The 72,089-nt window shown below is 35.4% G+C and overlaps 2 protein-coding genes and 1 pseudogene across 2 annotated transcripts; 1 reads left to right on the top strand and 2 right to left on the bottom strand.

The window, feature by feature from the left end:
• Window positions 1-19,639: 19,639 nt before the first annotated feature.
• Window positions 19,640-37,684, bottom strand: LOC114188392. The gene is made up of 3 exons (XM_028076978.1): window positions 37,410-37,684; window positions 36,665-37,254; window positions 19,640-19,803 (listed from the first exon to the last, which is right to left on the bottom strand). The coding sequence occupies exons 1-3, from the start codon at window positions 37,682-37,684 to the stop codon at window positions 19,640-19,642; spliced, it is 1,029 nt and encodes a 342-aa protein (XP_027932779.1).
• Window positions 37,685-45,831: 8,147 nt separating this feature from the next.
• LOC114188393 lies at window positions 45,832-47,529 on the top strand (annotated as a pseudogene).
• A 19,706-nt stretch (window positions 47,530-67,235) lies between these two features.
• Window positions 67,236-67,926, bottom strand: LOC114188394 (E3 ubiquitin-protein ligase SIRP1-like). Its single transcript, XM_028076979.1, has 2 exons — window positions 67,800-67,926; window positions 67,236-67,612 (listed from the first exon to the last, which is right to left on the bottom strand). Exons 1-2 carry the CDS (start codon window positions 67,924-67,926, stop codon window positions 67,236-67,238), a joined length of 504 nt encoding a protein of 167 aa, XP_027932780.1.
• Between the last annotated feature and the right edge of the window lie 4,163 nt (window positions 67,927-72,089).

A 72,089-nucleotide genomic window follows, 5' to 3' on the forward strand; every position in this document is an offset into this window, starting at 1 on the left:
ATATAGTTTTATCATTTTCAAATTTTTATTTTAAATAATAATTCATTTTTTATTTTAACATAGTTTACACTTATTATATTTTATTTTAACATACTTTTATGACCAATGGTAAAATGTTAATCTTTTAATTTTAACAAGGGGAGAGGTTGTGGTGGTGAGATGGTGGCTCCTCCTCCAAGCTATATGACTCAAGTAGGGGAGAGGTTGTAGTGGTGTTTACGGTATTCTCAAGAGAGGTTGGACCAACTCATGAAGAGGGTAGCTAGAGGAAATCACATGGGATGTTGTAGCCTTTTGGTGACCTAAATTAGTATGACACAATTTTGGCAGTATAACATTACTCAATTCATAGGTGAAAATACATAGGGGGAGACACCTCTACTTATAGAGTAAGGTGTCTCTAAAGTCGACTAAAAACCCTAAAAATGTTCCCTTGCACCAAACTCTAAAAATCTCATCTTGGTGAAGGAGAGCATGACATGTGGCACTCTAACTTTTAGAAAAAAATTTCCACTAGTAGAATGCCATGTGGAAAGTCACTTTAGCAAAAGTTCTCCACTAGAAAAGTGACACATGGCCACTACCTTTATAATAAATCCACTTAGAGCTTGCCATGTGGGCACCATGTCTCTTCACCAAGCTAGGGTTACAAAATTAATCACCTAAGATTAGCTTAAGCTAGACGCAAACATTGTCCTACAACTTAAGGAAGATGTTCAAAAACTCTATACTACTTGGCCCTTAATACAAGGCCTAAAATAAATCCTACACATCATGGCCCTTAATACAAGGTGTAAATATTCCTAATCTACCATAGATACTATGAAATGCCCTAATAGATAGAGTTTTGCTTCACCTTGCATACATGCACTACAAGAAAATGTCTAAATAGTGACTAATTTTAGTGACTAATAATTATTAGTAACTATAGTAACTAATTTAGATACCAATTTACAAAACTAAAAATTATTGGTTATTAAGATAGTCTATTATGAATAAAAAGATTATAATTGGTCACTAAATTGGTCTTCAAGATTAGCTATCATGGTTTTGGCTACCAAAGAAAATTGGTCACTAAAAATTAGCTACCCAGGTTTTGGTTACCAAAATGACTTAGTTTTTAAATTGGTCTATAATTAATTAGTGACGAATTATAATTTTTTCTTTATAATAGTGATTATTTTAGTAACCAAGAATTTTTAATTTTGTAAATTGTTATCTAAATTGTTCACTATAGTGACTAATTATTTTTTTTTCTAAATTTGGTTTCTAATTGAGGATTTTCTTGTAGTGATAAATCCAACTCTTCTTGAAAGTGTTTGATAATGGCCAGAGGGTATGCCATCAGGTTTGAAACCCCTACTACTACTTGGGGTTCGAAACCTGAAACCCTAAATTAATTAGTGACCAATTTAGGAACCCATTATAATTTTTTATTCATAAAAGTTACTACTTTAATAACTAATAATTTTTTATTTTGTAAATTGGTATTTAAACTGGTCACCACAATGACTAACAACTTTTGGTCACTAAAATTAGTTGTTAATCAGACATTTTTTTGTACTAATGTATAGCCTAACAACTCAAAATCAAAGCAAGAAAAGTTTATGTCCACCTCAAACATAGCAATTTAGGAAAAAAATAACATATCAAGGAAAACACGTCACAATATCCACAAAAGTTGAACTCAATGTTATCTTGGAAGAAAATATTGTATTGGGGAAAACAGATCAAGGCACAAGTGACTATATATTTTGATACAAAAAACGATCTACAACATACAAACAGGAGGAATGTTTCAATTATGCACGTAACAATGTAAGTAGGTCTTTAATTTCATCCAACTTAAAATCATTAAAACTTGCAATCATGAAATCAATTGGATTTCAGTTTTTTAAGTTCCAATTCTTGAAAACCATGGAATCAATAAGTTAGTTAAACTAAAGTAATAAGTATAAAATTAAAGTAACTAGCTCCATGCATTGTTAATCAAGGTTTATTTAGATGAAAATAAGTATAAAATGATAACACTTTTTATGACATGTTAACATAAGCATGAGACGGATTTGGAAAACTTATAGATAAATGAATTTGTTACAAGGAAAAACTTGTAAGTTTGCCTTTTATAGATATGGATGAATATGTAAAGAACCTTTGTCATAGAAATATCATGACAAAATGGATGGTTTTGAAATCGAGTACAAAAAAGGGGACCTTATAGTGCATCTTATTTTGAAAACACTAATAATAGCCCACCAAATATTACAAGTGATTATATAAAATTCAACTCCTGACACAAAGGTAAAATTTTCCGAACAGCACATTTTAGAGAGATTTGAAGCATCATGTTTAAGCTGCATTCAGATGTAGAAGGTGTTCCCTTAGTAGAACACCCAAATTCAAGAAGATGCATTCAGATGTAGAAGGTGTTCCCTTAGTAGAACACCCAAATTCAAGTCTTCTACGTGCTTTGCGCAAGTTCTGTTCAAGTTTCGAATCAAATTGATAGATTTTACCCCGGTTGGCTTGGGTCATGCACTACGTAGTCTGAAGACGTTCTTTTCTTTTTTATTTTTTTTTTCTTGTTAGTGTTTTGTAAAAAGATTTCAAGAAAGAAAGAATTTAAGATGTTGTTGGGTTCACTCCCAAGAAAGAGAGGTGCGTCATAGTAGACAACTTAAATACCAAGTCTTTTCTAGCCAGAGTTTTCCCAACTAATCTCAAAATATTTCTAAAGAGAAATTCTTAATCAAAACAAAAACATAAATTTTGCTAGAAATATCAAAAACAACTAAAGACTACAATAAAAAACACAAACTCTATTAAATGTATATGCATTAAAATAAAATAAATAAATAAATAAATAAAATAAAATAAAACACAACAGCTAATAATTCCTTCTTAGTTGTGGTGTAATTAGTCTGGGTTGTGTCCAATGTTCTGGAAGCAAAATATATCACATGTGGTAGCAAGCACTACCCCTACTGCAAAGTTTGGTGCATCGCACATCAACTCGAATAAATGTCCAGTCAGGTGGCTAGATGATAGGAGTAGTGGTGAGCGCCTTTTTCAAAGTATCAAAATCATCTTTGCACCTCTCTCCAAAGTCAAATGGTACATCCTTTTGTAGTAAGTTGTAGAGAGGATTTGCTATCTTGCTAAAGTTCTGTATGAACCTCTTGTAAAACCCTGCATGTCCAAGAAAATATCGAACCTCTTTCATAGAAGAGGGGTAAGGTAACTGTGAAATAATATCAATTTTAGCAGGATCTACAAATATACCATTCTTGGAAATAACGTGTCCTAAGACTATACCTTGTTCCACAATAAAATGACATTTTTCAAAATTTAAAACAAGGTTAGTTTCTTCACATCTCTCCAAGACTCTAGCAAGATTAGACAAGCAATGATCAAAAGATGAACCATATACACTAAAATTATCCATAAAATCCTCAATACAATGCTCCAACAAATCTGTAAAAATACTCATCATACATCGCTGAAATGTCCCAAGAGCATTGCAAAGGCCAAATGGCATCTTCCTCTAAGCATATGTACCGAATGGACAAGTAAAGATGGTCTTATGTTGATCCTATGGGGCTATACAGATATGAAAATACCCAGAGAATCCATCAAGAAAACAATAATGAGACTTACCTGCCAATCTGTCTAACATCTTCCATGAATGGTAAGGAAATGTGGTCTTTCATGGTGGCCTAGTTTAGTTTTCTATAATCAATGCAGACCCTCCAGCTATTCTGAATATGAGTAGGAATCAACTCGTTCTTCTTGTTCTTGACCACGGTGATCCTAGATTTCTTGGTGACTACATGTACAGGACTCACCCAAGTGTTGTTAGAAATAGGATATATAATACTTGCTTGTAGCAACTTAGTGACTTCCTTCTTCCCAACCTCCATCAGTTGAGGATTCAATCCTCTGAGGTTGCCTTACTGCCTTAGCATCCTCCTCCAAGATTATTTTGTGCGTGCAAAAAGAAGGACTAATACCAACGTCCAACTTATTGCTCTGTTGTGATCTTTGATAACCTGCAACAACTGTTGTTCCTTATCATCACTAAGCAAGACAAATATAATAATAGGGAGTTTCCCATCCCTCTTAAGATAAGCATATTTCAAATGAGATGGTAAGGGTTTCAACTCCAAAATGGGTGGTTGTTCCACAGACGGCAACATTTTATTGCCTAAGGTAATTTCAGCCACCTCAGCATTACACTCGGACGCCACATAGGTATGATCTAGTGAAACCGCGTCCTCAATATCACCAATTTTAAAGTTTTCTTTATCGTCTAAAATTGTGTATGACATATTCAAAAAAGAAAAACCAGAAAAAACATCTAAAAAACCAAAAGCAAAATTGTTCACTACATCACTTAGTAAATCAATACAAAACAAAGAATGGTCTTCAGTCGGGTGCTTCATGGCTTCCAACACATTGAACTGCACCTTCTCGTCTCCTATCTCCATAGTCAATGATCTTGCATGCACATCTATCTTTGTACGTGTTGTCATCATGAACGGTCTTCCCAAGATAATTGTAGTTGAACTCATTCCTTAATCGTCCTTCATGTCCAAGTTGTAGAAATCTGCAGGAAAAATTAACTTGTCCACTCGAACGAGCACATCTTCTAACACACCTACAGGGTTAACTATGCTATAGTTGGCCAGTTGAATGATCACACCTGTAGTCTTAAGAGGTCCAAAGAAGTAAAAACTGACAAAGGCATCACATTTATAAAAGCTCCTAAATCTAACATGGCATTGTCAAACTTAGTACTTCTTATAACACAAGGGATAAAAAACATACCTGGATCCTTGCATTTTTGTGGTATTTCGATAGGTCTCTTGATAAAGCTTGATACATTTCTTCCCAAGTTCACAACCTCATTATCCCTAACACGCCTTCTATTTATGTAAATTTCTTTAAGAAACTTGGCATATTTCAGAATTTGCCTCACAACATCCAACAAAGGGATGTTTATCTCTACCTTCTTGAAAGTATTCAAGATTTCTTGGTCCAACTCCTCCAACTTCTTAGTTTTCGGTTTCAAACGATTTGGATAGGGAGGAAGGGGAGAATAAGATGAAGAAGAATTAGAGGATACTAACCTGGAGTCATTAGTGGGTGTAGGCGTCTCAAATGTACATGGTATTGGTTCGGCTGATCCTCCACTTTTATTAATGGGTGCAAATTCGTTTTCCTTATCTTCATTCTCTTGGGCTTCCTCAAGTCCTCGTACCTACTTACCCGATCTTAAAGTAATAGCACCTATTACACAAGTTGACCATAGTTTGTGCAGGTAGTTAACTTGATCCTTGATTAACTTTAGATTCTAACTTCTCCACCCTCTGAGTCAAGTCAGTAATCATCTTTTTTATTTCACCATTCTGCTCAACCATAATATTCATAAATTTTTCTACTAGCGATGCAACATCTGGTTGAGGTTGTTGTCTCGTCTGAGGAGGAACATAGGGTTGCTTGTGTTGTTGATTACATCATTTCATATTTGGATGATTTTTCCAACTTGGATCATACCTATTGGAGAACAAGTCATAATTATTCTGAGATGTTCTATTTCCTCCAAACATGTTGGCAGCAAAAGCTTGAGATGGTTCCTGCATAGTAGTTCCTGTTAAGCTAGGGCATTCATCAGTATAATGGCTTGTTGAAGTACAAATTCCACACACCTTTGCTATTTTTGGAGTTGAAGTTTTGAACAAGCTTGCAACTCATCAAACTTCTTTTCTAACCCAATTATTCTTTCATCCATCTTTTTTTCATTAGCTGCATAAGTCTCAACTTCGTGAACTCCCCTTAACGACGTCACTGAATATTCTCTTGTTTCATATTGTTGGCTATAAGTTGCCTTTCGTTCAATCAATTCTCTAGCAGTTTGTGGCAATTGATCCAAAAAAGATCCTCTGCTTGCAGCATCTGCCCATTGTCTGTTTGACGAACTCATTCCTTCATAAAAGTGTTGAATGAGGGAATGCTCATGCATTTGATACTGAGGACAAGATACATAGAGTTTGTTTAATCTTTCCCAATATTCACTAAGGGTTTCTCCCTCTAGCTGCTTAATTCCATAAATTTCTCTACGAACGACAACCACTCGAGATGTAGGGAAATATTTCTCAAGAAAAATTATTTCCATAGTTGCCCAATTAGTGATTCTCAACGAAGGGTAGTACCACCAATCTCGTGCCGCTCCTTGAAGAGTAAAAGGAAAAGCTCTCACTTTAAGGGTTTCTGGCGCGATCGTGGGAGATCTAAAGTTTTCACAGATCATATGGAATTGCCTCAAGTGTTTGTGTGGATTCTCTCCTGATAACCCATGAAATTGTCGCAAGGCCTTTAGTAGGTCAGTCTTGAGCTCGCACTGCCCTTCTTGGTATTGGATATTGTTGTTGATGATGGGATTGTTAGATGTGGCCAACTGTCTGATGGTTCTCTCCTCCATTATGTTTGGTTTTGGATCTAATGAAGGATCAAAAGCTATTTTTGTGAATGAAGGGCATGAAGGTATTGTTTCTGCAGTAGCTTCAAATGTAGAAGGTGTTCCCTCAATAGAACACCCGAATTCAAGTCTTCTACGTGCTTTGTGCAAGTTCTGTTCAAGTTCCAGATCAAATTGATAGATTTTACCTGAGTTGGCTCGAGTCATGCACTACGCAGTCTGAAGACGTTCTTTTCTTTTTGATTTTTTCTTGTTAGTGTTTTGTAAAAAGATTTCAAGAAATAAAGAATTTAAGATGTTGTTGGGTTCACTCTCAGGAAAGAGAGGTGCGTCACAGTGGACAACTTAAATACCAAGTTTTTCCTAGCCAGAGTTTTCCCAACTACTCTCAAAATATTTCTAAAGAGAAATTCTTAATCAAAACAAAAATAGATATTTTGCTAGAAAGGTCGAAAACAACTAAAGACTACAATAAAAAACACAAACTCTATTAAACGTATATGCGTTAAAAATAAAATAAAAATAAATAAATAAAATACAAAAGTTAAATGAATGAATAAGAATCAAAATAAAGAAAATACTAATCGTACTCCCCGACAACGACACAAATTTGATATCGCTGTCGGGAAGTGATCAAATTACCACTACTTAACTTTAGCAACTTCAATATTGTGAAGTTAGTAGTGAACAAACTAGTTAGGGTTAAGATAACCCTGAGTTGTCTCTCAATGAATACGAAATTGATTTCAAATATTTGATTCTTATAAAATGTAATTAAAACTAATAACTATAAAAATATAGGGTTTTTGTAAGACCCGTAGAATTTAATTAATTAATAAATGCGGATTGTGGAAGCCTTTATGACATTAAATTCTAATTTATATGACATGGAAAAGTACTAGCTCAAGTGGATGAGAGTACTTAAATGTGTGAGAGGACTTGTGTTCGAGTCCTATTTATGCCAATTTATTTGCTATTATTTTGAAATATATGTTGATCATGTTGTGGGATAATATAATAGTTGAATTATATTAGTTAGCATAAAACATGAATTGGTTGAATGGTTGAGCATTGGCATGGTTGTGGGTTCAAGCCTTAGAGAACCCAAATTAAACTTTATTTTTGCTAATTTTAGTTTTAGCTTGAATGTGAAGAGTTGAAGGAAACCCTAGATGAATGGGTAGCCTAGAAGTGGCTGAAAACTGTCCATAATGCACTCATGAATGGCAATAAACACTAGTTTTAAACCATTTGCGTTTTTATGCCATTAAACCACATTAAGACCCAATTAAAAGGCCAACTAATGGTAAGAGAGAGGGTTTTGGTGGTCTGCCATTGTGCTTGGAGAGGAGAGAACGAAATTTGAGAGTAGTAAGGTTTGAGTGAAGCGTTGGACTGAATTGAGAAGAGCCAAGGAAGGTCATTGGAATCAAGGGAGAATTTTCAAGTGCTAAAGTTAAGCTCAGGAATCCAGGTTAGGGGAGTTGTAACTCGTGGTCTTGTGTTGTTTAAATTCCAATGCTTGTTATTTCGTATGATTATGCATGAAAATCCCCTGTCCTGATTGAATTTCGGGTTTCTGGAAATTTTCCAAAAACAGCCTAGCGGGTCAGTCCCAACCGCTAGGCGACACACTATAGTTGACTTGACTTAAGCCAACATGCTAATCTATGTTTATTTTCTTTGTAGGTTAATTAGGAGTAAGAAAGCAATGTTAGGTGACACATGGTGATTGGGGAGCAAAAATGATGTGGATGAGAGAGTAAAGCAAAGGCATAAAGCATAAAGTAAAAGGCATAAAACAAGTGTACTTATGTACCTTTGGTCTCCTTTGTTTTTAGCACACTTTAGCCACTTTTTGGAGACATATGAGACACATTCTTTGTCTCCTTTTGTGCTGGAACGAAATTAGCCTTGCACACACCATAGTTGGCTCTTTTGTCTCTCATTTTTGTAACCTTATTTGACCTAGTTTCTAGAATCTAGGGTTAGGTTTTTGTAGAGACATCCTTAGGTATCTTTTATTTGCTTAGAGACCCCTAAACTCTTCTATATAAGGGGTGCTCCTAGACATGTAAAAAGGTTGAACATTTTGAAGTAAAAACACTCTTGTGTCTCAACCATTTGTGAGAGTTTCCTCACTAGGGAGTGAATACTTTTAAGCCTTATCTTGCATAGCAAGTGGCGGCATACGTCCACTCATCTTCAAGGTTGCCATGGCTTCTAGCCTAGCCTTGTAGTGGTGTGCTTCTCACATTTTTACCATTCCTTTCCTTTCCATTTTTATGTTTTCTTCTTCCTTTAATTGTTCTTGGTTTTCTATGGTTTATGTGTTTTCCATTTCCTTTTTGTTTGAATCAATTCATCATCTTCTTCTCTTGAGCTTTGTGAAAGGAACCTTCAAATCTAGATAGCTTGCTATCTTAATGTCCAGCGGGGATTTCACTTAGCTTTCTTAATCAACTCACACCATATTCAATAATCTTAAAAGTAAACAAGTTAATCCTTCATCATTTGGTATATAGAGCCTAGGTTATCTTGGATATGGTGTTTTTCATGTGCTAACCTTGTCTTGTTGTAGCTATCTTGGTATGGTTCAAATCCACTTCTATGACACAAAAATAGTGCTGGTAGAAAACTTGGCGATTTTAAAACATTAAACTGCACCAGCTCAGCGGTCCAAAAATTACGTTTTTGATGTCAAAAGAAAGCTCTTTGAGGCTAGTTTCCAGAAAAAAAAGAACCAATGCATTTTGAGGTTTGTGGAGAAAGTTATGATCAAATTAGTGAGCAAAGGTCAGATCTGCCAAGAATACGTGAATCAGCGTTTTCAGGTTTTGTTGTGGCAGTTTGGCTACGATTTTTTGACCTCTTTAAGATCCTAAATGTGGTTGGATAACATGTCTTTGGATGCTTAGTCTTTGAGGTTCAAATCCATGAGTTTAAATGCATGATAGCTACATGTTTGTGTCTTTGTGTATGTTATGTTGAGTCTTTAAATGTGTCTAACTTTTACTTGAGTCATATGTCATATGTTAACTTGAAGTTTTCTTATTCTTGTTTTTCCAAGTATTTGAATCTTGCTTTCACTTTATGTCTTGCTTGATGTATGCTCCATGAAATTGATTTTGGCCCAAAATTTGAAGAACTATGTGTCCAAGCCACCTAAAACTCTTTCTCACCATTTTATGAAGCTAGTTGTGAAAAGAAGAAAATTTTTACACCAAAATTTGTCAAAAAACCAAGAGCAAACTTGCTCATTGGTGAACTCAAAGTGTGTTTGTCACTAAGTGTTATGCTACTAGTTTTCATGCTTGAGAAATGGGTGATATTGGCAAATTAGTTCCATTCTTTGACTTGGTTATGATCTTTCTTGGTGTATGCATGATTTAGGACTAGGGAATGGATGTTCAAGTATTTTCCATGTCATTCTTATAATGCTCTTTTCTTGTTTTAGTCTTGTTAAAATTTTGTCTCAAAATTTTCTTCTTTAGAGTTTAGCATTTCTTGTTTTTGTGCTTTTCTTGCTTGTCTTTAGGTACTCTTGGTTTTGTCATAGTATGTTTGTCTTCTTGAAATTCATGAGTATTTGAACCGAGCCACTTGTATGCAAGAAAAGGATTTTTGAACAATGTGTTTTCTTCACTCCTTGGAGGAGCTTTGAGTGTAGTCTTGCCTTGTTACTTTGGGAGAGTGATCTAAACACTTGGGTTACATTTTGGGTTGGAATTGGTCTTGGTTTTCATGTTGTCTAACCCCTAATTCATTTATTTTGTTTTGGGTTGTAGGAATCATGGCAAGTTCATCAAATGCACCTACACCAAACAAAAACAATAGATTGATGAGATTGCTTCGGGATTTGGAGTTGTCTAGGAAGGAGGCCTTTGAAAAATTGAGAAAGGACAAGGAGCAAAGTGACCTAAGAATCCAAGAGCACATTCAAAGGCTTGAAGCTAGGGAGTAAGAAGGAGAGGCTAGGAAAATAGGGCATTCTAGGCGCAACCTGTAACATCCCTGGCCCGCCAGACCATGTCAGGTTACTGCAGCCCAATGCACCCCAACCCCTCACCCTTCTCCGTCCATTCATACTGGGTGGGTTGTTGCCAGTGGGAATCGAACCCCCAACCTGACCTTTAACACCTCTGGCACACCAGCAGATGCTACCAGTTGCGCTGCAGCACAACTGGTAGCATCTGCTGGTGTGCCAGAGGTGTTAAAGGTCAGGTTGGGGGTTCGATTCCCACTGGCAACAACCCACCCAGTATGAATGGACGGAGAAGGGTGATGGGTTGGGGTGTATTGGGCTGCAGACCTAACACAACCGGTTTGAGGGTGGCAGGTGGGATGCCTGGTAAGCCCAAGAGGATCCGGGGGTGTTACAAAAAAAAAGTGCACTTTTTTGTAACATCCCTGGCCCGCCAGACCATGTCAGGTTACTGCAGCCCAATGCACCCCAACCCCTCACCCTTCTCCGTCCATTCATACTGGGTGGGTTGTTGCCAGTGGGAATCGAACCCCCAACCTGACCTTTAACACCTCTGGCACACCAGCAGATGCTACCAGTTGCGCTGCAGCACAACTGGTAGCATCTGCTGGTGTGCCAGAGGTGTTAAAGGTCAGGTTGGGGGTTCGATTCCCACTGGCAACAACCCACCCAGTATGAATGGACGGAGAAGGGTGAGGGGTTGGGGTGCATTGGGCTGCAGTAACCTGACATGGTCTGGCGGGCCAGGGATGTGTGTTAAAGGTCAGGTTGGGGGTTCGATTCCCACTGGCAACAACCCACCCAATATGAATGGACGGAGAAGGGTGATGGGTTGGGGTGTATTGGGCTGCAGACCTAACACAACCGGTTTGAGGGTGGCAGGTGGGATGCCTGGTAAGCCCAAGAGGATCCGGGGGTGTTACAAAAAAGTGCACTTTTTTGTAACATCCCTGGCCCGCCAGACCATGTCAGGTTACTGCAGCCCAATGCACCCCAACCCCTCACCCTTCTCCGTCCATTCATACTGGGTGGGTTGTTGCCAGTGGGAATCGAACCCCCAACCTGACCTTTAACACCTCTGGCTCACCAGCAGATGCTACCAGTTGTGCTGCAGCGCAACTGGTAGCATCTGCTAGTGAGCCAGAGGTGTTAAAGGTCAGGTTGGGGGTTCGATTCCCACTGGCAACAACCCACCCAGTATGAATGGACGGAGAAGGGTGAGGGGTTGGGGTGCATTGGGCTGCAGTAACCTGACATGGTCTGGCGGGCCAGGGATGTTACACAACCCATCACAAGAGAAGCAAACTCCAAAGATTCCTAAGTTCAAAGGAGAAAATGACCCAAACATCTACATTGAGTGGGAACAAAAAGTAGACCAATTTTTTACCATTCATGTAGTTAGTGATCAAAAGCAAGTAGATTTGGTAGTCTTAGAGTTTGAGGATTATGCCATGAGTTGGTGGCATCAATTATGTATGGACAATATTAACCAAGAGTCACTCGCGACTTCTTGGAGGGACCTTAAAAATTTGATGCGCGCTAGATTTGTTCCTTCCTACTATAGGAGAGAGACTCTTTTGAAGCTCCAAATGCTTCAACAAGGGTCAATGTGTGTGGATGAATATTACAAGTTAATGGAGTCCATGCTTCTTAGTAGAACTCCAATTTGAAAGTGAAGAGGAAAAGGTAGTTAGATTTGTGAGTGGGTTAAAGAGGGACATACAAGATTTAGTAGAGTTATATGAGTACTCCTCTCTTGACAAAGTTTTACATTTGGCCATCAAAGTTGAAACTCAATTGCAAAAGAAAAAAGAGGCCAAGAGGAGTGGTTCATACAATGACTACTATTCTAGTACTTGGAAAGATAAAGAAAGAAAACATGATAAATCACCACCCAAGAGTTCCCAAGACCCACCTCCTAGGACTAATTCGTTTAGGCCTTCTAATGAAACTCCTAATTCTTCTCAAGGTACAAGGACAGGTTCTATAAAATGTGTTAAGTGTTTGGGATATAGGCACATAGCTTCAAATTGTCCTACCAAAAGAACCATGGCCTTAAACCTTAAAAAAGAAGTAGAGAGTGAGCATTCTTCTCCCCCTTCCCCCAAAAGTACTTTTTCCCACACTTCTTCTTTAAGTGAAAGGATTAAACCCCTTGAAGTTGGATTGTTAATGATAAGGCACCAACTAAGACAAGTTTCCAAGGAACTTGACCCTTCTCAAAGACAAAACCTTTTTCATTCAAGGTGTCATATCAATGACAAACTATGTCCCCTCCTCATAGATAATGGAAGTTGTGTAAATGTGGCTAGCACAAGGGTTGTGGACAAGCTTGGCTTGAAAACTATCCCTCATGCCAAGCCCTACAAGCTATCATGGCTTAATAAAGAAGACATTAAAGTAACTTAACAAGTCCTCATTAACTTTTCAATTGGAAATTTTAAAGATGAGGTGTTATGTGATGTTGTGCCTATGGAAGCAACTCATATTTTGCTAGGTAAGCCATGGCAATTTGATAGAAATGTCTTTTATGATGGCCATGCTAACACCTATGGTTTCTTCTTCCAAGGTAAGAAGTTCACACTCCTACCTCTCTCACCCAATCAAGCAAATGAGGACCAAAATAAAGTGAAAGATAAGAGAAAAGATGAAAAAGAAAAAGAGCAAGTTACCTCCAAAGTGTTACTTGCCTCGAAAAAAAGATTTCCAAAGCAAGATGGACATCACCATTCTTCCTTCTCTTGCAAGGCTCAAAAGGAACACCCAATGTACAAGCATGAGAGGAAGAGTGGTCTAGAAAAGAGGGATGGCCTAACCAAAGCTAGGGGTAGTACCCTTAGAAAGGATGGAACAAGAGCTCATAAAAGGGAGGCGCAAAACCTCCCCCAAATCAAGTCAAGCTCCATTTACAAAGGCTTAAACAATTTATGGTCAAATTCTTTCCAAGAAGGGGAGGATGATGAAGGATTGACCCCAACCAAGGATGGAGGCACATGCTTAAGAAGACTAAGCATGTTTAGAAAGGAAGTTCACTAATCCTTCATCCCTTTCATTTGTGTTTGTTATTTTTGATTCCTAAGTTGACTTAGTTGAATTAACTTTAGTTGACATGTTGACCTTCGACTAGGTTTGACTTGTTGACTATAGTTGACTTGACTTAAGCCAACATGCTAATCTAAGTTTATTTGCTTTGTAGGTTAATTAGGAGTAAGAAAGCAATGCTAGGTGGCGCATGGTGATTGGGGAGCATAAATGATGTGGATGAGAGAGTAAAGCAAAGGCATAAAGCATAAAGTAAAAGGCATAAAACAAGTGTACCTATGTACCTTTGGTCTCCTTTGTTTTTAGCACACTTTGGCCACTTTTTGGAGACATGTGAGAAACATTATTTGTCTCCTTTTGTGCTAGAATGAAATTAACCTTGCACACACCATAGTTGGCTCTTTTGTCTCTCATTTTTGTAACCTTATTTGACCTAGTTTCTAGAAGCTAGGGTTAGGTTTTTGTAGAGACATCCTTAGGTATCTTTTATTTGCTTAGAGACCCCTAAACTCTTCTATATAAGGGGTGCTCCTAGACATGTTAAAGGGTTGAACATTTTGAATTAAAAACACTCTTGTGTCTTAACAATTTGTGAGAGTTTCCTCCATAGGGAGTGAATACTTTTAAGCCTTATCTTGCATAGCAAGTGGCGGCACACATCCACTCATCTTTAATTGTTCTTGGTTTTTTATGATTTATGTGTTTTCCATTTCATTTTTGTTTGAATCAATCCATCATCTTCTTCTCTTGAGCTTTGTGAAAGGAACCTTCACATCTAGATAGCTTGCTATCTTAATGTCCAGTGGGGATTTCACTTAGCTTTCTTAATCAACTCACCCCATACTCAATAATCTTAAAAGGAAACAAGTTAATCCTTCATCAGTTCCTGATATGAACCACCTGGCGGCAGGTTGCGAATCGCCAAGCGATGCAAGCTCGTAACCTAGTTTTTGGGTTTCCCTAATGAAGTGCCTAGCGGTGATGAACAATCGCCAGGCGAGGCTAACTTGTTCACCCGATTTTGATATTTTTACGTGTTCTGGGATGGCGTTGATTGGGGAAAATGGAAGTCCTTATGGGGTGTGAGTGGTTAGGCGTCACACATAGTCGAATTGCATGTGATGGATGGTTAAATTGGACGAAAATCGTACGAACATTATTTATGTGTTGATGATTTGGGAATTTTATAGTGGTACTAATTTAAGTGGGAAAAATGAATGGAATTTATATTACGGGAGCTTTAGAGTGAACCTTGAACCTAAATATGTAGGTATAGTATATTGAGTCAAAGAAATCAAGTGAATTTAGAATCGTTGGGATTGTACAAGGTTCGCATGGGTGGGGAGAGGTTTGGGTCCCTAGAATAGCTGGAACCGCCTGGCGGCACCCATTTTGTTGCCAGGCGCCATGTTAGAACAATGGCATATGTGTGTTTAATGCACAAGAGAGATTAGAATGTTTAGCACGAGTAAATTGAGTCTTAAAAGCGAATTTTTGATATGCTAAATGAGTATGGAAGTGTAGACAATGAGTAAGATGAAGTTATATAAAGATCCTAAGTTATGATTGTATTAGACAAGTTTGAGCAATTTAATAATGAGTTTCCTGTCTTATTGAATCAGAGTTGGTTCTGGTGGGTAGGTAGACTGAAATATTAGGATGATAAAGTAAGGTAGATTGACCCTTGTGGGAAATGGGGTGTAAACCATTGTTAAGGTGTGATTGGGACGTCATATGGAATGTGATTCAGGGTTAGTTAATAATTGGGTAATTAACAAAACATAAAGGATAGGAGAATATAGTGGCATGTTGAGTCTTGGAAAGGTTGGACTTAAACAAGCTCACATGGATACACTTAGGTTGGTGAACCAAAAGGGGAAGTGAAGGATATCTTATTTTTGTAAATCGTAACTGATGGTGGTTATTGTCTAAGGGTACACATATATGTTTAAGAGCATTCCACAATTTGTAGGCGTGAAGGCACACGACTAAAGTAGTGGAACTTGGCTAAAAGTGTGAAAAACTAGAAAAAGTAGTGTTACTGATATGGCGCCTGGTGGTGGTGTTTGGCCGCCAGGCGATAGCCACGAAACAGTGGGATTCTGGTGTGGGTAGCGCCTGGCAGTGAGGGTGGTCCCGCCATGTAGTGTCTACAGAATAGTGGACTCTGGATCAGCGTGGCGCTTGGCGATAAGGAGGGTAGCGTCAGGCAGAATCTGTAAGGTCAGTGGGTTTTGGGCGCTTGGCGCCTGACGGTACGTGTCCCCCGGCAGGCGGTCTAGAAGTGGCTGCGCATGGCGGTACGTGTCCCCCGCCAGGTGATTTTGGTGCAACAGTCTTTGGTTGCTAATTCTGCATGCGTGATCTACAAAGCTTTTAGGATGCTTTAAAGGTTGGCTTGCTGGTGTTCCTTAAGTTGAGCTTGGAATGTATCCCTTGAGTTGAGCTCGGGATAGGGGTTAAGCACGTGGCATTCCTCGAGTTGAGCACGGAATGGCATCCCTCGAGTTGAGCTCGGGATGGCAGATGAACATGAGGAACCCTTGAGTTGAGCTCAGGTTGGCGAGTGTTGCCAGTGTGAGTGTGCTGGTTGTGGCAAGTACGGATGGGTCCGGCTAGATTGCCCTCCTTAGTAGTTAACTGACGAGTTTGGTAGTTTTGGGACGTTGCGAACTATGTTCGTATTTGGGAACTCCATCTGGCGTTGCGGTGTATGATCCGTAGCAATGATTTCCCACACGTGCTCTATCGGTTGTGACCGATAGGTATGGCAACAAGTCATCTTGAGGTACTCACTAGAAGATGTTGAACACGAATAACCTAGTTGTGGCCAGGGGATATGGAATCGAAGGAGGGATTTCATTTGGTGTGATTGCATGAATTATATATAAGTGTTTTATATAAGTATATAATTATAATTATATGTTTATTCTGTTAAGCTCACCCTATCTCCTTGTGTTTGGCGATGATCTTGTACGCAGTACACATGAGCAGATGATGTTGATGCAGATGATCTTGTACGCAGTACACGTGAGCAGATGATGTTGATGCAGGTGGTTCTGGTGAGGCTTAGCTTTGGAGCGGGGATAGCTTGGGAGTTTTATATATTTTATGATTTTAAATCAGTTGTAAACATTTATGTTATCAGACTTTCATTTTATAATGGATGAATACTTGTTTTGGATTTTAATTATTGTTCTTACGAAATAAAGTTTCAAATTTCCCGCGCTTTTGGGAAATGATGTTTAATTAAATGCAACATATTTATTATTTTCTTTATTTTATTATTTAAATCCATAATATTCGGTTGAGATGTTAAAGTTTTGATATGCAAAGAATAAATGACACACAAATAAAATATTGTAAACACAGTAATAGTAAATAGGTCAATTTCACTACTCTTTCAAAATAGGATTTATCATTGGTTTTCTAAAGATTATTGTTATTGATTTCTTGTTGAAGATTTCAAATTAATCAATGTAACTTCTTAATTAATTTGTTCTCACTTTTAACCAAAGTAACTTCTCAAATAAAAGCAAGAACTTTGTAAATTAATCCTAGTAAATTTAACCAAAGTAACATCTCAATTAAACATTACTAGTCTTAATCATGTATATTCTTTTACCCCTTATATCTCGTAAAAAGTTAATCAATCAAAGTAAATTCTTGATTAATTCTAATCTAAGTTTTTATCTGTAATCAAAGTAACTTCTCAATTATTAGCAAAAACTCATTCAATCATATGAAAGTTTCTAAAATTAATCAAAGTAACTTCTCAATTAAAATTTAAAAACCCTTGGACTCATACGATTGTTATGTTATGTAGATTTTACATCATGCTAACTTGCTACAATGTAAAAATCATTACTTTTACTAAATTAAGAACCAAAAGACATGGATGAAAATAAATCTCAACAATAATCAAAAGAACAAAGAAATTACAGTGGAACTAACCCTTGAAGCTTAGCCCTCCATGGGTTAGATGGAATACATGATAATATGATGAAGGAAAGAAAAATAAAAGGAAAGGAAGACTGAGAGATGTGGTGGATGACGATATCTGCCAAAACTAGAGGGTTGCTAAGTGTCCTCCTTCTGCTCCCTTGGATCTCTTTATATAGGCTTCGATTGGACTTGGACTTTATCTGTTCGGTTGCTGAAATCTTTTATCTTTATTTAATTAATTAGCAACTTAATTTCTGTCCAATTTCCAATTTTGCCCCTCTTGTTTAACCATTTTTGCAATATTGACCAGAATTTGACCAGAGTTGACTGCTCCATTGACCATTTGACCTGTTTGACAAGTTGACTGCTTTATGAGAAATTGACACGTGACAGAGTGCTTTCTCTCTCCAAACTAGGGTTTCTCTTCCATCATGGTTGCTGCTGCGTTAGGGTTTTTGCAGCAGGTTCGTGAACGAACAATGGCACCGTGAACGTGGAGGCTGCCATAACGGTGCTGCTACAATCCAGATTGAACGCTGTAGGTGCTTTATGGTGTTCCTGTTTCATTCTCGCATCGAGATTCGTGGAGGGTAAACAATGTTGGTAGTTCGAAATCCACAAGGACGTTGGTCTCGCATTCTATATTGGTAATGAAGGTACTGCTTATGGTTCTGATGTTGGTAGTGCTTCCACTACCATGAGTGTTATCACGATGAAGAAGATGCAGATCTGATCCAAGCGAAAAGATGCAGTTGTTGGTCCAAGGTTGATAGAGATTCGCGTAGATCTATTGTGGCTGTAATGGCTGTTGTTTCGCTGACGGTGGTGGCGTTGGTGCGCTATGCAGCTATGGAGATGAATGTTGATCATGGTTCCGCTCTGGTGCATTTTCTGGCTATGTGGTTCGTGGAAGAGATGCAGAAAGTGATGTGTGAATGAAGCTCTGCATTGGAAGTTCGAACAGGTGCCACTTCTAAAGGTCATGGTGGCTGCTACGATGGTGGTTCTCGCGTTTTCATGGTCGCTGCTCGCGTTGGCTAAAGGCGCGACGTGATGGGAATGTGTTGTGGCTTCCGGTGCGAGAAAAATTATGGTCTCGTAGTGGTGATAGTGGTTCCATAGTGGCCAGCGATGACCCTGATGGAGGCTAGGGTTTACGTTGGAAGAGGGTTGAAGATGATGAGGTGTCACTCTCTAATTGGTGCATATGTGTTTGCAAGGATAATGGAATGTGTCAGCATATGGTTGGCCTAATTTGAAAGGTGGGGATTGCCACATGGCATAATTTGGTTGAGATGGGTTTAAGTGGTAAGAGGGGTGCAACTTAGTAGAAACTAGGAGTGCAGAACATGTTTTAGGTGGTCCACTTAAGAGAGGAGTGTGTAACATAAAAACTGGAGGTGCAATTAGGTCCTGAATTATTTCTTTCCAGAATTTTTTGGTTTTGGACTTATTTTATAACTTTGAATATTTCAAATTCACACTTTTAATTACCCAAATTAAATTCCAACTGCATTAACAAACGTTAGAATATCCAATAATATTTTATGCAACTAAAATCAATTTTTATGCCATTTTTAACTTACGTACTCAATAAATCCAATAATCACAAATCCTAATTAAATCAATCCTTAAGCAGTAAAATTCTATTAAATACTCAAATTTAAACATTAAATGAGGGCAAAAATTTGAACTCATCAATCACATACATATATTTATGTCTTGTTCTGATTCCAATCATTGTCATGTTATTATGGACATCATCAAAAACTTAAAAACATCACACACACACACACACACACACTTAATAGCAATAATCTCCCCCTTTTTTAATGATCGACAAAATAAGATAACATTGGCGAGATATACATCAGATTAATTGATTTCAGTTACCAGTATATCATGTCAGAAATTTTCACAGTACAATCCATACCAAGTTATAATGCATATCAAGTTAATTCAGATATAAGCAGGTTAATTCAAATCAATTTTCAACAATTGTCAAGTTCTCCCCCTTTTTGGACATAATCAAAACAGGGACATACCAAACAAAACAAGACTAAGACAGCACAACCTATACTAAGTGAGATTAAGGAACTTAAATTGGTAAGACCTATCAGATATATGTACAGAGAAAGGAAATAACCCAGTAAAGGCCAAAAGTGAGTAAGCAACAACAAAAGTTTGCTTTAGTCAGACATGTCATATGCAGTGGAATAGTTTTTGTCATCAGTCGCAGCATCAGCAGCATTATCAGTAGCATTGGCCATAGTGTGATCTTCTTCTTCAGTAGTTGAGTCGTCTTCATTGGTATTAGAGGCAGATTTGGCAGCATTTTCACCAAGACCATCGTCTTTATCAGTAATATGATGATACTTTAGCAGTTTCGTGACCTTGGCATCCAGATGTTGAATTGAAATTGTGAGAGCAACAAGAGACTATTGGATGTCAGATTGTGTGGATTGGTCAGTGGAGAGTGGTGGTGTATGGGGTTCATCCTTGAATATCCACCCATTATCAGTAAAGATAAGGCCCATGTGATGAAGGGCATTGAGTTCTATGATATTGGTGTGAGTTAGCGTAACAAAGATTTTATTAGCTAAGTCAATATTGTAGAACTCAAACACCTTGGACAAGAATAATGCATAAGGCATGGGATACATGGGTAGTTTTGTGGAGTTGAGGATGGTATCAAACATAAGGGCATACCAGTTCATTTTGACTCTAGAGTTTAAAGCATGCAGTAGAAATATGTCTTCAGTTAAGAGTTCCCCACGATTACCAACCCTTGGGGCTAAAATCTACCCAATGATGAATGCCATAACACGATCGTCTCTCTTCATTCCACCAGCTTTGTACAGATTACATTTCTTTGCTTTTGTAGGATGATGCAAAAATGATTTGTAAATCTCCATTTTTCGTAGATTTTGAGAACCAACATAGGACTTTTATCCTCCTAATTGAAAACCCGCAATCGTTGTCCATACAGATTGATCTAGGGTTATGTTTACCCCTTTTACCCAAGATACCACAATACCATTTTCCTCTCTAGCATTTGCATAAAAGACTTTAAGAAGATCAGGATAATAGATACCTCGAAGTTGCAAAAAAATTTCCAAGCTTTGATAGGCTAATTGCTCTTAGAACTACAACCCATTGTCGTGGAAGAAGCCCGTATCAATGTATTTTGGATTGATAATGTTGCGATCCTTCCAGTTCTTGACAAAGTTCGCTTGCTTCTTGTGACTCCCTGACTACTATATTAAATAATTATTATTTCCTACATCAGAATAAAAGATTATCTATATTTTTAATATCTCCTAAAGATATTAATAGAAATTATCCATGAGTAAATCTTCAAAAGATCCACCAATAATATCCCGAACAACTCTCACTGAGCAGGTTCTTCTTCTGCTCATGCAACAGGTACATATGAAAGAAAAGTATGAAAGGAGTGAGGTCTTTATAAGCCTTAAATATCAATCTTAATAAACTCAACAAACAATAAAGACATTGGGGCCTAGATTTGGACCTACAACCGCAAAACTTGATCTTGTTTTACTAGACATATGGATCCATATTCCACTTTTGATGATCCAATCTGGACATCAAAAGTTACTTTGGAAAGTGATTAGGTAGTTGACTATTTCTCATAAAACATTGGTACAATCATAATTATTTCTTTCTCGAGAATATTAGCCATTTATCGGCCCACAAACGAGACATATACTCAGTACCTAACCTTGGTGATGCCAAGCACGTATCGGATATTCCCAAGTTTGGCCTATGAATATCCTAGTCTAGTGCGCTATTATGAACTATCCAGATATGCACCTACTTGGTAAAACTTCCTTAGACCCCACCATGGTCCTTGCCTTTCATCCCGCAGTGTACCAAACTGTGACTTCCCAAATACAAACACTTTGACACTGGTTTAATCTCAACTTATTGAAACCAAACTTAACTCTTACTTAACTGACATACTCTTGGATATTTTCAAAGGTCATAAAATGTGAAAACTATCAATTCATGTCATTGTATAAACTATACACAAAGAATATAAAACAATGTTAAAAATGTACATGCAATTTTCTTCTATCCAAGCTCACTAAATAAAATAATATTTACTTTCACTTCACACTTATTTATTTTTTTAATTATACAATAATGATAAAATAAGAATCAAAGCAAGAACTTTAAATAAATAATTAGATAAGGATTAGAGCGTTGTAAATAAATATAATAATAAAAATATAATGAAACAGGACCAATGCGTAACTGGAGATATATTAATTTAAATAAATAAAAATGACCAGTGCATAACTGAAGATAAATACAATAAAATAAATAAATAGGACTAGTGCGTAGCTAGAGATAAATAAAATAAAATAAATAAATAGGACCAGTACATAACTGGAGATAAATAAAATTAAATAAATAAATAGGATCAGTGCATAATTAGAGATAAATTAAATTAAATAAATAAACAGGACCAGTGCATAAGTGGAGATTAAATAAAATAAATAAACAGGACCAGTTCATAATTGGAGATAAATTAAATAAAATAAATCAACAGGACCAGTGTAAAACTTGAGATAAATTAAATAAAATCAATAAACAAGACCAATGCATATATGGAGATAAATAAAATAAAATAAATAAATAGGATCAGTGCATTACTGGAGATAAATAAAATAAAATAAATAAATAGAACCAGTGCATAAATAGAGATAAATAAAATAAAATAAATAAATAGGATCAGTGTCTAACTAGATATTAAATAAAATAAAATAAATAAATAGGACTTGTGCATAACTGAAGATTAAATAAAATAAATAACAAGGATTAGTGCATTATTGGAGATAAATAAAATAAAATAAACAAACAAGACCAGTGCAAAACTGGAGATAAATTAAATAAAATAAATAAACAAGACGAGTGCATAACTGGAGACAAGTAAAATAAAATAAATAAATAGGACCAGTGCGTAACTGAAGTTAAATAAAATAAAATAAATAAATAGGACGAGTGCATAACTGGAGATAAATTAAAAATAAATAAATAAATAGGATGAGTGCATAATTGGAGATTAAATAAAATAAAATAAAATAAATAGGATGAGTGCATAATTGGAGATTAAATAAAATAAAATAAATAAATAGGACCAATGCATAACTGAAGATTAAATAAAATAAATAAACCGAACCATGTGCATAATTGGAGATTAAATAAAATAAAAATAAGAGGATAATAAATGAAAATAAGTTAAATGAAAGTAAATAGAATAATATATAAGTCAAAATAAATAAAAGATTAATATAAAACCATGAGTTTATCAAGATTAATATAAAAAGAGCTTAACCTCACTCCCCCTTACCTTACTGATTGAAGGGCACACTAATAATATTGGAAGAGGACTAGGATCTCTTTGAATCTATTCTCTAAACTTTCTATCACTATATATATATATATATATATATATATATATATATATATATATATATATATATATATATATAGCAAGCCATAAGCCATGCATGTGCTATTTTTATTTTTCTTTCAAAATAATCATTACCTACATTAATGAAGAGATAATCCTTATCTCTTCATCTTATCTTCTTTCTTTTTTTTTCCTTTTCTTTTTCTCTTTTCTTCTCATCTTCTCTTCTCTTCTTCTTTTTTTTTCTTTTCTATATTTTTTTATCTCTTTTAGAAAATTCTATATTTTTTTTACACATACCTATTTGATTAAAATTTTTACCTTATATATATATATATATATATATATATATATATATATATATATATATATATTAGTTATGTTCTTATTGTTATTTTCAATAAGATTGGGATACATCTCTCTCATATTACTTTCTAATTCCCAAGTTTTAACACCTTCATCTTGTTGATTCCACAATACCTTTACCAAAAGTATGTCCTTTCCCCGAAGTTGTTTAATCCTTCGATCTCCAATTCTTACAGGAAGCACATCATAGGTAAGGTTTTCTCGTATTTGTACTATATCAGGTTCTATCACATGAAAAGGGTCATGAATATATTTACGAAGTTGAGACACATGAAAAACATTGTGAAGTTTCGAAAGGTTTGGAGGTAAAGCAATTTGGTATGCGATAGAACCAATTATTTTAAGGATTTGATAAGGACCTATGAATTTAGGTGTAAGTTTTCTAGATTTGAGAGCTTTACCAACCCCAGTTACATGTTTAACTTTCAAGAAAACATGATCTCCTTCTTCAAACTCAAGGGGTTTCCTTCGTTTGTCATAGTAACTTTTATGCCTATCTTGAGAAATTTTCATCTTTTCCCTGATCATTTTAATCTTCTCAGTTGCTTGTTGAATTACCTCTAGACCCAAAACTAAGGAATTTCCATTTTCATACCAACACAATGAGGTTCTACACCTTCTCCTATATAGAGCCTCATATGAAGCCATTCCTATGCTTGAGTGGAATTTGTTGTTATAAGTGAATTCTATATGTGGTAGAAATTGATCCCAACTTTCTGTTTGTTCTAAAACACAAGCTCTCAACAAGTCTTCTAAAGATTGGATAATCCTTTCCGACTATCCATCAGTTTGAGGGTGATAAGCTTAACTGAGCCTAACTTTTGTTCCCAAGGCTTTTTGTAAGCTATCCCAAAATCTAGATGTGAAACGAGGGTCTCTATCAGAAATTATACTAGAAGTACTCCATGTAGCTTGATAATTTCTTTTATGTACAAATGAGCTAACTTTTCTAAAGAAAATCTAATGTTAATAGGTAGAAAGTGAGCAAATTTTGTTAATGTATCCACAATGACCCAAATTGCATCATGACCTGACACAGTCTTTGGTAAACCTGCCACAAAATCCATGGATATGCTTTCCCATTTCCATTCTGGGACATCTAAGGGTTGTAGTTCCCCATAAGGCTTTCTAAGTTCAACTTTTTTTCTGACATACTAGATAACGTGCGACGAACTCCACCACTGCTTTCTTCATCCCAGACCACCAAAACATTTTCTTCAAGTCTTTATACATCTTTGTAGCACCCCGATGAATACATAAGCTACTCTTATGAGCTTTCTCCATTATCAGCTTCCTGAACTCTTCTTTTGCAGGTATGCAAATTCTATCTCTAAACTTGATGATTCCATTTGAATCCTTGTGGAATTCAAATTCCTTTCCTTCAACTTTTGCTATTAACTTTTCTTGCAAAAATTGATCTCTTTCTTGAGCTCTCTTTATTTCTTCTAAGAATTCACTTGATATTTTTAACATTCCTAAGCATATGCTATTGGGTCTAAGTTTTACAGCTAAGTTCAAGTCTTTAAATGATTCTATAAGATCCAATTCCTTCACCATCATCATGGATGCATGTATAGACTTTCGACTCAAAGCATCGGCAACAACATTTTGTTAGTTTTGAAATGGTTGAAAAGCCAAAAAGGGGGGGTTCAATTGGCTAGTTAAAAATTTAGGCTATCTTTGCAAGCTAAAAACCACCATTAATTGAATCAAATAGATCACCAAGTTAGGATGCAAAAGGTGATGGACAGTATACTTTCAGTCGATCAAAAAAAGAGTTAACAGATTTATTTTACTAAATAGATTCTGTTATGATATAATCAATCGATTGAAACAGGAAAATAGTCGACTAAAATACGGAGAAAAATGCAGAAATGCAGATTTGATATTTAAACCAGAAACAATGCACAAGAATGGTCAAGATAGGTTCTAAGTGATTATACAAACATGCTTAATGCTGCAAATTTCATGAAAACATGCAAGATCATAAAAAAGATGATTAAAGCACAAGTTCTTTAAACTTTAAAATGAAAATGCAAGAGAGAAAGGTTAGAGAAGAGAGGACACCACGAGATTTTTATACTGGTTCACTCAAACCTGAGCTACATCTAGTTTGTCAAGGCAACCTGAGCTTGACTTTGCACTATTTCAAAAGTTTTACAAAGTATCCACGCTTACACTTCCAAAATATGCAAAAACACCATAAAAGACTCTTTAATCAGACAAGAATCACACCAGCACAGCAAGAACCCTCTTGCAGATCTGGAAAACCACCAGGCACACACACAAAGCTTGAGAAAGATCAAACATGAGTGGTAGCATAACCCAGCCTACCACAAACCACTTTCTCCAAGCTTCAAACCAAGCCAAAAGCTCCAAGAATTAATCCAAGATCAATATTCTACTGCTGCAAACTATATGATCACGAAGGAGAGAGTTTCTAGAACAAAATCGCGCTCTAAAATGATCAACCTACCTCTCTTTCGAAAATCACAGCTTTTATAGTCAAACTGTTACGAAATTCAATAGGTTGATTTTCAAATCAATCAGTTGATTTCACTTGACTTAAGTGAAATCAGTCGATTAAAAACTAAATCAACTGATTGAATTTGTTGTAGTTTAAGACTACTGTAGCCAACAGACTAAAAAAGACATTCAATCTGTTGAAAAACCATTCAACAGACTAAAAGAGACATTTTAACCTGTTGAAAAACCATTCAATAGATTAAAAACACAATAAAGACCAAAAACATCTAATTAATATTATAAGGTCTATAACATGAATTACAAAATTAAAATACACTTTCTAAATGATGTAACTACATGGAGAGCAGACGTTCCAACCTTGATCACCATGGATATCATCAAATCTCCTTTCTTTCATCGATGTAGGCTTCATTCCAATGGTAATGTCTCCAAGATAGTTCAAAAGAGCTTCATTCAATCTTCATCAAATCTTTAAGAAGCAAACCACATTGGCTTCTCATGTCAACAATCTCCCCTTGATTTGATGAAGCCAACCTCTATCTTCTTCCATCTATCTTCTTCTATCTTGCATTGCAAAATGCTTCAATTTGTTGGATACCAATTGATGAAGTGATACCTTAGCTTGAAGCTTGTGAACCTGAAAGACATTTACATCAGCAATACACACAAGCTAGCAAGTATACAAATGTGATCATGCTCCCCCTATCAATAATATGGGTTCAAATACAGATTTGATTATTGATTCCAATTTTAATGCTTAGTTCAATGTGATTATTAAAAGTGGTTTCCAATTTTCCAATTTTTCTCCCTCTTTGCATTCATCAAATAGAACAAATGCATAAACGTAACAAGAATTGCATATCCTTTCATTAATATTTGAACATAATACAACAAGCACAAACTGAAACAGACAAGAAAAATCATAAAGTTGATATAATCAGCTGATTGAAAATAAAAACAACCAACTGAAACAGACATAACTCAAACTGAAAAATCACAAACACAAGGATGCAATGCATGATCCTAAACAACCACCACGATCAATCATCCTGAGGATCATTTCTAGTTTGCAATGAGTGGAGCATATCATGGATATCATGAATTTGGCTATCTAATGCATTGAACCTCTCATTGCAATAGTTGTGATGTTCATGTTTGGCACAGTGAGCTCATGCAGTTGGTTCAGCACCATCCTCTCAAAATGTGAGTACATAAGGCCTCTATCCTTAGGAGGGTTGTAGGGAATCAAGTCCATAGGTCCAACAATTGGTTCTTCCTCTTGATTTGCACCACTTGGATCAACTTCATGGTCATGTGCACCACCAACAACAGCTCCAACAGTTGTCCATCCATTTTCCACCTTGAGAAAGACCATTTTGTGCAGATTTTGGTTGGAGGTATGGTTGAACAGTCCAGTTGACTCTTCTAGCTCATCCTCTACATCAATGCCAAAGTATTCAATGAATTTAGACACCAAAACCACATATGGCAGCCTAAAATTCGTGAGCCTCTTGGCTTTGAGCATGTGATCATGAAACACAGGGATCCAATCCACTTGGATGTTGTTTTGAATGTAGTACATGAGTATCAAATCTCCCTCATTCAATGTTGAATGGTTACTACCACGTGGAACTATGATTTTTGTGACTATTATAGCAAGAAGCCTTTGATCCACCTTGAGACCACCAACATGGAAGTGTTTGATTTCAGCAGCAGGATTCCTCAAGCATTGGCCATAGTATTGCATCTTGTTGAATTCTGGAACAGCCCCAGTTTCACCTTTCCTAACTTGCACACCCCTTGATTTGAGTCCAACCACATCTTTCCAAGCTATCTTATTGATATCCATTTGAACACCCTTGATGCTGGACAACAGGACATCATTTTTGAACTCCAAGTTGGTGAAAAACACTTTCACCAAGTCTTGCTAGATTTTCCCTGAAAGTTCAAGGAAGGACTTCAACTTTTAATGCTTTAGTTGTTGGAATAGACTCTCAAAGTCTCCGGCCCTTAGCCATGAGAACCTCAGCACCTTAGAAATGTTGATCTGCTTCCTATTCATCTCAATGAGGAACACTTGAATGTTGTCCTCATGATCCTCAAACCATGCTTCAATTCTTCCATGGCTTTCATGATTTGGAGACCTTGGGGTAGGAGGAGTGGAGTGCTCATCATCAGATTGGATAGCCCTTTGGGAACGACGAGGCATGATGAGTGTTGGTGTGACTGTTTCTAAGAGATGTATGATGCAAATGCAGCAATACAAGTGCAATATTTATAATTGAACCAACTGATTTTTAGAAACAGTTGATTAAATTGTGCAGATTTTTCTAATTAATTTGTTTTAGGTTACCCAAATCAGTTTAATGAAGTCCAAAACAGTTTCTCACGCATTCATGATGTTTTTAATGTGTTTTTATGAGTGAATCAATCAGTTTAGATCATGTAAGCTGCATGCAAATTGGAATTGTACACTAGAATGCTTTTTGGTCAAACAAATCAGTAAAAGTAACACATGGCTAATAAAATGGGCAGTTAAGAGCAGATAGTACCTGACAAAAAGATGCTTTCTTTGACTAAGTCAGCTTAACAATTCAATTCGTGAGTAAATGCACAGGTTAAGTAAAATTAACACGTTGAAAAACAAAATCAGTCGACTAAAACAGCATCAGAGCATCAGAGATTAAAAACAGAATCTGGTTAGGTGAAATTAGTTGACTGATTTTGAAAATCAATCGATTGAAAATCGTAAAATTTAACTTCATTTTTCCAGATTCAGTTTTAATGAAATCAACATACTGAATTGTGAACACAACAGATTAAAAATCATACCAGATCAATTTTTCAGCATTCAATGACAGTTTAAGTGGAATAAACATGTTCAAATATAGAATTAATAGGTTGATAGATCATGTTTTCGCAAATAGGAACAAATTTAAGTGAAATCAACACGTTGAAATGCAAAATCAACAGGTTGAATATGATAGTTTTCAACTTTTGCATGCAACAACAGATTTTTATGAAACCAATGCATGAATACATAAGATTAACACATCAGACCACATTCTTAATGTCTAATATACCTAGTTCAGTTCTTAGCTTGTTAAACCTATCTCTAGCCAATGGTTTTGTAAAAAAATTCGTCAATTGATTTTCAGTTTTAACAAATTTGATTTCACAATCTCCCTTTTGTACATGATCACGAATGAAATGATGCCTAATCTCTATATGCTTGGTTTTAGAATGTTGTATTGGATTCTTGGTTAAGTTGATTGCACTAGTATTATCACAATACAAAGGTACCTTGCTTAACCTTACACTATAGTCCAAAAGTTGATGTTTCAACCATATGATTTGTGCATAGCCATGTCCAACAACAATATATTCAGCTTTAGCTGTGGAGAGTTTCACACATGCTTGCTTTTTGCAATTCCATGAGATTATACTTGATCCAAGCAAATGGCAAGTACCACTTGTGCTTTTCCTATCCAATTTGCACCTTGCATAGTTCGAATTTGAAAAGCCACTAAGAATTATGTTAGACTCACATGGATACCATAAACCAACATTGGTTGTTCTTTTCAAGTACTTTAGAATCCTTTTTGCAGCCTTAAAGTGTGATTCTTTTGGATTTGCTTGAAACCTAACACATAAGCATACTCCAAACTGAATATATGGCCTACTTGCTGTAAGATAGAGCAAAGACCCAATCAACCCTCTATATTTGGTTGAATCCACTGGTTGGCCAGCCTCATCTACATCCATAAGACAATTTGTTGCAATTGGAGTGGTAGCTTCCTTTCAATCCTCCATTTTGAACTTTTTCAACAAGTCAAAACAATATTTTGATTGACTTAAAAATGTTCCATGCTTGAGTTGCTTGACTTGCAGCCCTAGAAAGTAGGTAAGCTTACCCATCATGGACATCTCAAATTCACCCTGCATAGCTACAATAAATTCTTCACACAATGTGTTGTTATTTGAACCAAAGATGATATCATCAACATACACTTGAACAAGTATAGCATCATTACCATGTTTTCTAATGAACAGTGTTTTATCCACTACACTTCTAACATAACCTTTTGATAAGAGAAAATTGCTTAGCCTTTCATACCATTGTCTTGGTGCTTGTTTCAAACCATATAAGGCCTTTTTCAATTTGAAAACATGGTTAGGATAGAGATGATCCTTAAACCCATGAGGTTGTGAAATATACACTTCTTCATTTAGGAAACCATTCAAGAATGCACTTTTCACATCCATTTGATGCAATTTAAAGTTACACATGCAAGCATATGCTAAGAGTAATCTCACAGCTTCTAGCCTAGCTACAGGTGCATAAGTTTCATCAAAATCAATGCCTTCTTCTTGATTATAACCTTTAGCAACTAGTCTAGCTTTGTTTCTAACTATATTACCATCTTCATCCATTTTATTTCTAAAAACCCATTTGGTTCCAATTATATTCATATCATCAGTTTTAGGCACTAGAAACCACACATCATTTCTTGTGAATTGATTGAGTTCATCTTGCATAGCAATAATCCAATTACTATCATTGAAAGCATCATTACCATTCTTAGGTTTAATTTGAGATACAAAAGCAACATGTTCACAAAATACAATCCCACGTCTAGTAGATACTCCCTGTTGATATCACCTATGATGTTGTCCTTTGATAAACCTCTAGGCTGGATCCAATCCTTGGGCAAGTTGTTGTTTGCAGCTTTTTCAGTCGATTGTTTTTCCTTTTCAGCTGACTGATTTCCTGCAGTAGATCTTCCTCATCTGCATTCTTTGACACTTGATCTTGCAACTTTGGGTTAGTTTCATCAAATACAACATGCATAGACTCTTCAACAGTCATCAATCTCTTATTATAGACTCTATATGCATGACTTTGTGTAGCATAGCCTAGAAAAACACCTTCATCCGTTTTTTGCATCAAATTTGCCAAGAATTTCTTTGCCATTATTTAAGATGAAGCACTTACATCCAAATACTTTTAGGTGATTTAAAACAGGCCTCCTCCCTTTAAAAAGCTCATAGGAGGTTTTCTTCGAAATTGGCATAATCAACACTCTATTTAAAACATAGCAAGCAGTGTTGATTGCATCAACCAAAAAATACTTAGGTAGTGAGTTTTCATTCAACATAGTTCTAGCTAGTTCCTCAAGTGATCTGTTTTTCCTTTCAACAACACCATTTTGTTGTGGGGTTCTTGGTGCAGAAAAATTATGGTTAATACCATGCTATTCACAAAAGTTTTCAAACTTTTCATTTTGGAATTCCCCACCATGATCACTTCGAATAGACACTATCTTGGAACTGTTTTCATTTTCAAGCATCTTGACAAGTCTTTTAAAGGCATGAAATGTGTCATTTTTGGCAGCTAAGAACAAAGTCCATGTGTACCTAGAGAAATCATCAACAATGACTAATGCATAAAGATTTTCACCGAGGCTCATGGTTCGAGATAGACCAAATAGATCTATGTGAAGCATCTCTAAAGGACTTTCAGTTGAAACAATATTTTTGGGTTTAAAAGAGACCTTGGTCTGTTTTCCTTTTTTACATGCTTCACACACTGTATCCTTCTCAAATTTGAGTTTTGGTAGTCCTTCAACCAGCTGTTTTCTATTCAGCCGATTGAAATGCTGCATGTGTATGTGACAAAGTCTTTTATGCCATAACCAAGTATCATCCTCTTTTGTAAGCAAACAATGGATGCTAAATGATGCATGATACAGGTCAAGTAGATATTGACTCTTTTGCCTATCAAAACAATACTACCATGTGCATTATATATCAAACAACTATTTGGTTCAAACATGACTTTAAAGCCTTTATCACTTAGTTGACTTATACTTATCAAATTGTGTTTGAGTCCTTCTACCAGAAGCACATTCTTGATGTTGAAAGAGGACCCATTGCCTATGACTCCATTTCCAAGGATTCTTCCTTTGTTATTGTCTCCATAGGTTACAAACCCTTCCTCCTTCAACTCTAACTTTGCAAATTTGGTCTTATCTCCTGTCATATGTCTCGAACAGCCACTATCAAGGTACCACAAATCTTTCTTATCATCTTTTATGACCTGCAAAACGAATTTGGATTACTTGGTACCCTTTGATAGGTTGGGTCCATCATGGTTATGCCTTTCTAGATCCTTTTGGGATCCATTTCATAATCCCTTTAGGAACATCATATTTTCTAGCATGATAGTTCTTAATAACATGACCTTTTTGCATACAGTAGTTGCATGAAATGAATGGCATGTCACTTGGCATACTTTTTGAAAAGAAACTAGAGAACTTCTTGGTTTTCTTTTGAAAAGAAGGATTGTAACCAAGTCCAGCTTTTCCAAACACAGTTTTGAGAACCAAGAACAACCTCTAAGTTTGCTTCCCCTCTTGTGAACCTTGCACAGGTCTTTATAAGGTATTTTACTTGATTTTTCAAAACTATGCAGTTTTCACAGGGTATTTCAGCCGGTTGATTTCTAAAACTGTCGATTGAATTACTGTAAATCATTTCTAAATGCTCAAAATCAGTTTTTAAATCAGCTGTTTCTTTTTCCAGTTGGCTAACTCTGTTTTCCAGCAGGTTGTTTAAGTCTTTCAACCGATTGTTTAATGCAGAAATCTTGTTTGCTTCATTATGCAATTCTTCAAAATCATGCAACAATTGATTATAGTCATTTATGTCTAGAGAACTTACTTGGCTTGAGGAAGATCACTCATAACCAGTCATAAGGCACAAGTTGGCTTCTTGACTCTCATCTTGTGAGGAGCTACTTGTAGTTGAATCATCATTGTCCTCCCATGCAATGTATGTACGTTTCTCCTTTGGCTTTTTCTCCTTTTTCCTATCAACACTCTTCTCCTTTCCTTTGTTAGCATTTGGACATTCAATTTTGATATGTCATTGTGTTTGGAAGTATACCTCTTGGGATTACCTTTTATACCTTTTCTTTTGAGATACTAACCAAAACTCTTGACAAGGAGACTCAAGTTCTCACTTTCACTTGATTCAGCCACCTCATCCTCGAGTTCCTCATTCTTCTTGGTGCTAGTATTCAAGGCTATGTTCTTAACCTTTTTCTCACTTAACTCAAGCTCATTAAGCCTTTGCATCTCAATCTCATGCTCCCTAAGCTTACCAAACAATGAAGCTATAGTCAAAGTGGATAGAACTCTTGTTTCTGATATGGCTGTGACCTTTGGTTGCCAAGATCTATCAAGACATTTCAGCACCTTAATGTTTAACTCTTCTTTGTCAAATTCTTTACCCAAACCTATGAGATGGTTGACTATGTGAGTGAATCTCTTTTGCACATCTGTTATGGATTCTCCTTGTTTCATCTTGAATAGCTCATACTCTTGAATCAAGGAATGCTTTCTTGCTCTTTTAACATCATTGGTTCCTTCATGAGTCACTTCAAGAACCTCCCACATTTCCTTGGCACTCTTGCATTGTGAAACACGAAAAAACTCGTCCATGTTGACAAATGAAGTGAGGATATTCTTTGCATTGCAATCATATTGAGCTCTCCTCCTTTCTTCCTCAGTCCATTAAGTCCATGCTTATTAACTTGCACATCATCAACAATATGCTTAAGAGTATATGGTCCATTTATGATTGCATCCCATATCCCTTGATCTATTAACTCAATAAAGATTTTCATCCTAATTTTCCAAAATTGATAATTAATGCCACTAAACATGGGGGGTCTATGAATTGAGGCACCTTCACCAAATGGTAACTTGTTTTTCAGCCATTTCAAGTAGTTCAAAATAGATTTAGGACCTTACTTGATCAAATTTCAAGTACCTAGCTCTAGATACCAATTGTTAGTTTTGAAATGGTTGAAAAGCCAAGAAGGGGGGGTTGAATTGGCTAGTTAAAAATTTAGGCTATCTTTGCAAGCTAAAAACCACCTTTAATTGAATCAAATAGATCACCAAGTTAGGATGCAAAAGGTGCTGGACAATATACTTTCAGTCGATCAAAAACAGAGTTGACATATTGATTTTACTAAACAGATTCTGTTATGATATAATCAATCGATTGAAACAGGAAAACAGTCGACTGAAATACTGAGAAAAATGTAGAAATACAGATTTGATATTTAAACCAAAAAGAATGCACAAGAATGGTCAAGACAGGTTCTAAGTGATTATACAAACATGCTTAATGCTGCAAATGTCATGAAAACATGCAAGATCATGAAAAAGATGATTAAAGCACAAGTTCTTTAAACTTTAAAATGAAAATGCAAGAGAGAAAGGTTAGAGAAGAGAGGACACCACGAGATTTTTATACTGGTTCACTCAAACCTGAGCTACATCCAGTTTGTCAAGGCAACCTGAGCTTGACTTTGCACTATTTCAAAAGTTTTACAAAGTATCCACCCTTACACTTCCAAAATATGCAAAAACACCACAAAAGACTCTTGAATCATACAAGAAGCACACCAGCACAGCAAGAACCCTCTTACAGACCTGGAAAACCACCAGGCACACACACAAAGCTTGAGAAAGATCAAACCTGAGTGGTAGCACAACCCAGCCTACCACAAACCACTTTCGCCAAGCTTCAAACCAAGCCAAAAGCTCCAAGAATTGATCCAAAATCAATATTCCATTGCTGCAAACTGTATGATCACGAAGGAGAGAGTTTCCACAAGTTTCCAGAACAAAATCGCGCTCTAAAATGATCAACCTACCTCTCTTTCAAAAATCACAACTTTTATAGTCGAACTGTTACGAAATTCAACAGGTTGATTTTTAAATCAATCGGTTGATTTCACTTACTTAAGTGAAATCAGTCGATTAAAAACTACATCAACAGACTAAAAGAGACATTTTAACCTGTTGAAAAACCATTCAGTAGATTAAAAACACAATAAAGACCAAAAACATCTAGTTAATGCTATAAGGTATACAACATGAATTACAAAATTAAAATACACTTTCTAAATGATGTAACTACATGGAAAGCACACGTTCCAGCCTTGATCACCATGGATATTAAATCTCCTTTCTTTCATCAATGTAGACTTCATTCCAATGGTAATGGCTCCAAGATAGTTCAAAAGAGCTTCATTCAATCTTCATCAAATCTTCAAGAAGCAAACCACCTTGGCTTCTCATGTCAACATATTTGCTTTCCCAGGGTGATATTGCAGCTCAAAGTCGTAATCCTTAAGAAATTTCATCCATCTACGTTGTCTCATGTTTAACTCCTTTTGATCAAAAAGGTATTTAAAACTTTTATGGTCACTGAAAACTTCAAACCTTGCTCCATACAAGTAATGTCTCCATCTTTTCAATGCAAACACAACTACAACTAATTCCAAATTATGTGTAGGATAATTAAGTTCATGTTGCTTGAGTTGTCGTGAAGCATAAACTACAACTTTTCTTTCTTGCATCAACACACAACCTAATCCTTGTCCACATGCATTATAATATACCTCAAAACTTTTTGTAGGGTCCGGAAGGATTAAAACAGGTGTAGATGTTAATTTTTTCTTCAACTCTTGAAAACTAAACTCACATGCTTCATTCCATTCGAAAGGTTGTCCCTTACGTGTTAACTTAGTCAAAGGCAATGTTAATTTAGAAAAGTCTATAGTAGCCTACCAATCCTAAAAAACTATGTATTTCTATGATATTCTTTGGTTGTTCCCAAAGCAATACCGCTTGAACCTTTGAGGCGTCAATTGCAATGCCATTTTGTGATATCACATGTCCTAAAAATTGAACTTCTTTCAACCAAAATTCACACTTTGACCATTTTCCATACAATTGTCTTTCTCTGAGAATTTGTAACACAATCCTCAAATATCTCTCATGTTCTTCATGATTTTTGGAATAAATTAAAATGTCGTCAATGAAAACAACCATAAATTTATCCAAAAATTCATGAAAAATATGGTTCATATAATCCATGAAAATGGCAGGAGCATTGGTCACACCAAAAGGCATTACCAAGTACTCATAATGACCGGATCTTGTCCTAAATGTTGTCTTTTGAATATCTTCCGCCTTGACTTGAATCTGATGATAGCCAAATTTTAAGTCAATTTTGTAATATACCACAACTGCTCTCAATTGATCCATCAAATCATCAATCCTTGGTAGAGGGTATTTGTTCTTAATGGTGATTTTGTTAAGTTGACGATAATCCACACACAACCTCATAGTGCCATCCTTCTTCTTTACTAACAATACTGGCGCACCCTAGGGAGAAACACTAGGTCTGATGAATTGTTTATCCAACAATTATTCTTTTTTTTTCAACTCTGCTAACTCTAGGGGTGACATCCTATAAGGGGCTATAGACACAAGTATTGATCCTGGTACCAAGTCTATAGTGAATTCTATTTCTCTTTGTGGAGGTAACCCAGAAACATCCTTAGGGAAAACATCAAGATACTCACAAACAACAGGAAATTTATTAATGTTTGGAATTTCCTTGACTTTTAAAGAAGTTAAGATCATGTATACTTGAGATCCTTTTGGGATTTCATTGTGATTGGTAGTACTCTCTTTTAATTCTTTTGAGTCAAAAACTTCACCTTTGTGTGATTCAAAAATTAAAGTCTTATCGTGACAGTTTAGGAGAACATGGTTGGAAGATAACCAGTCCATTCCAAGAACAATATCCAAATGAGACAAGGGTAGACATATAAGATTTACAAAAAAATTTCTATTGCCGATACAAATATGACAATTTGTGCATGCAAGTGAAGTGGTGACTGGAACATTGGTAGGAGTAGATACAGTTAAGTCATATGGCAATAAAAAGACAGGTAACTTTAAATGTTTGACACATTCATGTGATTTGAAAGAATGAGTAGCACCAGAATCATATAGTACATTAACGAGGTGACCATTTATGATGCATTTACCTTGGATTGGATCTTCAGATCGAACAGCTTCAATACCATTCATCGTGAAAACTCTTCCAATTGTCTTTGGTCTTCCAAGTTGATTATTTCCTCTGTTGTTGCTTCCCCCACTTCCTTGCTCCTTAATTAACTCTTTACATTCATTGCGATAATGACCCAATTTCCCACAGTTGAAGCAAGTTATAGTTCTTGTGGTGCAATTTCTTGGCATATGAGGTCCTCCATAGTGGAAACATTTGATAGGGTTGGTTATGCCTGAATTATTGGCAAGAGAAGAATGTTTTTGTCCTGAAGAGTTCCATGAAGCATGAGATGGACGTTGGTAGGGTTTCTTATCATTAAAATCATTTCTTTTGTGCCTTAAAGGCCCTCCTTGCCTCCACTGAGTTTGTCTTGGTTTAGTATCATCCTCATAAATCCTACAACGATTTACAAGAGTAGGAATGGAAGAAATCTCTAAATAACCAACTGCTTGTTTAATATCAGGTCTTATTCCACTTTCAAACATGGAACAAGGCGAACGTTCATCAACTCTATCATGAAAGTAAGGACAAAACTTTGACAACTCGTCAAACTTGCTGCATATTGTCCTACAGACATGATTCCTTGATGAAGATGAAGGAATTCAACTTCTTTCCTCCTTCGAAGATCCTCTGGAAAATATTTTTCTAGAAACTTTTGTTTGAAAGCTTCCCAAGTAATTTGTCTCCCTTAATCCTCCAATTGTTGTTTTGTAAATCTTCACCAGTTTTCAGCTTCTTCAACGAGCATAAATGTAGCAAATGTGACACTCTTTTCATCCGCACACGTCATTGCGATGAAAATTTTCTCAATTTCTGCTATCCATGATTGAGAACCTTCAGGATTAAATCCTCCTTTAATTTTTTTTGGATTGTTCCTGTGAAAGGTTTCTAATCCTTGATTTTCCATGGGTTCAACATTTTGTTTTCGGCTCATATTTTCCAAGACAATTTTCATTCTTTCCAATAATTCATTGGTACTGTTTGGTCCGTTATCCATCTTTTCCTGAAAGAATGAACAATTTCCTTAGTTTTCTTTAGAATTTTTTCTTAACTATTTTTAAAACTTATCCTTACTATAAGTATTAATTGTTGTTATTACTTACTTTTATTAGTCTACTTACTAGTAGAGACTACAAATATGGAAGACACCATACCCAAGGTCTTGACAGAAGGAACTGCTCTGATACCACTAAATGTGACGCCCCGACTACTATATTAAATAATAATTATTTGATAAAAAGATATGGAATCAATTTTTTTTACCATAAGATTTTCCTTGAGAGAACATTAATAATAACATAACTCCATAATCACATATATATATATATATATATATATATATATATATATATATATATATATATAGTTTACATCTCTGTAATTGTTCATGAAATATTACAAAAATATATATTTGTATAATATTAAGAGTCCTATATCAGAATAGAAAATTATCTATATTTTTAATATCTCCTAAAGATATTAATAGAAATTATCCATGAGTCAATCTTCAGAAGATCCACCAATAATATCTCGAACAACTCTTACTGAGCAGGTTCCTCTTTTACTCATGTAACAAGTACATATGAAAAAAAATATGAAAGGAGTGAGGTCTTTATAAGCCTTAAATATCAATCTTAATAAACTCAACAAACAATACAGACATTGGGGGCCTAGATTTGGACCTACAACCACAAAACTTTATTTTGTTTTACCAAACATATGGACCCATATTCCACTTTTGATAATCAAATCTGAACATCAAAAGTTACTTTGGGAAGTGATTTCTCATAAAACATTGGTACAATCATAATTATTTCTTTCTCGAGAATATTAGCCATTTATCGGCCCACAAAAGAGATATATCGGATAGTCCCAAGTTTGGCCTATGAATATCCTAGTCCAGTGCGCTATTCTGAACTATCCAGATATTCACCTACTTGGTAAAACTTCCTTAGACCCCACCATGGTCCCTGCCTTTCATCCCGCAGTGTACCAAACCATGACTTCCCAAATACAAACACTTTGAAACTGGTTTAATCTCAACTTATTAAAACCAAATTTAACTCTTACTTAACTGACATACTCTTGGATATTTTCAAAGGTCATAAAATGTGATAACTATCAATTCATGTCATTGTATAAACTATACACAAACAATATAAAACAAAGATAAAATGTACATGCAATTTTCTTCTATCCAAGCTCACTGAATAAAAAAATATTTACTTTCACTTCACATTTATTTATATTTTGAATTATAAAATAAAGATAAAATAAGAATTAAAGCAAGAACATTAAATAAATAATTTGATAAGGATTAAAACGTTATAAATAAATATAATAACAAAAATATAATTAACCAGGACCAATGCGTAACTGGAGATATATTAATTGAAATAAATAAAAAGGATCAGTGCATAACTAGAGATAAATAAAATAAAATAAATAAATAAATAGGACCAGTGCGTAACTGGAGATAAATAAAATAAATAAATAGGACATATGCATAACTGAAGATAAATTAAATAAAATAAATAAATAGGATCAGTGCCTAGCTGGATATTAAATAAAATAAAATAAATAAATAGGACCAGTGCATAATTAAAGATTAAATAAAATAAATAAACAGGATCAGTGCATAACTAGAGATAAATTAAATAAAATAAATAAACATGACCAGTGCATAACTGGAGATAAATTAAATAAAATAAATAAACAAGACAAGTGCATAACTAGAGATAAATAAAATAAAATAAATAAATAGGACCACTGTGTAACTAGAGATAAATTAAATAAAATAAATAAATAGGACCAGTGCATAACTGGAGATAAATAAAAAATAAAATATATAAATAGGATGAGTGCATAACTGGAGATTAAATAAAATAAAATAAATAAATAAGATCAGTGCATAACTGGATATTAAATAAAATAAAATAAATAAATAGGACCAGTGCATAAGTGGAGATTAAATAAAATAAATAAACAGAACCATGTGCATAACTGAAAATAAATAAAATAAAATAAATAAATAGGATCAATGCATAATTGGAGATTAAATAAAATAAATATAAGAGGATAATAAATGAAAATAAGTTAAGTGAAAGTAAATAGTATAATATATAAGTCAAAATAAATAAAATATTAATATAAAACCCATGAGATTATCAACAAAAATATTCAATTAGAATTCAATTTCATTTTTATGTAATTAAGAAAATACAAAAAGAAATCCATTTTTTTTTATTGTGCATCGGATTGATTTCTATTTTTTCTTTTTCATTTATTCCCAAAAACTATCTATAAAAAATGAGAGAGAATAGCTTCAACCTTGTCAGCCGAAATTGAAAAAATAAAATCTGGATAAATGCCAATACTTATTACGGGTATAAGGATAGAAATTGAAATAAATAATTCTCGTGGCCCCGAATCAAAAAAATAAGAATTTTGTTTATTAAAAAGCTTGTATCCATAAAACATTTGACGTAAGATAGATAATAAATAAATAGGAGTTAATATCATTCCAATTGCAGTAAGATTAATATAAAAAGAGCTTAACCTCACTCCCCCTTACCTTATTGATTGAATGATTGAAGGGCACACTAATAATATTTGAAGAGGACTAGGATTTCTTTGAATCTTTGCTCTAAACTTTCTTTCCCTCTCTTTTTTCTCTTTCTCTTTCTCTCTCTCTTCTTTCTCTCTCTCTCTCCTTTCTTTCTCTTTCTCCTTTTCTTTCTCCTTCTTTCTCCTTTCTTTCACTTTCACGTAACTTCATTTCACACACACACACACACATATATATATATATATATACATATATATATATATATATATATATATATATATATATATATATATAAGCAATCCATAAGCCATGCATGTGTTATTTTGATTTTTCTTTCAAAATCATCATTACCTACATTAATGAAGAGATAATCCTTATCTCTTCATCTTATCTTCTTTTTTTTCTTTTCTTCTTATCTTTTCTTCTCATCTCTTTTTTCTTTTCTTTTCTTTTCTATATTTTTATCTCTTTTAGAAAATTCTATATTTTTTTACACACACCTATTTAATTAAAATATTTTTACCTAATATATATATATATATATATATATATATTATTAGTTTTGTTTTGTTCTTATGGTTATTTTCAATAAGTAAAAATTACATCGTGATAAAATATATTTTTAATGTTTAAACTACATCATAATAAAATACAAAACATTAGTAAAAATAGAATATTTTCTAACTGTTTTATTTAAAATAAATAATACAGTTTATTAAAAAATAGGGATGTTACACTTCTCATCATCACTAATCCAACCATCGATTTCAGCAAGGGGAGAGGTTATTCTTATAGTCGTGTGCTTCATTCGCTTGGGGCGTGAGGATGAAGATGTCATGGATAGATTTGCAAAGAATAGGGTTTATGTGGAGAAGAGAGGAGAAGAGACAAAAATGGGATTTTAGGGTTCTAAACAGATTTGGGGGTTTGGTGGTTTTGTTTTGGATTTTGGAAATGAAGTTTAAAGGAGAAGAAAAATTTACCAAACCAATTTTGTTCTAGACATAGTTAACTAGGTTATTAATCTAGTGAAATAGCTTTGAAATTTGACACAAAGAATATGAAAATGCGTGACTAGCTAACTAGCAAGTTGACTATTTTATGCAGAATGAGAAAACTTGATGCAGAAATGACAAAATCTAATGTAGTATGAAAAGGATAGTTAACTAATGAGTCGACTATGTAATGCAGAAACAAAAAAAAAAAACCGATGTAGTGGTGACAAGTCTGGTGCAGTATTTAGATGATAGTTAACTATTTAGTCAAATTTATTTGCTGCAGAGTGTAAAATGTGATATAGTATCTATGTAGTACATGTAAAATCAAGTATGCCAAGTTCATTTCGAAGTACATAAAATCTTTCTCTATCCAAAGGTTTAGTAAATATGTCAGCCAATTGATTATTTGTGTCAATATATTCAATTTTGCATTCCCCTTTTGCAACATGATCCCTAATGAAATGATGTCTTATTTCTATATGCTTTGTTCTAGAATGCATTATTGGATTCTTTGTGAGATTTATGGCACTAGTGCTATCACATGTAAGAGGAATGTTGTCTAAATGAATGTCATAATCTTCTAATTGATGCTTGATCCATATAGATTGTGCACAACAGCTTCCCACAACAATATATTATGCTTCAGTGGTGGAAAGAGTACCACATGCTTGTTTTTTAGAATGCCATGAAACTAATGAACATCCTAATAAATGAAATGTTCCACTAGTGCTTTTTTTGTCTACTTTGCAACTACCAAAATCAAAGTCACTATATCCCACCAATGATATGTTAGCCCTTCTAGGATACCATAAGCCTAGACTTTTAGTGCATTTCAAGTATTTCAAAATTCTTTTTACACTAGTTAAGTGAGATTCCTTAGGACATGATTGAAATCGTGCACAAACACACACATTATGCATGATATCCGGACGACTAGCAGTTAAGTAAAGTAGAGAACCAATCATACCTCTATACTTGTTTGGTCAATACACTTGCCTCTTTCATCAATATCTAGATAGCAATTAGTGGCCATAGATTTTGAGGATTCCTTGCAACTGTCCATAGAGAATTTCTTTAATAATTCTACACAGTACTTGGCTTGATGGATAAATATACCATGCTTAACTTGCTTGATTTGTAATCCAAGAAAGAAGGTTAATTCTCCTATCATAGACATCTCAAACTCTTGTTGCATATTTGTAGAGAATTCCTTGCACAAAGATTAGTGGATCAAAAAATGATATCATCTACATAGATTTGTACAAATAAGAGATCCTTATTGGATTTCTTGACAAATAATATGGAGTCAACCATGATCTTGGAGCTTGCTTTAAACCATATAGAGCTTTCTTTAGTTTGTAGACATGATTTGGAAATTCAAAGGCTTGAAATCCTGGAGGTTGTTCCACAAATACTTCTTCCTTGATGTATCCATTCAAAAAGGAGCTCTTCACATCCATTTGAAAGTGTTTAAAGTCCAGCATTGATGCAATGACTAGAAGAATTCTTATAGCTTCTAATCTGGCCACAAGTGCATAGGTTTCATCATAGTCAATTCCCTCTTCTTGATTATATCCTTTGGCTACAAGTCTTGCTTTGTTCTTCACAATGCAGCCACTATCATTTTGCTTGTTTCTAAACACCCATTTGGTTTTAATAACCTGTTGATTTTGGCGTCAAGGAACTAGATCCCAGACTTCATTCCTTTTAAATTGGTTTAGCTCCTCTTGCATTGCAAGATACTAATTCTCATCCTTGAGTGCATCATCTACTGTCTTTGGCTCTATTTGGGATAGAAATGCGACATTTAAACATAACTGACTTAGTTGCTTCCTTGTAGAGACCCTCTTTGCTATGTCTCCTATCACATTGTCCAAAGACAGCCCAAAAATATTTTGGCAAGCTATTTTCATTCAACATGGTTCTTGCCAATTCTTCCAAGGACCCATTTTTCCTTTCTACAACACTATTTTTCTATGGTGTTCTAGGTGTAGGAAAATTGTGTGAGACCCTATTTTCTTCACAAAATGTTTCAAAAATAGCATTTTAAAATTCACCACCATGATCACTTCTAATGGATTTAATTCGTAAATCTTTCTCATTTTGTAAACATTGGCAAATTTCTTAAAGACTTTGAATGTGTTATTCTTAGCAGAGATAATGAATGTCCAAGTATACCTCTAGTAATCATCTATTAGGATTAAGGCATAATAATTTCCCCCAATGTTCCTAGTTCTAGAAGGTCCAAACAAATCCATATGTATTAATTCTAATGGATTAGATGTAGAAACAAGTTGCTTTGATTTGAAAGAAGTTTTAACTTGCTTGCCTTTTTTACATGCATCACATAGCCTATCTTGCTCAAATTTAATGTTAGGCAAACCATTTACCAATTTTTTTAGCTAGTTTGTTTAGATGTGTCATGTGAATGTGTGCAAGTCTTTTCTGCCAAATTCATGGATCATCATTTTTAGCAAATAAGAAAAGAATAGATTTGAAATCAGAATTTTCAAAATCAACCATGTAGATATTTTGAATTCTTTTTTCCAACAAGTATTATTTCATTTAATGATGCACAACATATCAAACAATGATTTGACTCAAAAATAACCTTCAGCCCTTTATCACACAATTGGCTTATGCTAAGCAAGTTATGTTTTAGCCCTTCAACTAATAGTACATTTTTAATGACAGTGGAAGAAGAACTTGTTACCTTGCCTACACCTAAGATTTTACCTTTATTATTATCACCATAGGTAACATGACCACTTGCTTTGCATGATATTTTGCTGAATTTCTTTGCATCACATGTCATATATTTTGAGCAGCCATTGTCAAAATACCACATTGATTCCTTGGCTCCAAGACTTGTTTGCATAATAGTTTAAAGAGATGGTGTAGGTACCCAATTGAATTTGGGTCCTTTCATATTAGACAAAACATTTGATTTCTTAGCTATCCATTTATATTTACCTTCAGGAACACCACAATTCTTAAAGTAGCACTTATTTAATGTATGGCCAGATTCACAACAATAAAAGCATACAATAGAAGATGGTCTACTCAAGTTAATGAATTTCCTTGACTCTAGTCGACTACAAAGTTTATTTTTGTGTTCTGCATAACCTATGTCTTCTCTATTCAGTACACTTCTTTAGGAACCTAAAATTGCATCCAAATTATTTCTTCCTAGAGTAAATCTAGTTAATGTACTCATTAGATATTTAATTCTTTTTAATTGTTTGGAACAATTTTCAAAATTAATCACATTCTTCTTACAATTACAACTTTTATGCTTTTCTATATATTCTAGCTCAGTTTTCAACTCTTCATTTTCTGTTTCAAGTTGTTTTAATTTGTTTTCAAGCCACCTATTTTCACCTTTATGTCTGTTAGAATATTGCAACTTTCTTGCCTCTTCATGCATCTCATTATATACTTCAAGTAGTTGATAGAATTTGCTTTCATAGCTTTCATCAATGGATTCAAGATTACTTACGCTGCTGGTAGAGGATTTTGTATCAGCCATCAAACACAGATTTGTTTCTTCTTCATGGCTTTCACTTGAGTCACTAGAGGTGCTGGAGTCATTTTCCTCCTAAGCAATATATGCTTTCTTCACTCTCTTAGACTTGCTTGTAGCTTCACTCTTTTCTTCCAATTTCTTTTTTATCTTGAGAATTGGACAATCAGTTTGATATGACCAGATTTTCCACACTCATAGCACGTGTGCTAGGTGAATCTTGCCTCTTGGAAGATAATCTTCTATTTCCTGCAGATTTTATTTTAAACTTATTTTTGTCTTTCAAAAATCTTGAAAAATGTTTTACCATCAGATTTAGTGTCTCAAAATCAGAATTCTCATCCTCTTGATATGCTTTTTCTTCAACTTTGTTGGTTTTGCTTTTAATGATAGTTTATGCAGTAGCTTTTATGGCAATGCTTTGCCTTTTCTCTCCTTCCTCTTCCTCTTTTAGTCGTCCAAGTTCCAATTCATGTTCTCTTAGTTTACCAAAGATGGTTGCAATACTCATTGTGGTGAGATATTTTGATTTTCATATTGTAGTGACTTTAGGCCCTCTTTTTTCAAGCCTAATATCTAAGGGCTGCCCCAAAATCTAATGGGCCTAAGGGCTAGCCCATAGGGTGTCCAAGGCCCCTAAGACAGCTAACACTAGTACAAATTTTGCTTTTTACCTCGCCTTATATGCCTCGGTTGGTCAGGAACCGAAGCATATAATGACGCGGTGGCATTTTTGCAATTTCAGACAACTTTTATGCCTCGGTTCAGCGAAAACCCGAAGCAAAAGAGGGTTATATGCTTCAGTTCAAAAAAACCGGTGCCAAAAGAGGGTTATATGCCTCGGTTCCAAAGACCCGAAGCCAAAAATGTGACTGGATATTTCAAAAATGCCACTAACCATTACGTCTTTGGCCTCGGGTGTCATTGAACCGGGGCCAAATAGGGCTATATGCCTCGGTTATTAATTGAACTGAGGCCATATAGTTTAATTAGGGTTCAAAATTCGCGAACCCCCTTTTCTTCCCCGCGGTGCATTTCTCCTCTCTCTCTCTTTCTCTCTACAACCTGCTGCTCCAGCCACCCACCACCACCACGCGAAGCTCTGCAACCACGATGTGCTGCCACTGCGCTGCTCCGGCCACCGTCTCCGCAAGCCGTCGCCGGTGGAAACTTTTCTCCTGCAACGTCGCCGCAACTCCTTCGCCTTCGTGGTCGCGCCTCGAGCGCCATGAATGAGGGGACGTCTTCGACGTCCTCAAGCGCCCCCGCCTCGTTCCGGCCACGGCAACCAGATCCTCATGGTCGGCGGCCTCAAGTCCTCGTTCGCCCTCATCGCGCCCTGCTCCACCATCCTTGTCCTCCGACTCGACCTCGACAAGCTCGAGTGGGACGAGGCAACGCGCATGCCGCTGGAGATGTTCCGCGCCTTCCGTGAATCGACAAAGTTCAAAGTCTTTGGAGGCGGTGACAAGGTTTGCTTCTCCGCCAAAAGGATCGGGAAGCTCGCGCTCTGGGACCGGTGTGCCGCCGAAGGGGAGCACACAGTAGCAGTAAGGTGGGTGGAGGAAGAAACGAAAACGGGGCGCGAGGGGAAGTGCTTTGCAGAGGTAGAAGTAGAAGTAGAAGGAGAAGGAGATGAAAGGTAAATGGGTGGCAGTGTAACCGAGAGTGGCAGAGGTAAAGGAGAAGTGAGAAAGGTAAGAGGCGTAACCGAAAGAGGTGATGATGGTGGCACGGAGGAGCGTCTGTGGCTGTGGATTTGGAATCGCCTGGCTCTCTGACGCTCTTTCTTGTGAGCGTTTTGGTGGCCCCCTAAGGCCTTGGAGTTCGCAAAAACCCGCTTGCAGTAGTGACACCTGAATTTTCTGTCCTCTCCGACATCGTATTTCCCTTATGCAAATTCCTCTTGCTCTGTTAGTGGGAAACCAAACAGTTTCGATGCTAAAAATTGAACAGTGGCGGTGGATCGATAACCTTGCCGAGAATGGCGACGGGGTATATGGCCTCGGTTCTTACCATAACCGAGGCCAAAGGCTCTGCAAAATTTTTAATTAAAAAAAATATTGTTGAACCTATGGCTCCGGTCCCTCTACAACCGAGGCAGAAAGGTGTTTTTACGGCCTCGGGTGATAACCGAGGCCAAAAGGCACCCCCTTTTGGCCTCACCCCAATATGCCTCGTTCTAAAACCGAGGCAGAATGACAAAAATAACCGGGGCCAAAAGCCCTTATTACACTGGTGTAAACAATGACGGTATACTTAGATTCCAGGGTAGAGTGTGTATACCTGATGATGCTGAGGTGAAAAGGTTAATCCTTGAGGAAAGGCACAAAAGTCGTCTTAGTTTGCATCCTGGCATGACTAAGATGTACTAGGATCTCAAGGAGACCTTCTAGTGGCAAGGTATGAAGAAGGATGTAGCTCAGTTTGTATCAGCCTGTTTACCATGTTAGAAGGCAAAGATAAAGCATCAGAGACCCGATGGGATTCTACAACCTTTGAAAATACTGATGTGGAAATGGGATAGCATAGTTATGGACTTTGTGACCCATTTGCCACGAACCTTTAGGGGTCATGATACGATCTGGGAAATTGTGGACCAATTGACCAAAAGTGCTCATTTCTTGGCAATGAATCTGAGAATGTCTATGGCCAGGTTGGCTCAGCTGTACATTAAGGAGATTGTGAGATTGCATGGGGTACCTTCGAACATAGTCTTAGATAAAGATCTGCGGTTCATGATGAGTGCATAGTTTTGCCCTCATTTAATGTTTAATTCTGGGTATTTAATTGAATTTGTGTGCTTAAAGAGTGATTTAATTAATAATTCTAATAATTAGGCCGTTTGAGTTTGTGTGATAAAAATGTCTTAAAAAGTGATTTTTAGGTGCATAAATTATTTTTGGATATTTTAACGTTTGTTGATGCAGCTGAAGTTAAGATTAAGCTTACTCAAGGTGGGAAAATAAATTGATTGAAGTTACAAACCACCTTTAAATAAGGCTAAAATTAGCAAGTTCTGAAAAAATTACTTTTGCACTCCCAGTTTTTATTTTACACACTCTTCCTGCAAGTGGACTACTTAAAATACATGTTCACCCTTGGTTTTTACTAAGTTGCACCCCTCTTACCACTTAAACTCCACTCAACCCGATCATGCCATGTGGTAATCCTCCACTTATTAAAGTAACCAATTAGAGAATGACATGTGGTGGCATCCAAGAACTCAAAATTCAGCAATGAAGTAGTGCCACGTCATCATCATCTTCTTCCCTCAAACCCTAGGCACCTTCATCCAACAGCAGCCCACCACCGTCAGCCATGGATCTCGCCGGCAGCCACCATTGTTCTCCATCCTTCATCACTTCAGCGTTCCACTATTCAACCTCACCACACTGGAGAATCGCATCACCATGAACGCACCTATAGCAACCCCATCGCAACCCTTGCTGCCAGTTCATAAGCGCATCATCACGCTCATGTCGCAGCACCATCTTCGCACCATGACAGCCACCATTGCAATTGCGTTTCAACCTGCAATAAACACACACAACAGCAGTGAACAAAAATATGAAAACGCGAACCTGCAGGGAGAGCACTACAGCCATCCAAGCATCTCCATCGTAGCTGCACCGCACCTGAAGTTGACCATGAACCAAAGCTACCAAACATGACTTCATCATTGTAACGTGAACAGATTTGTGCACAATCTGCACTGCAACTCAACCATCCTTCACGCATCATTCTCCACCATTAATGCGTGTGAACAAGCCAGAACCAAATCTGCGTCTTCACCAAACGCGCAGTCTACTAAAATTAACTTGCAACAACGCACCAATCATGGCGCAATGGAGAAGCATCACACGAGCACACAACGAGCATCACCATAGATTTGCCCATCTCCACTTTGCTGCAACCTGCAACAGCAGCGTTCACGCACCTGCTGCAGCTCAACCATGGAAGCCACGCCAACCTGATACCACGCAGCAGCCTTGCCGAAAAACGTCCCTGCAGCAGAAACCATGGTGGAGGAAGGAGGAAGGAGGAAGAAACCCTAGTTTTGGAGAGAGAAAGTTCATTGCCACGTATCATCCTGTCATTGCATAGTCAAACAATCAATTTTGGTCAAATGTTCAAATCTGGTCAATGACTAGTCAAACAGAGGGGTTTAAGTGCAAATGTTTATCTTTTTGGATTTCTCAACAAATTTAGACTATAGGATTGAAAATGGCTTATTGAGAAATTTAATGCAAATATTATTTGGTGATAATTTATTAGATATCATTAAATAATTTATTTATTTATTTATATCATAAATTATTAACCAACTATATTTGTTAAATATTTTTAAAACTAACTATCTCTCCAAATATTTTTAAGATCGCTATAAAGATAAATAATATTTATCTTTATTTTAATAGATGTTTGAGAGGTTTTAGCAACCAAAAAGCCTAGTCCAAGTCCTATATAAAGAGACCAAGGGAGTAGAAGAGAAAAAAAGGCTTGGGACTTCGAAGTTCAAGAACCCTTAAGGGGGGCCTAATTTCATTTCCTTTTTCTCTCTATTCTTCTTTCTTCTATTGTAATTTCATTATGCGTTTTGAGGTTAGAATGAAAGAATTTCTTTATACTTTTTATTATTGTTGAGGTTTTCATTCATCTATGTCTTTTATCTTTGAATCACATAAAAAGTAATGATTTTAAATCTATATGCATGTTGATCATATGAGTCCAAGGGTTTTTAAATCTCATTGAGACTTTACTTTGATTTTATTTAGAAACTTTCATGTGATTAAATGAGTTTTTACTAATAATTGAGACTTTACTTTGATTAAAGGTATTTACTCTAACAAAAATTAATTGAGACTTTACTTTGATTAATTAAGTTTTTATTTTGTGAGGAGATAAAAGAATAGACATGATTAGGCATAGTAAAATTTGATTGAAACTGTACTTTGGTTGAATTTACTATGGATAATCTAAAAGTCTCACTTTTAATTCATACTGTACTTTGATTAAAAGTGAGAACACCAACAAATTAATTGAGACTTTACATTTGAAAAATGGGTATTACATCGATTATATTGGGAAACCGATGTAATAAAGTTCGTAGAAATTTCAAAAATGCCGTCGTGCACTGTGCTACATCGGTTTTCGTGTAACTACTGTAATATCTTGTTGTAATATGCTATTTCTGCACTAGTGTTAATTTTTAAATCTACAACAATAATTAATTTAGCAATAATCTTTAGATAACCGATGATGAATCTATTTTGAAAAAGCAATGGAATCAATCTATTTTCTTTACTATTATGTTTATCTCTTTTTATTTTTTTTATTTCTTTCTTGTTTATCTTAATCCTCCTATATATTTATTATTTTATTTGACTAACTCTTTTCTATAGATTTTATAAGAACTAATTTGTTAAAAATCAATTTCGTATTCATTGGGAGGCGACATTGGGTTACTTTACCCTTTCTATTTTGTTGACTACTTTCTTAACAATACTGAAGTTGTTATAGATAAGTAGTATTAATTCGATCGCGTCAACGACAACGTTATCAAATTTGGTGTCGTTGCCGGGAAACACGGTTAGAATTTTTATCGTTTTAATTTCCTATTTTTTTAGTTATTTTGTTTATTTTTTTAAGCATAATTTTTGTTTGAGGAATTTTGTTGGGAAATTTGTGAAACTAGTTGGGAAACACTTTGGCTAAGGATAATAAGGTACTTAAGTTGTGCATTGAGACGCACCTCTCTTTCCTGGAAGTCTACTCAACAAGCTTTCAACTTATTTCTTTTCAAAAAACCTCTTTCAAAAATGCAAAATAATTTTTTATACGAAAATAATCAACATTGTAGTTTTCAAATGGATTACAATTGTTATCCACAACAACTACGTGATTCATATGATTATCAGCAACAAATTGTCATATATACTTCTGCACCTGATATAAGTGGGTTAACTTTACGACAATTTAATGATCTATATCATAGATCATCTTTATGATATTAAGTTATGATATTAATGGGTGAAGTGATAGAGAAACTAGAGGCCATGGGTGAAAGGTTACGAGTTGATCAACAATGCAAAAATATTGAACAAGAGTGGTATGAAAATAAGCAAATATTGTTTGATATGTTGAAGGATGCAAGTAAGAACAACTTCATAGAATTACTTGTAACTATTAATACCACCCTTCAACCCCATCAGAGATTTCTTGAAAATCTAGATTTTAACGCACTTCGTCATGAAATCAAAGATATGCTTCTGAAGTTGGCCATCAGAGCTGAACAAATGTTTGAGGATTTGAGTCAGCTAATGAATGATACAGTTAGAAAGGTCACTTTGGAAGATATGATGAATATGCTGACTGAAGCGATGAAGATGAATCAGACAGATCACAAAAAGATGATGAATGCCGCTACACAAAGCTTACAAAATCATTCTGAAAAACTAATAGCAGAATCACATCACATTGATATATCTACTGATGGATATAATGATTGTCATAGTAATATGTCTACTAATGGACATATTAAGGATGTTGCTGAAGTTGATGAAGAAATTGAAGATTCTAACACTAACATATCTACTGATGGATATGATGATGATTGTAAGACCCGTGAAATTTAATTAATTAAATAATTAATTAATTAATTAATAAATGCGGGTAGTGGGAGCCTTTATGGCATTTATTTCTAACTTGTATGATGTGGAAAAGTACTAGCTTAAGTGGTTGAGAGTACTTGATTATGTGAGAGAACTTGGGTTCAAGTCCTATGTTTGCCTAATGTGTGTTAGTTAAATTATTATTTTTAACAAAAAGGTCGACCATGTTGAGTGATAATATAATCATAGAATTATATTAATTATCACGAAACATGAATTGGTTAAATGGTTATGCATTGATTTGACATATACATAATTATGCATGAACCTCCATCTGTTCTATTAAAATTCGTGTTTTTGGGAATTTTCCAGAAACTGCTTGGCGGGCTATTCGTAGCCGTCAGGTGCAACATACATTTTTGGGCTGTTTTTGGGTTCCTGACAGGAACCGCCTGGCAACATGTTGCAGACCACCAAACGATGCAAGCTCGTAACCCATTCTCTGGGTTTTTCTGATGAAGTGCTTGGCGGTGTTGAACACCCGCCAAGCGACGTGAACCTGTTCATTTGATTTTGACATTTTTATGTGTTCTGGAGTGATTCTGATTGAGGAAATGGGAAGTCCTTATTGGTCCTGAGTGTTTGGGCGTCATGCATAATTGAAATACATGTGAGTGGCGGTCAAATTGGACGAAAATCGAATTAATATTATTTAGGGTTGAAATTGTTGTTGTGACACTAAGTTAAGCGGAATAAGGTAAGGAGTTTTCGTATATTGGGAGCCATAGGAACAAACCATGATCTTAAACCTCTGAGTGTATCCTTTGAATCAAAAAATCAATGGAAAATAGAGTAGTCGGGAATTAGTTAAATCTTGCAGGTGTAGAGAAGAATGTCGGGGTTCCTGAACAGCAAGAACCGCCTGGCGGCACATCGGTTACCTCTAGGCGGCACATCGGTTACCGCCAGGCGCCATACCAGAGATATGAGCGGTACTCTGATTCACGAAAAATGTTGTTTTTCGTATTTTCGCAGAACAGGAACCACCCGGCGCGAGCTTTGTACCGCTAGGCGCAAGGCTCCTGATTGTTGGGTGCTAGGCGCCACCCATTTTTTTAGTTTACGCAGTTTTTGTAAAACTACATTTTCTGGTTCGTTAACCGTCTGATTTAGGTGAAATTTTGACAGGTGGTCCATAACATGTAGTTCTTCAGTTTGAACGGTGGAGATTTTATTTGGAGGTCATTAAAGAGATATATATGTTATGCACAATTTCTGGTTTCATAGTTTATCTTGTAAGCGAATTGATCATATGTGCGTATAAAAGAGTTATGGAACGTTAAGGGGTACTATAGGGAGCTGTCATAGGTAATGTAAATATTAAAGTGTTGCCAGAACCATAAACGAATATATACATGTACTAGTTTGAGGTGGGGAACACATGTGTCAACACCCAATTTCGTCTAGCTAAATAAATAATAGAATAAGTAATAATAATTTTTTTTTTCAAAAAAAGGTAAAAAAATAATAAAAAAATAAATAAGTTTTTTCTTTGTCTAAATAATAATAATAGGATAATAATAATAATAAATAAAAAAAGAGAGACTGTTTTAAGCTTGTATGTTTTTTCTTTTAAGGCTTTGTTTCTATTTTAGTCCAAAATACTCTATACACCCACACCGTTTTTTTCTTGCAACTAACAGCAGCCCAAAATTTAATTTCTGCACCCCCACTCTATGCTTTGTCGTTTCTGCTCTAGATTAAGAAGTTATTCTAAAAATTAGAAACAAAATATGTTCTAATATTTAGAATCATTTACTCTGATTTTGTGCTTTTATTTTATGACACCTCTTTTTCTAGATAAAGCAAGTAGTAATATGATTCAAAGTTATATCTCTTTTACTAATTAGAATCAAAGTTCCATAATGTGATAATATTAAGACCAGTTCTTGCCTTTTAAATTTATTTGTAATCAAGACTGACTTTATTACGAGATTACATTAGATTTATAATATTGTGTATATAAACCCATCAAGGAAAAGAATAAAAAAAATTATTTTCTCTCGGAATTCTGGAGACCTCTCTCACCTTAAGCACACAATTTCTTTTAACCCTCGCATATAAAAGACCCACTCACCTTCAATTGCCAGCCACACGTGCTTCTTGGTGTTCCAACGCAACTATTGTAAATCCGATCTCCTGTTCAGGTTCACAAAATAATTTTTTTGTTCTGTTATGTTGTCTTTCTTGAATTTTGGTTATGATCTTGGTTGAATTTGATGTTTTCACTATTTCTTTTTTATATGGAAAAAACATTATTGTCATGCATTTCTGGGTTCATTAGTTTTATAATTAATGTTTGTGGATCGCATTGGGTTGTGAACGTTGTTGCATGAATAGGTGAGAGATATCATGTTTTAACATTGTATAAATATGTTGTGCCATATTTTTCATATTAAGTGTTTTAAAACTTTTTTATAATAAAATAATATGTTTAATCCTAAATGTTATTTCCTAATCTTTTATTTATTTATTTATTTATTTTCCTAATGTTTTCATAAATTATGGACATATAATAGTCACGTTTTTGGGTATCATGTCTTATTTTGGAAGTTTTTTTTCTTTAAAGGAAGTAATAACAAATAAATAATAAAAACCCTCGCGTCGTCTTAGTACTTAATACCTGCGCTCTTCTATAAGATTACTAAAAAAATACAAAATTTTCAAATATTAAAAAAGAATGATATCAACATCTTCGAACAAATTGTTTTTTTTTTCAAAAAGATTTTTCATAAAGAACTACGTGACCCTGATTCTCCATTATGAATGGAGATACATGGGAGCAAGGAGTAATCCTTATCGGGCCCAAAAAACAAAAATTTTTTTCTCGTTTCCTTTGTTTTTTCTCAGTCATCTTTATTATTATTTTTTCTTTTTTTTTCTTTATTTATTTATTTATTTATTTATTTATTGTTTTTAAATAAACATTTAAAGGAGACCACATCAATTAGTATTTTAATTAAAGGTACCATCTTAGGATAGGCGTGGTAGGGTGCTAACACCTTCTCTACGCGTAATTAACTCTCGTACCCCAACTCTGTTTTCATAGACCTTGCTTTTTTTATGGTTTTCCATAATTTCCTATAATAATTATGGTGGTGACTCCAAACCTCTCTTTTTTATAATTTTATTTTTGGTTTGTCTTCTCGTCGCGATTTCGGTTGTGACAGATGGCGACTCCACTAGGGACTTTAGAGAGTTAGACCATTTAATTAAATATATAAAATTCATATGGTTGTTTCAAGTTTTTTGTTTTTTTTCTCTTTTCTTTTTCATTCCTTTTTTTTGTCTTATATTTATTTGTTTTGTTTTATTTTATTTTATTTCTCATCTATTATTATTATTGTATATATATATATATATATATATATATATATATATATTTTTTTTTTATTTTGGATGATTGAATTATTTATTTATTGTTCATATTGCTTTATTTTTATGCTTGAATTTTGAATTCTAGGATAGATGATTTTATTATATATATTTGTCTGGTTTTTCTGTTTGTTTGCAGGAAGGGGTTTGGGTATGCATTATCCTCCCTTCACACCCACACACTGTGTGCATGACATGAGTGGGGCCCTATACCCGGGTCTGAGTAACTTTAGAATTGGAGGGGATTGTGTAGCAGTGTCACAGTGGATGTACTTCCGAAGTGATCATTATGAGAACCCCAGTTAGAGTTTGTTTGCTGCATTGGTACTCTCACCTCTTGTTGTTTACCAACTGTCGTAGGAAATGCCATGAAGTGGGCCATAGCTCTAGTGACCTTGATATTTAGGTAATAGGAAACCATCCTGGCAAGCGCATGTATTTTACCTTAGATCCATTAGGTGCCAAACCTTTTTTAAGGCATAAAAGGAGATATACACTTTTTTTTTAATTCCTCATTTTATTTTATTTTATTTTTTATTTTTTTTCTTTTCTTTTCATTTTTTGATTTAGTAATAAAATCATGCATGACATATTATTGCATCCATGTATTTGTGTTTTACCATGTTATTTCATCATGTTCATTTAACTTTAGGTCCAAAATTATAAAGTTGTCATTAAGTTTAAAAAGAAAAGGCAAATTAATATGTAATTTGGAGTCGGGGGTAGTTAGATTTTGTTTCTTTGAAGAAAAAATTATCCTCTAGGGTTGTAGAAAGTAATTTGAGAGCGTGATAGATAGGGCTAGAGATTAGGTTTTCTTTTTAATGCATTGATTTATGAGCTTTCTAGGTGGTCAGATTTGTGTGGACTATTTTCCTTCCTTTTCTTTTTCTTATCTTTTTTTGTTTAATAAAAATAATAGAGAAAAAATAATATAAAAAAATACGGCAAGGCTAAGGCACCCCTACAAGACGTGAACAAATAGTAAAAATATGGAGGACTGGGAAACCGCACAAGAGACAATAAAAGCAAATATCAATCAACTAAAGGACCAAGTAGGTCAAATCTTGGAGGCCTTGAAGTCCTTAAAGGCCACAGGAGAAGCTTCATCAACAAAGGGTGAGGAAAGCACTCACGGCGCTTATGTTGCTTTCCTAGCATAAGGATTGCCATCTAGTTACACCCCACTTGTTGGAGAATATTCAGAGGCTGAGCATGCTTCCTTCTCATGCACAATCAATACTCTAGGGAATGAAACGGCTACCATTGCGGGACCCCGAGAGACTGTAATGCCCAAGACTTTAAACACAACTATCGGTGATAACTCTTTGGACAAGATTACATCACGCCCTACTATGCAGGTCGTATCCGTTGATGTTGAGGGAACAAAAACTAAATTAGAAATTTTAAAAGAACGACTACGAGCTATTGAGGGAGGTGGAAACTATGGGTTTGGCGATGTTGCGGGTTTAAGCCTAGTTCGTGATGTCACAATACCTCACAAGTTTAAAGTTCCAGAGTTCGAAAAGTACAAGGGTACTACATGCCCTAGAAACCATCTAACCATGTATTGTCGAAAGATGGCTGCCTATGCTTATGATGACAAATTGCTAATCCATTTCTTCCAAGACAGTTTGACTGGGGTAGCATTGAGTTGGTATACACACTTGGAAGCATCTCGCATTCATTCTTCGAGGGATTTGGTGGATGCCTTTTTGAAACAGTACAAGTATAACATGGATATTGCGCCAGATTGGTTGCAATTACAAAACATGGCCAAATACGATGTTCAATCTTTTAAGGAGTATGCATAACGATGGAGAGAGCTTGCTTCTTAGGTGGAACCTCCCTTTCATGATAAGGAAATGGTGGCAATGTTTGTGAACACGTTGCAACCCCCATTCTATGAGCACATGGTGGGGAATGTATCCTCAAATTTCGCTGATATCATTATCATAGGTGAAAGGATAGAGATTGGGCTGAAAAATGGGAAAATTGCATATAGCCCGTTTGCAACTACAACTCCTAAAAAGCCTGATTTCAGTCTTGGGAAGAAGATGGAAGTAGAGGTGCATGCAGCATCAACAATACCTAGGTTAGAAAATCAGACTCCCGCTTACCAAGCACAATCTCCATAGTAGGAATCCTATCAATCGCAAAACTCCTCAAATAACACTTGGAAAATTGAGGCTAACACAAATCCCAACCAATCTTTAGGGCAAATCACTAGTCCTAGAAGGAATCAAGAAAAGAATTATATTCATTTCACTCCTATTCTTGTGATTTACACGGAGTTAATGCCGAATCTACTCCGTAATGCTTTGGTAGCTATCTGCCCGATGAAGTCGTTGCAGCCACCATACCCTAAGTATTTTGATGTAATGCCACATGTGATTATCACGGGGGAGCCATCGGTCAATCTACTGAGAAATGTTTGTCTTTCCAACACAAAGTGCAAGCTTTAATCGACTTAGGGTAGTTAAAATTTCAAGAGAATAAATCCAAAATTAAGGCCAATCCCCTCTTTGGGCATGATAATGCTGCGATAAATGCTATTGATCTCAAGGACATAATTTGGTGAGGAATGTACGCGAAATTAAGAGTTCACGAAGGTTTATTTTTTAGGCACTACTAATAGTAAGATTGTTGGAAGGTGAATATAACTTAAGGGATGCATGCGGGTTCCATCCAGGTGCTGAACATTCCATCGAGGCATGCAATGAGTTCAAAAATTTTCTACAAAATTTGATCGACAAGAACTTTGTGCAAGTATGTTATAGGGATAAATAGGACAACAGAAAACTAATAGAAGAAAAGAAGGAGCGAAGCCTGGCTTGCATAGAAGGACGAGAACGAAAGATAGGGAAGATTCAAATCAGTGACATCGAAGAGAACTTCTGTAGTGCTGGATGAATGAATGCTTGTCAGATATCACCCATCGAGGATGGAAGTGGATTTGAAAGCTCAGACTTTGTGTGGTCCTGTCCTTCATACATGTAGTTGAATAATTGAGAGATAACGAATTACCCGTGATGTTTAATTTGAAAAAATGTAATAGTTTTAGTTTATCCTTTTGCTTTACTAAGAGTTTTAGGATTCAAGACTTTTTGAGATGACCGTTTTTAATCTTTAATTTTTTTTATGCTCAATGTGACAATAAAATCATTTATAGTTTGCGTTTTTGTTTATTTTCGTTTTATTTATCTGTTTTATAAACTTAAATGATGCAAATATGATGATGAATGTTTCAAAAATATTAATGTCGATATTCCTAATTCTGAGCACTCTATTGACAATATGGAAGATGATAATGAGGATGACTGGGAACCTTCTCCTTATTGTCAGAAGATGAATGGGGCAGTTGGGGCTGCTAATAAAAACATAAGGAAGATTATATAAAAGATGGTGTTCATGTATAAGGATTGGCATGAGATGTTTACTTTTGCTTTGCATGGATATCGTATGTCAGTGTGTACTTCAATTGGGGCTGTAACACCCCATTTAGTTAATAGCGCTAATTAAAGGAATGTCATGCGGAATAGTATTAGAAACAAAGTCCTGGAGTGTAGACACTACTCCTCACGATTATCTAAGAGAAAACCCGAATAAGAAAAGGGAACACTACGATGCCATAACAAAGTATAAAATATAACTCAACAACATTTAGAATTTTAAGCCTAAAGACCAACGGTACAGGGGTTATAGCCCTAAAGGAAAGTCCAAGTAAACTTAGATCTAGTCCAAGCAGACTATGCAGCGGAACCTCCATCACCCTCATGATTACGGGGAGTTCTCACCTCTGCTCACATCAACAAGTTGATGATCATCGCAAAAGAAAAGACCACACCACAGAACATACAACAAACAACAGAAGGGTAAGCTAGAGCAAAAATTAGTTTTATCATGCAATCAGATATACTTTCACAGTCCAATATACATACATCACCCAGCCAAAATTACCTTGAATCCTTACCAAATTATATAGATCGGACACCACCATGGACACCCACTAATAGGGGTGATGAGTGCGCATGTTTGCTCTCATTTAATGTTTAATTCTGGGCATTTAATTGAATTTGTGTGCTTAAAGATTGATTTAATTGGGATTTCCTATAATTGGGTTTATTGAGCATGAGATACAAAAACATGTTAAAAATAGCTTGTTAGTTGCATAAATGTTCTTTGGATATTTTGATGTGGGTTAGTGCAGTTGCAGCTAAGTCATGGAGGTGTGGAAATAAATTGATTAAAGCTTCATGACACCTTAAAGATAAATCCAAGAATAAGAAATTATCAAAAGCACAAAAATCCAAGCCAAGCATTGCATGAAGACGGCAAGAAAAGCTTGAAAAAGTGAAGAAGTTTGGCTAAGCCAAGAAGAGAGCAAAAAAAATTGGACCTTGCGGTTTTCTTTATCTTTATGATTGAAGATAATTTGAGAAAAATATATCTTTAGATATTTTATTTGATATTTTTAAATAATTATCTTATTTAATTATATCATAAAATATTAAAATATATTAACTACCAAATCTTTTTAAATATGACAAGATCTTGAATCTTTTTAGATCCACAACAAACAAATATATGTTGAAGATATTGGATTATTGAGAAGATAATTTGAGGAGATTGCAAAGGGTTGATTTGGAAAATTAATACAAATATTAATTGGTGATAATTTATCATATATCTTTAATTAATTTATTTATTTAATTATATTAGATATTGATATTATCAGCCAACTATATTTGTCAAATAGTCTATATCTCTCCAAATATTTTTAAATATTTATCTTTATCTTTAATTTAAAAGATATTTGAGAGATTTTAGCAACCGAAAAGCCCAGTCCAAGTCTTATATAAAGAGACCAATGGAGTAGAAGAAAGAACAAGTTCGGGACTTCAGAGTTTTAGAACCCTTAGGGGTGCCTAATTTCGTTTCCTTTCTCTCTCTTTTCTTCTCTCTATTCTTCTTTTGTATTCCATGGATTGCTAAACTTCTTGGGTTGATTCCATTGTAATTTCATTTTGGATTCTGAGGTTAGAATGAAATAATTTCTTTGTTCTTTTTATTATTGTTGAGGTTTTCATTTATCTATGTCTTTTATCTTTGAATCATGTAAAAAGTAATGATTTTAAATCTATATGCATGTTGATTATGAGTTCAAGGGTTTTTAAATTTAATTGAGACTTTACTTTGATTTTATTTAGAAACTTTCATGTGATTGAATGAGTTTTTACTAATAATTGAGACTTTACTTTGATTAAAGGTATTTACTCTAACTAAAATTAATTGAGGAGATAAAAGAATAGACATGACCAGGCATAGTAAATTTGATTGAGACTATACTTTGGTTGAATTTACTATGGATAATCTAAAAGTTCTCATTTTTAATTGAGACTGTACTTTGGTTAAAAGTGAGAACGCCAACAAATTAATTGAGACTTCACCTCTCGGTTTTGCAGACCTTGTAGAGTGCTTTGGGTAGCAAGCTAACTATGAGTTCAACTTATCATCCTCAGACCGATGGTCAGTCTGAGAGGACGGTCCAGTCACTTCAGGATCTTTTGAGGACGTGCGTGTTGGATCATTTAGGGGCGTGGGATGAATTTTTACCTTTGATAGAGTTCACCTACAACCAGAATTTCCATGCAAGCATTGGCATGGCGCCATATGAGGCTCTATTCGATAGAAAGTGTAGGACCCCTCTATGTTGGTACCAGGATGGGGAAGCGGTGCTAGTTGGACCAGAGTTATTGGAGCATACTATAGAAAAGGTGAGAATGGTAAGGGATAGGATGCAGGCCTCTCAAAGTAGACAGAAGGCCTATGCGGACCGCAAGAGGAGACCTTTGGAATTTATGGTGGGAGATCATGTGTTCTTGAGGGTGACCCAAACCACTGGTGTGGGAAGGGCTCTCCGCTCAATTTCTCCTAAGTTCCTGGGCCCTTATCAAATCTCCAAGAGGATTAGGCCTATGGCTTATGAGATTGCTTTGCCTCCTCAGTTGGCAAATCTTCATCCGGTATTCCACGTGTCACAGTTGAGGAAGTACGTATTTGATCCGTCTCATGTATTGGAAGCTGAGGACAACAGATCAGGGACGATCTCACTATGGAAGTACTGCTTGTTGCTTTGGAGGATAATCGTGTGGAGGAACGTCGAGGAAAACCAGTCAGTCTAGTCAAAGTCATCAGGGATCAGAGGATAAGTAACTCTACTTGGGAGTTAGAGGAGGATATGAGGAAGTCACATATGCATCTGTTTACGTGGTAAGTTTTCATTTTCAAGGTCAAAAATTTTGTTGTTGGGGTGAATGTAAGGCCTTCTTATTTCAACCCCAATATTTAAGGGTTGCCCCAAAATCTAATGGGCCTAAGGGTTGGCCCATAGGGTGTCCAAGGCCCCTCAGATACCAAACCCCTCTCACTTCCGTCATTCTTGCAAAAACAATACTCTCACATTCTCCTTTTCTCCCCACAGAGGCTCTGCTATGGTTTAGCCTTTAGATCACTTCAAGCTAGCTCAATCTCGTTTCCTCTCCACGTAAGTTCTATCTCACTCACATGTTTCCATTTCTAGCTTTTTTCGTGATTCCAACTAAGGATCGTCATTATAACCCCGTTCCTTATCTGTCCATCGTTTTTCTAGCTCAAAAAATTGTCCTAGGAGTTGTGATGCTTCTTTGTTCGCACTCTCAACCCTTACAATAGCTTTTCCAGATAAGGGAAGCTAGGGTTTCGTGTTTTAATTTATATGGCTTGATTTCAGTTCTGTTTAGTGCTCTTGGTGATTGTATGCTCTTTAAAATAACATGAACATGTATTGTGCATCATTCTGGGTGTATTTCTGTGTTGGCCTGCGTGAATAGAGAAGGCGATATTGCTTGAGCGAGAACTGGCAAAATTGTGCGTTTGTTCTGTTTCTTTCTCTGTTTTTGGATGTTTGTCATATGTTTGGATTGATTACTCTTTAAAAGCATGAATTGGGTGAATATGCATGAGCAACATGGGTTATGGTCTGTGATTCATAAGTTTAACATGATCTTGGCATGTGACATGTATGGGATGGTTGGTTATAAAAGTGACATGGAATTGGTATGAGCATGAATGTTATATTGTTTAATGGAACATGTTGTTGGTATGGTTAGGACGTAATTCCACGATAGTTTCGTGGTGATGCCTTATTGGTTAAGACATAATTCCATGAATCTCTAGGTGAGATCTCATGGTGATGCCTCAGTTGGTCAGGATGTAATTCCATGACCTCTGTTAGTGGGAGTTCATGGTGGTTCCCCATTTATATAATTTAGTAAGGATTCAAGGTAAGAATTGCATCCTGACATTCTAAAGAGTCAGTTAGCCTCACATAAAGCATACTAACTCAAGTGGTGAGAGTAGCAGGAGGTCCAGAACACTTTAAGGGATAACCTTGTGTGTGGGGATGAAATACTGTAACAATTAGCTCAGTAGAGCAACTAGCTAGAGCAGTAAAGGCCACCACAAGTGCAAGCATCCGCTGAATCCGACTAATTATATGTATCCGGATGAGTTGTGTCTTGAGTCTTAGTGTATTGTTTACAAGTCATAACATTATTGGTTGACATATGCATCTTGGACTATGAAGTTGTATGTAACTGTATGATAATCGTTTTCCACTCTAGCTTACCCTTTGCTTGTTTTATTGTTATGTGTGTGGCTTTTCCTCTTTGCAATGATCATCAATTTATTGATGTGAGCAGATGCGAGAAATTCTTGTGGTCAACAGGGGAATGGTGACTTTGCTGCATAGCCTCCTGGGCTGGATTCCGTTTAATTGGGCTTTTCTTTAGGGTTGTGGCCCATGTACCGCCTTATCTTAGAACTTTATTTTGAATACTTTAGACCTCTTGTTCTCTTTTGTAATTGGTATCGTGGTGTGCCTTAATCCTTTCTTAGTTCTTTTGGGATAACTATAAGGAGTAGCATTTATACTCTAGGACTTGGCTTACTATATTATTATGTGTGGCACTTCCTTTAATTGGGGTTATTAATTAAATGGGGTGTTACAGAAGGGAATCTTCTATTTTCTGTAGATTTTGTGTTAAACTTATTTTTGTATTTCAAAAATCTTGAAAAACGTTTTACCATCAGATTCAGTGTCTCAAAATCAGAATTCTCATCCTCTTGATATGTTTTTTCTTCAACTTTGTTGGTTTTGCTTTTGCTGATAGTTTTTGCAGCAAATTTTAAGGCAATCTTGTCCTTTTCTCTCCTTCCTCTTCCTCTTTTGGTCGTCCAAGTTCCAATTCATGTTCTCTTGGTTTTCCAAAGAGGGTTGCAATACTCATTGTGGTGAGATCATTTGATTTTGATATTGTAGTGACTTTAGGCTGCCATGATCTATTCAGACTTTTCAAAATTTTGATATTCAGTTCTTCCTTTTCAAAAGTCTTTCCTAAGGCTATGAGATGATTCACAAGATGAGTGAACCTATTTTGCACATCATAGATTGTTTCTTCAACCTTCATCATAAACATTTCATACTCCTGGATTAATGTGTTCATTTTAGCTCTCTTGACTTCATTCGTGCCTTCATGAGTCACCTCTAACGCATCCCACATTTCTTTGGCGGATTGACAAATTAATACCATGTAGAATTCATCCAATGTTAGTGCAGATGAGATTATATTTTTGGCTCTCACATCATAATGAGCGCGTTTATTTTCATCAGAGGTCCAAGATAAGAAATCTTTAGGCATAGTTTTTCCTTCCACGATTTTTGTAGGTATGAATGGCCCATTTACAATAGCATCCCATAAACCTTTATCAATGGATTCTAAAATGATTTTCATTCTGATTTTCAGAAGGGATAATTATCTCCAGAGAATAAGGGTGGTTTATTTATTAAGGCTCCTTCAGAGAATGTCTGCGAAATATTGGCCATCTGTCAGGATCTAGTCAACTATGTATTGGACTAACCAGCTCTGATGCCACTTGTTAGTTTTGATGCACCAATAATTCACAACCAAGAGGCGGTGAATTGGTTTTAACAAATTTTACCCAGTTTAAGCAATTTCAAAACTGTTTTGATAAAACCTTTGCTTGTTGAATCAATTGAAATAGTGTGATTAGATGCTTAATGTTTGGAGCATTTATACCATGTCAAAAATATAGAGAAGAAGAGATTAAGCACATAAGAGATTTATACTGGTTTGATTCCTTAGAGTCTACATCCAATTTCCCCTAGCAAACCACAACTATAGATTTTCACTGTATCTCAAGAATTACAAGATTTACATATACACTTGGTAAATCTAAACTCTAAGACAAAAAGATCACACAAGCAAGGCTACCACACACTTGCTTCAATCAACAAAATAGCAAGGCAATCACACACACTTGCTTTAAACAGAAAACAACAAAACAGATAGTTTCAAACTGTACTAGAACACAAAAACACAACCTAAAAATTAGATTGAGTACACCTTTTCCAAGTCTGAATTTTCTTCATCTTGCCAAGCCAACTTTGATGTGTCTTGTTGAAATTTTCAAAAGGATCTTCCAAGATTGCTCCAAGAACCTATTCCACACCTTTTTTTTCTTTCTTTCGGTTGAACAACTCTCTTTACAGAAGGTGCAGGATCTGTTTTTATCTTATCAGCTGCTGTCAGGACGAGCCTAGTTGACTAGATTAGTTGGCTAGTCGACTACATTTGACAGGACCCAAATCTAAGTTTCAGAACTAACCTACATTATCACATACATATATTTAAGTCTTGTTCTGATTCCAATCATTGTCATGCTATTATGGACATCATCAAAAACTTAAAAACATCAAACATACACTTAATAGCAATAGATTTGACTGATGCGATTAATAAAAAATAAATTTAATAGATAAAAATGTAAGATTACCTAATTGTCCTTGTTGTTAAAAAGTAATATAAAATGATATTTAGATAAGTTGTAATTAATTTTTGATATATTTTTATCATAAATAAAAATATTAATAATATTTATTAATTGAAAAAATTAATATTATAATATATTTGATTTGAAAATTTTAATATTTTAATTTCAAAAAAAAATGAACCATGCATGTGTGGTTGTCGAAGTTGGAATCAAATCTAAATAAAAGGGAACAAGTTCAATTTGCATATGTCAAAATTAGATTCAATTCCATTCAATAACTAAAAAAACAGATTTGATTCCAAAGAAGAAATCCCTTGCACAAATCTAGTTTTGTGAATGCTCTGCCTCACCATGAACCCTCCGCTGCACCGTCAACCCTCTGTCATGTCGCTATTGTGGTCACCGTCCCTTTTCTCAAGAACCAACAATGGTGGAAAGGTAGCAAGTCGTAGGGAACATTCAAAGGAAGGAGAAAGGAAGGACAAAGGAATGAGAGTGGTAAGGTAGAAGCTCATTTGGTAGACCTCGAGAGAACTAATGGGTTTGTTTATTTTGAATAAAATAACGAGGGCATAATCGTAAAATATTTCTAATCACCCTCCAATCTCACCTTGATAGCGGGATGTGATATAGAGAGCAATCCAGCAAATCAATGTCTTCCTTCACTCTTAAATCCACGTAAAAGAACACAAGAATTCTCCCAAATCATCGTTTGTTATCACCTCTAAATAGTAAACACCTCCAAAAGAACACGGTCTTAAGATTTGTGGTGTTTGTGTAAAAACATTAATAGCTCAATACGCTACATGTCATTGGAATGCATTCAAAGTTGTAGAACAATGAAAGAGAGAAGAGAAGCCACAATAACATAAGAGAGAAAGCTTATTATATATAGAAAAAACAAAGTTGATGAACAGTCACATCCAAAAATAGAATAAGTACATATAAATATATATATATATATATATATATATATATATTATGTTATCTTTGTTTTTATATTAATACCTAGTATAAAGGTCAACCATGCACTAAAGCGACCGAATTTACTCCAATATATTGTTTAACACCTGACACGAAGGCCAAACTTGCACTAAGGCAAACAGATGTAATTATGTATACATTTAACTCTTGACACTAAGGCCAACCTCTCACTAAGACAAACAGATGTAATTATGTATATATTTTCCTATAGATACACTACTTCAAACTTTTCAACCTGATTGACCAATTTGGGATTAAAACTTGTATTTGACAAGAGTGAATTTTCCCAGGACATTAAAGGAAACTAGTAAAAAAAATTATATTGTATATAGCATTCTTGAGTATTAGATTTTAATCAAATTCGTACTATGTGCAGAGTTGGGGTATTTGGTACATTTAGTATGAGTGGATTTCATAAAAAGGTTTGGAATGAGAAGATTACGTATAACATGGATTCTAGTGGATTTTTAGAAAAACGTTTGGACTGATAAATTTTGTAGGGATTGTCTCTAAATCTTGCACCATATATTTTTCTTTTTTCTCTTTATATTTTAAATAATTATTTATTAATCGATAAATAATATTTTTCGAATAATAATAATTGAGTTTTTTGGAAACAAATCATTTTCATATTTTTAATTAATTATACTACAAGAAAATTCCTAAATAATGAACTAATTTTGGTAATAAAAAATAATTAGTCACTATAGTGACTAATTTAGATACTAATTTATAAATTAAAAATAATTAGTCACTATACTGACTAATTTAGATACTAATTTATAAATTAAAAATTATTGGTAACAAAAATAGTTTTTATTATGAATAAAAAATTATAATTAGTTTATAATATGATAACTAAAATAGTTTTTAAATTGGTCACTAAGATTAGCTATCAAGCTTTTTCTACCAAAGCAATTGGTGTCTAATTAATCATAAATTATTCAACTTTTCCAGAAAAAAATAAAAAATTAATTTGTTTTGAAAAAGATAAAAAAAAAAAAACTATGAATTGACACCAATTTGGATTTTCTGCTAAATTTTTTGTATTGTACTTTTAAAATATCATGATGACTACTGATTTTGAAATTTTAAAATACATTTAAAAGATTTTTAAAATAATATAGAAAGGACAACACCAAAAACTTCAATAAAAAATTTGAACTTTGAATTGACATATGACACTAATGACGCTAATTCAATTTGTAAGATACTAACAAAAGTAATTTAATTGAATTAATTTTTTAAATTGAGACTCAATTGAAATAAAAAGTTAATTAGAGACACAAACGTAAAACTTTCCAACTAAATTTAGAACCAATTTATTAAACAAGTAATCAAAGTATTAAAAAGACAATGAAAAGAATTTTAATATAAAAATATATTTGTATATATCATTTTTAAAATATAGATGTAATATTGAAAAGATAATATTTATCGCAAAGTTTTCCATAGATTTATATCACATATACATATATTATATATTGATTGTTATCCGCAAATACATTTGAAATTTTTTCGGAATCCGATTGCTACTCCTGACCGGTTTGCAAAGGGAAACGGCACAAGGGACAAACATGACTAGTTCGCAGCCCAGTGAGAATACAAGTGTGATGGAACGCATGATTGCATGGCATTTTGTGACACTCATCATTCACATTCATCTCTTCCAAGCAGATTGAGCAACACTCATTCTCTGTCACAACTCTACATTTCTGCAACGACGTCTGAACGGCTTCATCAGATGCCGGAATCATCCCCAAATACTGAATCGGCGCTGCTTCCGCTGCTGCATCAATGCCGAATTCCAACAGGAACTCTATGACAAAAGATTGACGATCATCACTCAATATCATCAAGGCCGGAAAGTAGGGATGGCAAAATGGACCGGGTCCGACGGGCCGGCCCGCTAGCCCGTCAGTAAATACATGGGCCAGGTCCAGAAATTCAGCCCGTCAACCCGAGACAGCCCGGCCCGTCAAGCCCGCTGGCCCGTCGGGCCAACCCGCGAGCCAAAACGGGCCGGCCCGCGGGCCGTATCACTTAATAAAAAAAACAGCACGTGCACATTTTTTCAGTATCCCTCCCTCACACACACTCTGCGCCGAGACACCTCACACACTCTGCGATTGCGTCTCTTCTTCTCGACTCTTCTCTGCGCTCACTTCTCCTCCACCCACGGCATTCTGGTTCCATTTCAACTTCGTAGCGTTCTAGTTCCATTGCAGGGCTGTTTGTGTTGTGATAATTTTCTTGTTTAATAGATCATTGTTGTTGTATTCTTAATTGCAGGAGAATTTCTTTTGATAATATAAAATTGGGACATTATTCAGTCAATTAAATTTGAAATGAAAAAAATTAAAATCTGATTGGGCCACAAATTATACAAATGAGAAAAAACTGGCGGGCCGGCCCGCCAATCCGCGGGCCGGGCTCAGAAACGCAGCCCGTTTTACCATGTCGGGCCAACCCGGCCCGTTTAATACGGGCCAAAAACGGGCCGGACCAAAACGGGCCGGGCTGGCCCGTTTTGACACCCCTACCGGAAAGTAGTGTGGTGATTCCATTATGCTTTTCAATGTGCAATCAAGAACACACTCAAAAGCACTCTACTTCTCTCTATAACTTTTTTTTTAACCAACTTTCATATAAATAGACAAAACTTTGAGATGCCACAAGATAATAAGTGTAATTATTATATCTTAATTATCTTTTCTTTTTAATCAATAAGGCTTCTAATTATCTTTCCAATATTAACTTCAGTAAAAAAAATGTATAGATCTTGTAGAAATATTTTTTATTCTTTCAGAATAAAAAATAAAAGATTATGAAAATTAATAAATAACAATTTAAAATATAAAAATTTAATAATTTAATAATTTTTCTTAATAAAAAATTCATTTAACTATTATATATTAAAATATCATAAGAATACATTTTCACTAATAATTATAACTATTATCACTAACAATTTAACCACTAATAATATTGTTCCAATCAAAAAAATGTGTAAAATAACCTTTGACCGAGAATAAAAAGAAAAAAGTATTTTAACATTAGCTAATAACTTACTTAGGCAAAAAAAATATTCTCTCTCGACCGTGGGAGTAACACTCTTATATATAAGCAACTCAGGTACAATTTTTGTAGATATACATAATCAAATATTCTTAAATGATCTAATCAAAAGATCATTAGTAAATAACAACAATAATATCTCCTAATGTGGTTTATATTCAAAAAATGTAGATGAGATTTTTCGCCAAGATTCTCTTTTATATTCTTGAATATTCTCCTCCCAATCTTAGCTTCTTACAGTGAGGTCGGTCCTAGGGTGACATCCTCGCAAATGTTGAATAATCAACTAGTTACCCTCAGTGGCGTCGGCTCTATGAAGACATCCTTCTGGATTCTTGCAATGACCTCAACTCGGTGGAGACATCTTTTTGGATTCTTACAATGACATCAGCTTTGTGGAGACATATCTTTTGATTCTTGCACTGACCTCGACTCTGTGGAGACATCTTTCTGGATTATTGCAATGACCTCGGCTCTATGGAGATGTGTTTTCTGACTTGAATTTTCGCGTGATTACTTTACCTATTGAATACTTCGGTTTATTAGAGATCTTCTCCTTCCAAAAGGGCACATAGCTCTCTAACTTTTGAGCTTTTATCACTACACAATAGGAGCGAGAAAGTTGTTATTTCAGTAACCGTCATTTTAGTTTCCCATACTTCATCATTACTTTTTACTTAACCCTAAATAGGTCACTAGTTTAGTGAGCTCTCAACATTACACAAACCTTAGCTAAATAGGTTGTCTATTTGGTGATCTATTGTTTGGTGAGCTCTTAGTATTACACAACTTCTAAAATTAATTAAGTTCAGTAGGTCGGCTATTTGACGAGCTCTCAGCATCAAAAAAATACAATCCAGTAATTTATGTAGGTCGGCTAAAAACAGAGTTTTCAGTATAAGAGTATATTTAAAATCAAATGTACTAAGAAGGTTGGCTAAAAGACAAGCTTTGAGTATCTGATTCTATGTAAAATTAGTTGTCCTGAAGAGGTCAGCGAAAAGATGAGCTCTGAGTATCAGATTGTTTAACTCAATCATACTGAGCAAGTCGGCAAAAAAAACGAGCTCTCAGTATCTGATTTTATGTAAAATCAATTGTCCTGAAGAGGTTAATGAAAAGATGAGCTCTCAGTATTAGATTGTTTAACTCAATCATATTGAACAGGTCGGCAAAAAGATGAGCTCTCAATATCAGATTGTTTAACTCAATCATACTGAGCAGGTCGGCAAAAAGATGAGCTCTCAGTATCAGATTGTTTAACACAATTGTACCGAGCAGGTCAGCAAAAAGAGGAGCTCTTTATTCCTGCCAATTAACCATAACATTTAAACAATAAAACACTCGGTTATAAACTGAGCTCTCAGTTCCTGCCAATTGACCATAACACTTAAACAATAAAACACTTGGTTATGAACCGAGCTCTGAGTTCCTACAAATTAACCATAATACTTAAACAATAAAACACTCGGATATGAATCAAGCTCTCAATTCCTGCAAATTAACCATAATACTTAATCAATAAAACACTTGGTTATAAACCGAGCTCTCAGTTCCTCCAAATTAACCATAGTAAACATACTTATTAATTATCTGTTAATTGATTCCATAGTACCTACCACAACACAATTTGATTCCTTATAACTCAAGTTTACCCTTCAACCATTTTAAATCATATGATTCATCCACCCCTCAAAAGTTACACCATGATTTAGTCAACTTATAACAGAACCACTTTTTCCCAATCCTTGGATCCCATTCAGCCCATCAACAATCTTAGAGTTGACCAATTATTTATACCTTCTTTCATCAATCCATTGTTGTGCCTAATTTTACATACTCCAACTCATAAACCCTTCCATGACTCTCTTAAATTATATACTTGCCTCTCATTTTTATACAATTATTTCCAGCCGCCCAATTATCTTCCTCAAATTCTCACCACCAACCATACTCCATGACACCCATTTTAGTCAAAATTCAAAATTAATAATTCAGCCCAATTAGTCAATCTGTACTTGTTCACCTTTAGAACAGATTTTCTCATTCAGTCACACTCTACTCCTAACATAGCTTACCTTACAACCTCTTCCCTTGACTTACTTACAACAAATTCCAGTATATCAACTCTTTCAGATTTATTAATCAGCTTTCCTATTCCAACTCACCCCAACCAATATTTATCACGACCATCCAGTGTTGGGCAACAACTGCCCCTATAATAGTTGTCGCCTAGCGGCAAGCAAGGTGCCGCCAGGCGGTACATCAGTACCTGGCAAAAATCCAGGTTTTCCACACCTGCCCAGAAATCCTTACTTCCTGGGTTTGACACACGATCCAATTACACCATTCATGGTGGCAGGTGGGATGCCTGGTAAGCCCAAGAGGATCCGGGGGTGTTACAAAAAAAGTGCATTTTTTTGTAACACCCTTGGCGCACCAATCCCTGGTCCCAGAGCATGTCAGGTTACTACAGCCCGATGCACCCCAACCCCTCACCCTTCTCCGTCCATTCATACTGGGTGGGTTGTTGCCAGTGGGGATCGAACCCCCAACCTGACCTTTAACACCTCTGGCTCACCAGCAGATGCTACCAGTATGAATGGACGGAGAAGGGTGAGGGGTTGGGGTGCATCGGGCTGTAGTAACCTGACATGCTCTGGGACCAGGGATTGGTGCGCCAAGGGTGTTACAATTCACACCCCAATTCACACAAAATTTATCAAGACCTCACAATTTAATATTTTCCCTTTCTCGTCGCGTAATTATTGATATAATGGACATTAGTCTATTACTTCTCCCCTTTCAAGAACCCAAATACATATACCCATGATTTCACATGCCTAAGTCTTGTCTAAGTATCACCACATACATGATTATCATAAATTACAGGATCGTAAATCACCAAAATTATGTAGGCAACCCAATTCCAGAAGTCACACTGACTCCCGCACGAGCAGCATCAAAACAACCAAGAAAACCGCGAACATTATCGCGCCGCCTGGAGGATATTCATCCCTGTGAGGCAGTTCATGTCAAAATACAAAAAAAACAAGGCACATATTGATGTGCCGCCTGGCGGCTCAGGCCTTACCGCTAGGCGGTTTCTAGGCAGAAACCCAGAAATCGCGAAAACAACACATTTAGGAAGGGTATTCATGCGATATGGTTCATTCAATATACAGTACATCGTATAAGATTCAAAACATGCAAAAGTAGCTCCCCTTACCTAAAACTCTTCTGCCCAGTGGTTCACACGTAAATTTCAGGCCTCACTCTCTCCAATTTCTCTCTCTCTCAAGCTTAAT

Source organism: Vigna unguiculata, chromosome 6 (assembly GCF_004118075.2).
Source record: "Vigna unguiculata cultivar IT97K-499-35 chromosome 6, ASM411807v1, whole genome shotgun sequence".
Classification (NCBI taxonomy): Eukaryota; Viridiplantae; Streptophyta; class Magnoliopsida; order Fabales; family Fabaceae; genus Vigna; species Vigna unguiculata.

Excerpts from the sequence above, each read along its gene's own strand:
- LOC114188394 (XM_028076979.1), bottom strand. The coding sequence starts at position 67,926 with ATGGAACTAGAACGCTACGAAGTTGAAATGGAACCAGAATGCCGTGGG. Across the intron at positions 67,613-67,799 it reads GAGGTGTCTCGGCGCAGAGT|CGGGCCGGCCCGTCGGACCC; the intron begins GTGTGTGAGGGA and ends CTGACGGGCTAG.
- LOC114188392 (XM_028076978.1), bottom strand. The coding sequence starts at position 37,684 with ATGGATAACGGACCAAACAGTACCAATGAATTATTGGAAAGAATGAAA. Across the intron at positions 37,255-37,409 it reads GTTGAAGAAGCTGAAAACTG|GACAATATGCAGCAAGTTTG; the intron begins GTGAAGATTTAC and ends TCATGTCTGTAG. Across the intron at positions 19,804-36,664 it reads ATCTGAAGATCCAATCCAAG|ACGATGGTCTTGGTGAAAAT; the intron begins GTAAATGCATCA and ends TTACTGATAAAG.